This window comes from Anabrus simplex, chromosome 5 (assembly GCF_040414725.1).
Source record: "Anabrus simplex isolate iqAnaSimp1 chromosome 5, ASM4041472v1, whole genome shotgun sequence".
In the NCBI taxonomy this organism is placed as follows: domain Eukaryota; kingdom Metazoa; phylum Arthropoda; class Insecta; order Orthoptera; family Tettigoniidae; genus Anabrus; species Anabrus simplex.
The window spans coordinates 319,856,495-319,928,583 of NC_090269.1; positions in this window are offsets into that span (position 1 = coordinate 319,856,495).

The window sequence follows — 72,089 nt, forward strand, 5'->3', positions numbered from 1 at the left end:
AAAAATACGTGTTTCCTTATTTTCAAAGAAGACTCTAAATACCAATTTTTACATTTGCAAACTTTTAAAGTTTTGAGATATAGATACACTCATTTTAAAACTTCAGCCCCTTTTTCACCCCCTTAGCAACGGAATATCCAAATATCCTCTCTTAGCGAGCACCTACATCTTAATATGAATGTATCCCCAAAATTTCATTTCATTATGTCCAGTAGTTTTGGCTCGGCGATGATGAATCAGTCAGTCAGTCAGTCAGGACAAGCTATTTTATATATATAGATTTGAAACTAATGAAAAACTTCAAAGCCAGGATATCATACTTGTAGGCGATTTCAACCTTCCATTAATAGTTGGTTCAGATTATGATATGTTAAATGGTGGAATCGCATACAAGTCCCTAGCTAATTTTATGTCTCTGTATCAATTGAAATCTCTCAATAATGTTTGGAATGTTAATGATAGAACTCTTGATCTCGTTTTGACTAATGTAAGTGGTGTTACTGTGAGTAGAGAGCAATATCCGTTAGTCCCAGAAGATCAACACCACCCTGCACTAACAATTCTTCTAGAACCAAGAGGTGAACGTGATCGAATATAGCAAACTCGTACTATAGCGTATGATTTTCAGAAAGCAAATTTTCTTGGTATATATAACATGTTTCGAGAAACGGACTGGTCTGAGTTGGAAAAAATTGAAGATGTAGATGAAGCAGTAGAACATTTTTACGTGAAAGTAAATTCTGTATTTGAAGAAACGGTCCCCAAAAGAGCATTTTTTTGGAGAACTAAATACCCGGTTTGGTTTACTTCGGAAATAATCCATAATATTAAGTTGAAAGAATTGCATAGAAGACGACAAAAATTTTTTGATCATAGTAAATATATATATAAACAACTCAGGAAACATGTTAAAACCTTAATCAACAAAGCGTACAATCGTTATATATCTGAAATACAAAACAATATCACGAAAGATACTAAATCATTCTGGAATTTTATTAAAAATAAGCGAACTCAAAAAGATCCACCCTTACAGAGTATGAAACTTAATAATATAACGTTAGATAATAGTCAATGTATTTCCAATGGTTTTGCAACGTTCTTTAAATCTGTTTACTCTTCTTCTCCACCTTCTTACGCTATTCATGATACACCGCGATTACTGGTAAACGATTCCCTAGGAGTAGAATTTATAACCACAAGTGAATATAAAGCAGCTATTATGAAATTAAAGTCCAAAAAATCATGTGGCCCTGATGGGATACCTCCCTACATCCTAAAAGCATGTTCTGAAGTGTTACTCATTCCTCTTCTGAGACTGTATAATTTGATACTTAAGAAGCAGACATTTCCCAAACCCTGGAAAATATCGAGAGTTTGTCCAATCTTTAAATCTGGGGACAATTAGATGATGGAGAATTATCGACCAGTCTGTATTTTATGCGCTCCGTGCAAAATCCTAGAACAAATTTTATATTGTCGTATTTTCGCTCATGTAAAAAGGGCTATATGTGAATATCAGCATGGCTTTATGCCTGGTAGATCAACAATAAGCAATCTTGTTAATTTTGCGCAGTATTCTTTTAATGTTCTACATAGGCAGGGAAATGTTGATGTAATTTACTTGGATTTTTCGAAAGCCTTTGACAAAATTAATCACGATATTTTATTGAAAAAGCTCTCTGAATTTGGAATGACTTCGCCAATGCTGTCACTGATTTCATCCTACCTTAGAGACAGGCAACAGTATGTACCATATCGCAATTGTAAATCAGACATTTTTTCTGTCTATTCTGGGGTTCCACAGGGTTCAAACCTGGGTCCGTTGCTGTTTAACGTTTATGTCAACGATCTCCCATCTAAGGTTAAGTTTTCAAACTGCCTTTTATATGCGGATGATGTAAAACTTTACAAAGAAATAAAATGTGATGGAGACATCGACAAACTACAAAGCGATTTAAATCAATTATACGAATGGAGTATAGAAAATAATTTATATTTCAATATAAAGAAATGTTGCTTCATGAAAATTACACACGGAAAATTCCCTAAAGAACACGTGTAGTCTATCAACAACGAATTACTGACGCAGGTTAATTCAATTAATGATCTAGGAGTACGCATCACAAACACTTTGTCGTTTAACCCACACATTTATGACACAATTAATGATGCCTACAAAAAAACTGGGCTTCTTAATCCGACACACCAGAGACCTGAATAATATCCAAGCCCTCACACTTTTGTTCAACACACTTGTGAGGTCCAAACTTGAGTACGCGTCGATAATTTGGTCTCCTATTTATAAATCTTATCAAAACCATGTGGAGAAAGTTCAAAAACGTTTCTTACGTTATCTTTACTTTTAAAAATATAACACGTTTGTTCCAAGCGGCATAATTCACTATAACGATCTCTTGAAAGAATTTAACTTCACTTCATTATTAAACAGACGTATAATAAATGATCAAAAATACCTCCATAGAGTTATCAATAATGTGGTAGATAACAGTTATTTTCTACAACAATTCTCGTTCAATACCCGGAAAGGGAGTTTAAGACACAGACATCTCTTGTTTCTTCCGATTTCTAAAACAGTATTTTATAGAAGCTCACCACTGTTCAGAATGTGCACTACTTATAACGTCACAGTCCATAAATTTCCTGATATTGATCTAGACTTTGCTGTTAGATACAATTATTATGTAAAATTATTGAAGAAGGCACACAGTTAAAGTAATGGTCGCACTATGCTGGGCACTTTGAGTTCAGTTCACTATTTCTGAAGGTTTACCCTATAGGTGTATATATGTCCTATACTATATTTATACTTATTTCTTGGTTATTTTGTGTTTCATTTTAGTATTTTATTTTATTTAAATTTATATGATTTAAAGATAGATAAAGAAAATGTAGGGAAACTGAAACCTTTTTATATGTCAGTTGCTTTAACGGGTGTCAGTCTAAGATTGGAGTTATTTCTTTTGTAGATACTAATTCCTAATTTATTTTAAATTTCTGTATTTCTACTTTTTAATTCATTTTTAGATATTAAGTATTTTAGGTCATAAGTCCACTTCGAACCTGAAAGAGTCTACTCTTTTATTAATTTTTAGATATTGAGTATATTCAAACTTGAAAAATTATTAATGTGCTGTAAATTCCGTTTGCTACTCTACTTGTTAATAATGTTGTATATTTTTTATTTTTAGATATTAAGTTCTTTCTAACATTTGTTATTTTTAATAATTAATGCATAGTGACTAAGCCACCTGTAATTGGAGAAACATCTCTGTTGGTGGTATGAAATAAAAAATTAAAAAGAAAAATCTCACTACCTTTCGTCGACGTCCATAGTGTAATGGTTAGCGCTATTACCTGCCATAACACGGGTCCTGGGTTGCATTCCCGGTACTACCAGATATGTAAACTTGACAGGAGGGCTGCTGATGTGTGGTTAAAAAGTAAATGCAGCTCACCTGAATTGGGTGTGTGCTTTGCCGTCTACACTTTCCAGTACAAATGGTAATCAGCAAATATGCGTCAAAGATAAAGGTTCAAAAATGTCGGCACCGGTCCAGGTCAAGTGGCTGCGAAGATGCTTGGAGAGCTGACAGAAGTCTCGCGGAAAACAGACTATAATACTGTATTTAGAGCCTGAGAGCATGTCACTCTTTTCTCGATAATTGTGGGCCACATAGGGCACTGCTCCAAGGCATTCTTTAAACATGTTATATATTTCTGACATTGAAATCATTTAAGTCAAGTAGCAATGCTGTTAGCATTAAAATAAGCTACTAGGCGATTAAGAAATCATACAACAACTTCAAAGTGATATGTTTCTTCAAATTTAGTGTATTTATGTTTCTGTTATAAGATTGTTGAAAGATAATGTGGATGTGTTACTCCGATCTTGTGTTGTTTATTCACATGGCATACTTGCTTGTCCTCGACGGTCCGTAAATTAGACAGCATATGCATATATATACTCAGTAAAATGAACGTTAATCTGGTTGCTGGCTACATGCTATGTAGCCTACTACGTGTACAAATGTTTATTTTTAAATGTTGTCAGCACATATAGGAATAAATTATTCAGTCACGCTGCTGTCTCCCAGTAGCAAAGTAGGGGAAAATGATTTATTGTGTGCTGCAAAGTATTCTAAACATATTCTCGAAATGGGATTCATGTTGTCTTAAGAGACAAATATCATTGGCATCCGGGAGGTAGTGAGTTCGAACCCCACTGTTGGCAGTCCTGGTTTTCTGTGGTTTCCCATTTTCACACCAGGAAAATACTGGGGGCTGTACCTTAACAAAGGCCACGGCCGCTCCTTTCCCACTCCTAGCCCTTTCCCACCCCATCGCCGTCATAAGATGTGTGTCAATGCGACGTAAAGCAAATAATCTCTCTTCTCTTAGACATCACACACACAAAACGGAGTTCGTTTCTTGATACGGGGTCGGGGATGAGATGAGTTCATACGGCAAGTTTTACGTGTTGATGGCCTTTCTGATGTAAATAAAAAATAATGAAATGAATGATGATTGAAACTGATTAAGGAGGAGGGAGGAATAGGCTGTGGCCTATTGAATAGTTAGTGTCCCTGCATTTGCCTCGAATGGAAAATGGGAAACCACAGAAAACAATTTTCAGAACAGCCGACGGTGGGACTCGAACCCACGCGTCTCCCGAATGCAGAACTTGACTCCATAGCTGTAGCGAGTTAACACGTAATGCGAATAATAGAATGATATTTAGAAAATCATCGGCGTGTTTTTGAGATGGTAAGAAGGAACTCCTTACAGAACTGAAAAACACTGTTGGTTGAATTGCCACTGATATTAATGAACGATCGGTGCTCTCATCCTATAATTATTGATGTCTGGAAATGTAGAGGAATTGTAATGTACGTACACATAGTGAAGCTGAAATGTTATTTGACGCGTAATTTATAGTGTGAGAGAGAAATTCCTCACATTTATTTAATTGTACTGTGGATATGTACCGCAAACCTATCAGGTTCCTGCAAGGTGAAATACCAAAGAAAGAAAATAACTAACGAACAAAAATAAAACAGTGTCCGCTTCTGTGGTGTAGTGGTTAGTGCGATAATTGCCATCACTGGAGGTCCGGCTCTGCCACGAAATTTGAAAAGTGGTACGAGGGCTGTTTGTCAACTGAGTAGAGGGAGGTTCAATTCCCTCCTCAGCTATCCTCGAAATGTTTTTCCGTGTATTCCCACTTCTCCTCCAGGCAAATAGTACCTGACTTAAGACCACGGCCGCTTCCTTTCCTCTTCCTTGTCCAGCCCTTCCACTCTTCTCATCCCCGCAGAAGGACTCTGTTCAGCATAGCAGGTGAGGCCGCCTGGGTGAGGTACTGGTCCTCCTTCAAAGTTTTATTCCCTCGAGCCAAAGTCTCACGCTCTAGGACACTACACTTGAGGCGATAGAGGTGAGATCCCTCGCTGAGTCCGAGGCGAAAATCAACCCTGGAGGATAAACAGATTAAGATAGAAAGAACGAAAGAAAGGAAGGAAACAGACCATAGAATGTATAAAAGATTCGTTTCTGCTTCACCTGTTGCCAACAGTCTTGCCGAAATCTCCCATTCTTTATTTTTCAATCTTATTAATATATCTTCTTCTTTGTCCCTTTTTCTCTTCACATAGTTAAAAGTGTCTTTCATCCTCCTCATGCAACATAAATTAACATATTTCTCGCTCCAATCTCCTCTCCTCAATTACATACAGTACACATCATGCCATTTCTTGATTAGTTTCTCTTTGCATTGCAACACCGAAGTCCAGAATATAATATTAAGGTGACACGCCAGATGAACGAAATTTGTGTCAAGAGTTCGGGCACAGCACAAGTTGGTTGTACAACCGCGATCACAAGAATTCCGGGTGGAAAAGGGAACAGGTAACGTTTGGGGAAGATTTTGGCCAACCCTGAGGATGAAGGAGAAGTAACCAAGGCAACGTCACATGTGTTCGTCTCCCAGGAGGTGTGGCTTGCGACGTTACGCACTCAGAGGTCACTCCCAACTCCATTCTTTCGGAAACTGATTAAGATGTTTCTTTGGTTAAACAATCTGGCTATAGCAGCTTTTCCTAATCAAGGAAAACTATTAATTAACTGTAATTTAATTGCGATGATGTGTGCACGATGTAATCCCACCCAATATATGGCATTTCATTGTTTTATCAGCGCTGACAATAACTTCATATAACGGTTTTCCAAACACCCTGCGTCTCTGAAAATAATCATGATTATTTACTGCCAGGTTATTTTTACTTTGGTTTTTCTAGGATAAAAATTATTATTATTATTATTATTATTATTATTATTATTATTATTATTATTATTATTATTATTATTATTATTATTATTATCGAGCCGTCGTGGCTCAAAAGGCAGCGCGCCGGCCTCTCACTGCTGGATACTGTGGTTCATATCCAAGTCACTCCATGTGAGATTTGTGCTGGACAAAGCGGAGGAGGGACAGGTTTTTCTCCGGGTAGTCCGGTCATTCCTGTCATCCCTCATTCCAGCAACACTCTCCACTATAATTTCATTTCATCTGTCAGTTACTAGTCATTGCTCCAGAGGAGTGTGACAGGCATCGGCAGACGGCACAATTCATATTCTCGCCGCAAGTTGAGGGCTTCATTCATCCCATCCCTGACCCGGTCATTGACTGGAAAACAGGTTATAGGTTTTCATTTCTCATATTATTATTATTATTATTATTATTATTATTATTATTATTATTATTGGTAGTAGTAGTAGTTGTTGTTGTTGTTGTTGTTGTTGTTAACAGGGCCTATATTGATGAAAATAAGGGTCAATCTTTCTTACAGTGGTTGAGCGCGATGCCATTTGATAATGAAATCATTAGTCGAAACCGCTAAAATTTCAGCCAGACTTCGCACACAATAATTGCAAAGAAACTGGAGAATTTGACCCTCAGTGAGTTGACATACACATTACGTCTGTTTCCTTGAAGGGGCCGTGTGGTTCCTCCCTTCATTTCTCTTTCCCTTCATTGTCGAGCGAGTGAGACGTGTGGGCAGGCGGGAAAAGCAAGTAGCTTCCCCTCCGCGTGTGTTTCGTTCATGCTAGATATCCTCGTACTTCCCTTTCTCCACCTCCCCTCATTCTTCAGATGTGTTAACGCGTCTAATGGATGTGATCAATGAGAGAGTGTGTAAGCAGGTACTGGGTGGTTCTGAGTGCTGTACTGATTTCTTGCCTGAAATGAATATTTCTGGCCACGAGATACTAATTATTTCGAGTGTATAATGAGTGCTTGGTTCATGATAGAAAAGTAAAGGGAAGGAATGTAAAAGAAATTTGTAGGATGCGGTTTGGCATTCTAGAATATCGAGTACACCTTTTCAAATCTTAAGTGTATCACAGAATAATAACGGATATTCTTTTGTATTCAGAACTAGCACTGAGATTTTCCTGTGGTTTGGAAGAGGCTATTCAATTGTCAGTTCGAAGATTGTTTGACAGTAATATCCTTTTCTTGCTCTTGTTTCTATTCTCCTTTTTCTTGATATGAGCCTGTTCCTATATTTTTTCTGATCTGTTTCCTGTATTGTAGTCTTAAACCGAGCCAGTTGGCCGTGCGGTTAGTGTCGCCCAGCTTTGAGCTTGCGTGTGGTAGATAGTGCGCTCGAACCCCACTGTTGGCGGCCCTGAAGATGGTTTTCCGTGGTTTTCCTTTCCTATGTGATAGTCGCCATAAAACCTATGTGTCGGTGCGTCGTAAAGACAATTGTAAATAAAATAATAATGTAGTCTTCCGTCCTATGCCATTTAATGCATTGCGTTATTTATAAAACTATTGTGTCAGTAGAGATGCCCAATTAATTTCTCTCTTTTTCCTTATTGTTGGTAGTGGATACATTTCTTTTAACCCATTCTTCAAAATGTCTTAAGGGCTGCCTTGTCGAGGTGGTAAAGGTGTGCTTGGATTACCCGGGAGGACGTGAGTTCGAATCCCAGTTGGGAAGTTGAAAAATTTGAGAAATGAGATTTCCACTTCATAACCCTGAGGTTCACTCAGCCTACACCGAAAATAAGTACAATTCCTGGGACCAAAGATGCCTGGGTACAGAGCTAACCTCCATCCCACTAAGCACCCAAGTTACGGATAGTGGAAGCCTTTATCTTCCACTCCTCCAAGAGCCTTCGTGCCTGTATGGAGATGACTTTGCTTTTTTCTTAATATTTCTTAATTTGTCAGCCTTGCTGTCTATGAGATCTTTTCTGTCCTACTGTATCACCACATCTCAAATGCCTCCAGATATCTCCTATCACATGCACGTTTTCTAACTAAACATGGCCACAGCCCGTTTAATTAATTTATACTTGTGTCTGTATTTAGACTCCGTGACTTAGGCAGCATATTTTCTTGTAAAAGTCCAACCTCTTTAAAATAATTTAAGAAAGTACTAGATAAACAGTTGGTAGTGAACCTGTCACTTGGGTGACAGCCCTCAGTACAAATCACTGGGTTGTGGTCTGATTTGCTCTTGCAATTCTATTCCCTTTTATTGGCTAAACTATTCCCATCTTAAGTGATCTTGCTTTCAAAGTAGCTAAACGTATTTTCCTGTTTCAGTCCTACATCGTTACTTCTAATATCAACTGCACTATGTTGGCGAATGCGTACCATAATTGTGGTCTACTTTGTATTAACTTATATGGTGAACTTTTCTCTCAAGATTCTGTTCATTAGTGCTAGTTACTCCTCATTCCCATCAATGATAGCTGTGTCATCAGCAAAGTTCAACATTTTGACTTTCTCGCCATTGATCTTTATCTCTTCCATATTCTCTTTCCTCGATGACTTTCTCGGGTATACAGGTTCAACAACAAATGCCGCTTTGATTTTTATACAGTCTATCTAAAGTCTATACCAGCACTAGGCATAATCTTCATTAGCATAGCCTAGTTCACAACCAAAATTGTTTCTAAATACGCACATGCAACAAACAGTGGTTTCATTATGTCCTCCATTTTGTCTATAATCCTTCATATCGTTAAGCTGGCTTCCTTCGTAGCCCTGTTATTTCTAAATCCAGACTGATCTTCAGCTAAATTTGGTTCAATATTTATTACCTATTCGGTTGTGCTCTCTTCTTGTCAATAGTTTTGACATTCAAAACAGGTGGCGATTTTCTTCACATTTTATTTAATGTTTTACTAATGTTATTTTCTTCACGTTTATTGTTTGCCTCCTTGACTGCATGGTCAGCATACTGGCCCCGTCTTCAATTCGCATTCGATTTATTTATTTATTTCATTTATTTATTTATTTATTTATTTATTTCTTCTTCTTCTTGCGTTCCGGCCTTCTAAAGACCACGTTACAATTTCAATTGTTCCTCCTTAGTTGTTCTTTTCTTTTCTTCCAGTATTCTTTCATTGTTTCACTGTGTTTCTTTTTCCTGTCTTCAGTCCACTTTGTGCCTGTTTTCCTTTCTTTCCTCCCTTAGAATCCTTCCATTTGTAAGACTTTCTTCCTAAAAATATTTCTTTCCAATAATTCTTCTTCTCGTATGTTGTTCCTTTCTTGAATCCAGGTGGTAGTTGATTTATTTTCCCAAAGGTACTTGAAGATTCGTTTAGTTAGACTATTGTCATCCATTCTGTAAATGTGTCCAAGAAATGGCAATCTCCTTTTTCTTATATTTTCTGATATGTTTTCTACGTTCTGGTAAATTTCATTGTTACTTCTTAATTTCCAAAACTCTGCAATTCTTAGAGGACCTAATATTTTCCTTATAATTCTTCTTTCTAATATTTCTAATTTATCAAGCTTGTAGTTCAGTGCTAGACATTCGCTGGCATAAAGGCATTCTGGTTTCATTTATTTATTTATTTATTTATTTATTTATTTATTTATTTATTTATTTATTTATTTATTTATTTATTTCCTCTAAATACAATACACACCATCACACAGGAACATGCAATAGTGAATCTTTGCCTCCACATAGGGCTGCCGTCAAGAAGAGTAAACGGCCGTGAAATTAGTCCAAATGAACATGAAGCACGGACCCCGATAAATTGGGGGGAAAGGCATTACGGAGAAGAAGATTCATTTTATTGTTTTTTATGTCTGGAAACCTTTGGGTCCCATTTTAGAAAATATAGCTATGTAAGCTTTTCAGGTATACAGGATGTAAAAAACTCACTGTTCACGATGATACGAGAATTGCACGATAGCCGAGTGGTATTTGTCACTGGTCTCTCACCAAGGTGACCGCGGTTCGAATGCCGGAGAATGCATGTGAGATTTTTGAAATGTGAAGTCGTGCGCTGTGGTACAGATTCTCCATTAAACTGGGGATTCTGTTGCTATGATTACGGTATAAACACTCACATGAAATTTCAAACGTAGCTTGCATGCTTGAGAATCAGGTTCCCTTAAATTGACTGCAACACTGTTGAGTATTTGTAGCCGACACATGGCTGAAAGGCAGTGAACATGTCACCTCGTCTGCTGGTCTGTTGCTGAACACATGAAACTAATGGATAGCAATGCCAATCTTTTCACCTTACCCTTGCCATTGGCAGCTATTACGTTGGACAAAACTGTACGGTCTTGAAGTTTGCCAAGATCAACACTCACTACTTGAGATCAGCACGCTCGCTATGTGTTTAACAAAGTGCTCACCCATGTCACTTGCCAGGTGCGCAACCAACAATTTACCAACACCATAATTTGCACAGCTGCGTCTTTGTAACAATTAGCTGCTGCATTGATGATTTCGGTTTTGTAATTACCTGCCTCGAACAACAATTGTCGGTCCTTGCAATGCTATAGTTGATATGTTTTATGACATCGAAGACCATCACATTTTTATTTTCTCCCAACTCTGTGATGATTCGAAGCCCTAGACCAGGTATGGCAAACCTTTACTGACCAGAGTGAAAATTAAGGTCTTGTTTATTACTTTTTACGGTCTTGTAGCTGCCTCTGTGGATCCGTAGTAGAGTGTCGGCCTCCGGATCCCAAGATAGAGGGTTCAAACCCGGCAGAGGTAGTCGGATTTTTGAAGGGCGGAAAAAAGTCCACTCGACACTCCATGTCGTACGATGTCGGCATGTAAAAGATCTCTGGTGATACATTTGGTATTTACCCGACAAAATTAAATCTCAGCCGTAGACGCCCAAGAGAGATCCGGTTTACTCTGTCTGCCATCTAGTTGGCCTAGAGTGAAACGGAACGTCGAAATTGACGAGCAGACAGCCAGATGGCGTCAAATCGAAATGTCTGCATACGGTAGCTGAGGCCATACGATTATTATTATTATTATTATTACTGTCTAGTGTTCCATCGGTTATTTTTTAAACACATGAAACCCCTCATTTGACTTCATTTAGGTATTAGATTGCATTACATTTAAATGTATTCGATTGAAAATTTCATGATTTTATTTTGCAAACATGACTGAAAATTACATTTTTTAAACCGGTAAATTTTAAAATAAGGTATATTTTTGCTTTAACCTAATACAATTTGTAAAAATGTCCATAGAATTAATTTAGTCCGCCTCTGTGGTGTAGTGGTTAGTGTGATTAGCTGCCACCCCTGGAGGCCCGGGTTCAATTCCCAGCTCTGCCACAAAAATTTGAAAAGTGCTACGAGGGCTGGAACGAGGTCCCCTCAGCCTTGGGAGGTCAACTGAGTAGAGGGGGGTTCGATTCCCATCTCAGTCATCATAGAAGTGGTTTTCCGTGGTTTCCCATTTCTCCTCCTGGCAAATGCCGGGATGGTACCTAACTTAAGGCCACGGCCACATCCTTCCCTCTTCCTTGTCTATCCCTTCCAATCTTCCCATCCCCCCAGAACAAGGCCCCTGTTCAGCACAGCTCGTGAGGTCGCCTGAGCGAGGTACTGGTCATCCTCCCCAGTTCCATCCCCCTACCCAATGTCTCACGCTCCAGGACATTGCCCTTGAGGCGGAAGAAGTGGGATCCCTCGCTAAGTCCAAGGGAAAAACCAACCCTGGAGGGATAGCAGATTAAGAAAGAAAGAAAGAAAGAAAGAAAGAAAGAAAGAAAGAAAGAAAGAAAGAAAGAATTTAGACATACTACTTTATTGAAGGGTAATATTATGATGTGTTGATAGATTTTCGGCCTACATTAAAGCATGAAAATAGTCAGTATGTTGTCTGACGTGCCACGGAAGTCGTGTTCGCGTGTCACTTGGGTGGTACGCGTGTCATAGGTTCGCCGTCCTTGTTATAGGTCATGTACTAATATCCCAGTTCAGTCAGCCGTCGTTTAAGACCCGTACCATTTGAATGCTAAATACTGTAAGTCGTTATCAAGGTAATATATTAACATCACGCCAAAAATTCCCTTTAGACCAAGAGGATTGAAGTTAAGATCATACAAGGCGGATCCAAAGGGAAAACACATTGTTAAAGAGAGACGACATGAGGAAGGAAACATTTAAATTTATCCGTAATCACTTCAAGGGAGAACTACAGAAGAGGCAGTAAAATTGGGCTGAATAGCTTCTTTCCAGCCAAGTGACTCGCTACAAGAAGCTGGAAGAAGCCGAAGTACTGCTGACTAGGAAGATGTCTGACTGCACATGCGTGCTCAGCCCTTTCCACCTTCTCTATCGTGCCGCATGCCTCAGTGCTCTCAAGGCTCAGGTGTCCTTGAAGTATTGGCGAGCGCTTTGGCCAATCAGAATGCTACATTTTTCTTTAAAAATTTAAAAATATATGCCAGTTTTTTTATACTTTGAAAGACAGTTTGCAAATTTATAGACCAAGAGCTTCCGTCAGGATGCTTTACGATTTCAACCGGTTCAGCGGTTCTCTCAAAATCGCTGCATCAAAAATCTGCATAGTGTTTTAAATATATATACAGCCTTATAAAATAATTCTACCAGTAGTTTGCGTCTAGAAAATGAGGACGGACAAAATTTGAAGGTCTTCATCTAATTTCCTACTTTCTGTAATTATTTCAGAAATCGGAAGATCTTTCGAAATTTGGGAGGATGTGACAACACTGGTATGCAGGCTTCTGCTCGTCTTCGCACTGAACGTCGAAGATGAACGAAACTGCCTGGTGTCTTGCGTACTGTCTGACACGCTACCACACTGTGTGCATCGTCATCATCATCATCACCTCATCATCGACAGCAATCGAATATACGAGGGCTGTAAATAAAGAAGTGGCAACGTAGTCCAGACACTCGCAGGAGATCGGGCATGCGCAAATAGGATAGGTCAGGTAGTGCTGTGTGTAGTGTACATTTGAGGGCCATCCAGTTAGAAGTGTCGTTGCTGTGTGGTGTTGAAGTGAAGAATGTCGATATCTTCGCTCTAAATCACATTTTCAAAAGGTGATCAGCATTCGTGGATTAAAATCGAGGTTTCCCGTGGCATCAGAATGTTATCAAGCATTACATGAAGCCTGTGGAGAGAATGCATTACCCTATAGGACGGTTGCACGGTGGACCAAGGCGTCGTGCGAGTCGGAATGAGGCTGCGGATTTGCACCGTACAGATCCGATTTACATCGTGAGAGGTCTCGTTTCCGTAGTCCATCGATGGACTATCCGGGAATTATACGTAGAGGTTGGTCTCAGTCATCATTCGGTGTGGCATATACTGATAAAATGCCTTAACATGGGGAAAATTGCGTCCATTGGGTTCTACATCAACTCACCGACCTACAGAAATGCACTGGCGGGCATTCACCTGCATAGATATCGCAACGAAGGAGACGCATTTCTGCAGCGTATTGTCGCATTGGTGGGCCGAGGTCTTGCAACACCCTCCGTACTCACCAGACATGAGACCTGTTTCCCAAGTTGAAGGAAACCCCCTCCGCGGCCGCAGACTTCCTGACGTGGCGTCTGTACTCCCTGCACTAGGGCGCTCCGTCGCTGTCATCGACGGTTTCCCGACATTTGGTAAAAGGTAGTAGACTTTGCGAGTGACTGCAATGAAGGAATGTCATGCAATTGTACTTGTGTTCTACCAATATTTGCCCCTACTTCATTTAAAGACCTCGTATGACTTATTTTACGTGCCCCCCAGTGATGAGAACAGTGTGTTTGTCAGAAGAGCGTGGTGGACAAGCAAAGGTCGGATAACTCTGCAATTATGCTTTGTCCGGATCATATTGTCATATCCTTTTCTTCTTTTCTATGTATGATGAATCCATTTCTGATGTTTTGCAGTTACTCGGGTAGAGCCCATTAAGAGCCTTGGCATTCCTAGACGACTGTTGACCAATCGGATGGACTGCAGATATTAGCATGTCACATAGTCGTCGTGCCGATATCCTAGGTTTACAAAATTTTTCTTGTCAAAATAAGGAATAATTTGATGCGAGATAATGTCTAATAAAATATCCACACTCTGTTTCCAGTCATTCGACCGGGTCGGGAATGGAATGAAAGTAGCTCCATCTAGCGGCGAGGAGAGGAATCGCGCCGGTTGCCGAAGACTGTCGTACTCCTCTGGGCCATTTATTAGTGATTGGCAGATGAAATTATATTGGAAAGTTTTGCTGGAATGAAAGATGACAGGGAAAACCGGAGTACCCGAAGAAAAACCTGTCGTATCTCCGCTTCGACCAGCACAAATCTCACATGGAGTGACCGGAATTTCAACCACGGAACCTAGCGATGAGAGGCCAGCGCGCTGCCGCCTGAGCCACGGAGGCTCCTACATAATGGCTGATATATACGAGGTTTGTCCAGAAAATACGTATAAAAGTTGAATAATAACTTTATTTGACAATTATTCAGGTATTACAATATGGTCTCCTTCAAAGTACTCTCCCTGAGACAAGATGCACTTCTGCCAACGCCGTTTTCACTGTTGATAACATTGTTGAAAGTCTTCAGTTGTGATGCTGTTCAGTTGCCGTGTCGTTTCTCCCTTTATGGCTTCCACATCACCCAAGTGCCGCCCCCGAAGCACCATTTTGCATTTCGGGAAAAGGAAGAAGTCACAAGGGGCTAAATCGGGTGAATAAGGCGGGTGGTCTGTCACAGTGATTGAGCTTCGGGCCAAAAACTCACGCACAACGAGCAACGTGTGAGCGGGCGCATTGTCGTGATGAAGGATTGTCTCCGTAAACTTGTTGCAAACACTCAAAAATCTCACGGCCATTCTTACCTAGTTTGGCAAGAAACTTGATGTTGATGCGCTGTTCCTCAATCAGAGAGAGCTCCATACCGACGGCAGGTGAAAACGGGTAACTTTCAACAAGCAGCCGCACACTGCTACTGACACGCAGAGCTCTCCGACTCGAACTGAGCGTTGAGAAGATTGGCGACAACAGCAGTGCCACCTGGCGGCGCCTCCACGATACGTGATACGTCACCCCGACGGATTTATACGTATTTTCCGGACAAACCTCGTAAATAAAGTTTTAGGGGATCCGCTGTCTATAATTACGTTTGTTTTGCCAGTTTCTCAGATATTTATCCGTTTTAGGTCATCTCACGACCTTATAAGTGGTGTGTGATTTTCGGCCTGTTTGTCCGTCTGTTCCACCATCGCGGAGAGACGGCTGGATAAATCTCGGCCAAATTTCGTATTTAGAGTATACTCATCCAGGAGCAGCTTTAGATATGAATATGATTTTTAAATCTCTTCAAAGAGGGGATTTATAGGAAAACCAGAACAGATTTGTGGAATTTTCTCTGATACTATTCATTTTCTGTAAAATCCGTAGACTATATGTGAAAAATCCCTTCATTTTAAACAAGTTTTGTTCTGTACATAATTTCGCTTACTCTTCAAACGATGGAGAAAATTACTATTTTCTGCGAGTTTCGTTCTCTGCGTTGGATGACGGACATCTCGCAGACCGAAAACGAACATACTGGTTACCATGACAACGTCTCTGACTGCTTGCCAGCAGGGAAGTACTGTAATGCCATTTTTGTCGTCATTCCTGTAAACTCGTGAATGTTCCTTGCGAAGAAGTAGAGAGAGACGTCAAGCTGTCATTCTGAGAGATATTTGTGGAGTACCGTTGGAGATCATTTATTAGTCATTGCCCCAGAGGAGTGCGACAGGCTTCGGCAGCCGGCACAATTCCTATCCTCACCGATAGATTAGGGCTTCATTCGCTCCATTCGTGACCCGGCCGAATGACTGAAAACAGGCTGTGGATTTTCATTTTAATCAGATGCTAGTCTGGTGTCATTTCCTGAAATACGTGAGATGCGACCTCACGGATTATATTAAAACGGGAGTTGGGTTATGGCTTAGAAATTCAAGAGAATATAGTTTCGTATAATACGGGAGAGCTGGAAACCCTACGGTATCCTTAGTCATACTGCGTCGTTCATGACCGAATTCGCTGCCTCTAATATTTTGGTAGCTCCTCCGTTGTTCTTACGAGACTGAGAGAACCCCGTTTAATTTCACAGTCTTATTAATCTCTACATGGGCCTTGGGAGTCTGGTATGGTCAAGATCGTACAGTGCTGTTGCATGTTTGCCAGTAGGCCCAATTAGGTACCCACAGCGAAAATAGTGGTTCCTTACCTTGCCCAAGGCTTGACTTTCCAGAATATTGCCTTGTAACATGAACTGCCGGCTTATTAGGACTTGACGAGCCTATGAGTCACAGATCACCTTCTCAGAAATGTGGCTTCCCGCTCGGAGCACGGAATGTGGTTACTAATCTCGAACACGGCGATGAGAGTATAGGTATATAATAAACTAGTATTAACTTGTGTGGCCACATATAGTAGGATCAAGAGTAAGGCATGGCTGTCCAGGAAAAACCGTCCGTCGGTAAATATAAGATAAACAAACGCGAAATGTAATATTTGACTTATAAAATTACACTGTAGTGGTACGTATTAAGTAGATAGCTCGGCTTCCATTTCTCTGGCCTTTACCTTCTATCTTATGTATGATATTATCCCACTGTTAGTTACTGAAGGTTCTTATGAAGTATAAACAAGTAAGTATGTATAGGATTGTTATAATTTAGACCTATGGGATCGTGGGAATAGGTTTCCCTGTTCGCGCCGTTGGTTTGTATTCGGAAGGTAGTGTGTCCGAGCCCCACCATTGGCAGGTCTGAAGATGGATTTCCGTGGTTTTTCACTCTAACACCGGGAATATTCTGGGGCTGTAACTTAATGGTCACCAACCCTCTATCTGAGTCCGTGTGGCGCTGAAATGGTAGTAAAACATAATGTACAGTACCACTGCTAGTAATGTAGAAGCTGAGCCAGTTGGCTGCATGGTACAAGCTGTGTAGCTATGAGCTTGTATTTAGGGTATGTTGGGTTCGAACTCCACCATTGGCAGTTCTGAAAATTGTTTCCCGTGATTTCCTATTTTCACACCTGGAAAATGCTTGGGCTGTACTTTCAATCAATCAATCAATCAATCAATCAATCAATCAATCAATCAATCAATCAATCAATCAATCAATCAATCAATCATTAAATCAGCCAATCAATCAAACAATCATTACAGATCTGCATTTAGGACAGTTACCCAGGTGGCAGATTCCCTATCTGTTGTTTCCCTAGACTTTTCTTAAATGATTTCAAAGAAATGGGAAATTTATTGAACATCTCCCATGGTAAGTTATTCCAATCCCTAACTCCCCTTCTTATAAACGAATATTTGCCCCAATTTGTCCTCTTGAATTCCAGCTTTATCTTCATATTGTGATTTTTCCTACTTTTAAAGACACCACTCGAACTTATTCGTATACTGATATCATTTCACGCCATCTCTGCACTGACAGCTCGGAACATACCACTTTGTCGTGCAGCTAGTCTCCTTTCTCCCAAGTCTTCCCAGCCCAAACTTAGCAACATTTTTATAACGCTACTCTTTTGTTGGAAATCATCCAGAACAAATCGAGCTGCTTTTCTTTGGATTTTTTCCAGTTCTTGAATCAAGTAATCCTGGTGAGGGTCCCATGGACTAGAACCATACTCTAGTTGGGGTCTTACCAGAGACTTGTATGTCCTCTCCTTTACATCCCTACTACAACCCCTAAATACCCAAGGCCACAGCCACTTTCTTCCTAGTCCTAACCTTCCCCTGACCCAACCCCACTGCCTGCAGCCCTGAAAATGGTTTTCCGCAGTTTCCCATTTTCACACCAGGCAAATGCTGGGGCTGTACCTTAATTAAGACCACGGCCGCTTCCTTCCCACTTCTAGACCTTTCCTGTCTCATCGTCGCCATAAAACCTATCTGTGTCGGTGCGACGTAAAACAGCTTGTCGAAAAAGTCCTATCCCATCGCCAGTAAAAAAGTGTCTGAGGTAGTGAGACTTTAAATTGCTACCAAAAGAAAACAGAATTCTTGTAATAGAAGTTTGATTACGAATGCCATTGAATACTACCTTCTCACGTTTAGCGTAGCCAGGATTGGCCGATGGGTGGGGAGGGGGTTATAGTTACATTTTGACAGAACATAATGAAGGTGCTTGGGCACGTGTGGTGTGCGCATGCATGACTTGTCAATATAAAGACACTGATACAAGTGAATTATGTTGATATTCAGAATGCAGTGAATGAAAATCCACAGCCTGTTTCCAGTCATTCGACAGGGTCGGGAATGGAATGAATGAAGCCCTCATCTAGCGCCGACGATAGGAATTGTGCCGGCTGCCGAAGTCTGTCGCACTCCTCTGGAGCAATGATTAATGACTGCCAGATGAAATGAAATGATACTGGAGAGTGTTTCTGGAATGAATTATGACAGGGAAAACCGCAGTACTTGGAGAAACACCTGCCCCGGCCCCGCTTTGTCCAGCACAACCGGGATTTGATCGCAGTACAGGAAGAGATTTTACATTAAAATACAGGACAAGAGCAACAGAAGAGAACAGTTTTACAGCGAATGGTATGTTCAGTTTACAATCTAAAATCTTTTTCAGTCTTCTTAGATTCAACAAATCTGTGTATTTTACAAGTATGTCGCTTTGAATGATGCCAGTTTCTGTTTATTTGAGTTTTTTAAATTCTATGGGAGGGGGCATATAACACCCAGTAACCCCCCCCCCCCACGCGAAGCCCATATGTGGGGTCGACGAAGCATCAGGCTCAATCAAGGACTTCCTCAGGGTTTAAGACTGGATATTCTTCTGATTCTTGTGAAAATTGGGAGATGGTATTAAGAATTAGAATGGTGCAAGACTATAACATTAAAATGCAATCTATCAATGCTGGGAGCGAACCTACGATATTATTCGATAAAAAGGATAGATTTTACGTGAAACAGCTATATCTCCATTTAGAGGTACTTTTAGCAACCGTTATAAAGCCGCAAAGTATCATCCTTTCTTGCTCCGAATCTACCTGCTTTGCTAGACTTAACGACTGATAGGCCAACTATGGTCTATTAATGTGTGTTCGAATAAGGCAGATAAATGAAATACAAAACAACTGTTTATTGATAACCATGCATTGCGTTAGAACCGAATCAGTTGAAATATTGATATAGAATAGTCTAAGAAGATACGTCTGTTAAATTACGTAATAGTAAAGTATAGGCACTCTTATACTCCCTGTTCTAATACGAACACTGATATATAGCTTACGAACATTGTATCACCTCAATCACTGTCATCACTCACTCTTCTCTACATAAGATCCATATAAGAAAATATTCCGTGTTTAAACATCGTATTCGAACGTAGGAATTTCTATTGTCAATACTAAATCTTCTGAGTAACTGGTTCTTTCCATTCTAGGAGATGGAGATATTGGGTTCGGAAAGAACAATGCTACTGTTCATAATATATTTGTTAAGATATTCTTCTGAGAATAGGTTTGATCTTGATATATTTTGCTGAATTTTGAATACGCCATTGTGGTGTTTGACCATGAATATAATATCTAAGTTTCTCTGAACCACTTCACGAAAGTGAAAACTCTTTGTGTAAATACAATAACTTGATGTTGACATAATGCACTCTCTCTCCCTCTCTCTCCCCACCGCCCTCTCTCTCTCTCTCTCTCTCTCTCTCTCTCTCTCTCTCTGAGAACTGGTTTTCACGAATCGTGAACGAAGAGGAGTTCGTGTAATGGATTTGTCACTTTGTCCTATTGACAATGGCCGTCATCTAATGAATGAGGGGTGATAAAGGGAGGGCACAGTTCAACGGACGCCCTCCTAGTATGCAACCTGCATTACACAAGAGAGGAGATTGAGCAGTATTTTTTTTTATATAGGGTGGGGATAACAAGTATTGCTAATAACTTATGCGTACATATAAATTTCTCTCACATTTTCAGAATTTTACTGTGGTGTAAGGCGTTCGGGAAGAGAGTGAAATGTTCCATCCATAGAGTAATTCAAGATCAATGGGAATAGGTGTAAGCGTGAGTCAACATTTGCCCAACTAAATGACGAAATACACTCTGTCATGCATACGATGTAGAAATGAGGACTGGTTCTGTCAGCTGAATCCATTTTAAGCTTCCGATATTATTCCGAAAGTTCCATATTTAGGTCTCGTATAGTAATGAATAACCTACAAATACTACTACTTGAAGGTAGTAATCTTCTTCTTTTTACCCCTTTTCCCACACCTGTGGGGTCGCGGGTACGAGCTGCGACGTACATGTGGATTTGGCTCTGGTTTTACGACCGGATGCCCTTCCTGACGCCAACCCTATATGGAAGGATATAATCAATATTGCGTGTTTCTGTGATGGTTGGTAGTATGATGTGTTGTATGAATATGAAGAGGAGAGTGTTGGGACAAACACAAACACCCAGTCCCCGAGCCAGAAGAATTAATCAGACGCTATTAAAATCCCCGACCCGGCCGGAAATCCAACCCGGGACCCTCTGAAACGAAGGGCAGTACGCTGACCCTTTCAGCCAACGAGTCGGACCATTACTTGAAAATAGTAATACATTTTGTAAAACCAATATGAATTTGAAAAGTTACAGGCGTGAAAAATAGTTCTCTATTTGGTTTCAAGATCATGGTTTCTTGCTTGAAAGAATTTTGTCACTTGTGTACTTCAGGGGCACACGAATAATAATGAAGGTACAGACCATAATTTCATCGCCAGGCTGAGTGGCTCAGACGGCAGAACGTTGTCTTTCTGGTGTTTCTTGTGGTTCTTCTTCCTAGCCTTTTCACCAACTTATTCGGTTCCGCACTTATAGACAATGTGTGACAGTTTTACGATGGATGTCTCCTTCCAGACGCTACTCTTACGTGGAGGGATGTTTACACTGTTGCGTATTTCTGTAGTGGTTGGTAGTGTGGTGTATTGTAATTGAAGAGATGTAGCCTCTATTAAGACAAACACAAGCACTCAGTCACCGAGCATAGGAATTAATCATACGTAGTTAAAATTTCAGTCGGCCTGGCAAACTGATGCGTAATAGCAAGGGTTGGCTTGTCGAGAAAAACAACGGGGAAACCACCTCACTCAGCATTTCCCTTGTACGCCTTTTCAGTAATACAAAGACCAGCTATGGGATCTGATGGCGGAGCTGTTGAGGATACAAACAGCCTTCGGGTTCATTACCTTTATATTATTATTATTATTATTATTATTATTATTATTATTATTATTATTATTATTATTATTTTATCAACATATGAATTATTCTGACAATATGAACAAAATTCAGTTTTATACTATACACACTACTTTGCAGCATAGTAACCACGAGAATTCAAACTCCTGTCAAACTTCAAATTATCATTTACGGGACTATTTTTTTTTTGCTAGTTGCTTTACGTCGCACCGACACAGATAGGTCTTATGGCGACGATGGGATAGGAAAGGCCTAGGAGTTGGAAGGAAGCGGCCGTGGCCTTAATTAAGGTACAGCCCCAGCATTTGCCTGGTGTGAAAATGGGAAACCACGGAAAACCATCTTCAGGGCTGCCGACAGTGGGGCTCGAACCCACGATACGGGACTATTGCTGTCAAGGGTGGTGAAATACAAGTAAACTCCTATTCCCATACCCAGGTAGTGGAGCTCTTTTCAGGCACACCCCCAATGGAGATGAGTTGCATGTTCCATTTCAACCACATACCAGCCCTCCTGCCAGTTTAATTTTTTTTTTTTTTTTTTTTTTTTTTTGCTACTTGCTTTACGTCGCACCGACACAGATAGGTCTTACGGCGACGATGGGACAGGAGAGGGCTAGGAATGGGAAGGAAGCGGCCGTGGCCTTAATTAAGGTACAGCCCCAGCATTTGCCTGGTGTGAAAATGGGAAACCACGGAAAACCATTTTCAGGGCTGCCGACAGTGGGGTTCGAACCTACTATCTCCCGAATACTGGACACTGGCCGCACTTAAGCGACTGCAGCTATCGAGCTCGGTTTTTAAATTTCTGGCAGTTCCGGGAATCGAACCCGGGCCCCCGAGGACGACAGCTAATAACACTAACCGTTACGCTACGGAGACGGACTTTGCAACTTTTTGTATAAATATAAATAATATATAATAAAATGTCATGAATAAAAATATATAAATTAATAAACTCAAACACTTATTAAAATAAATTATTAAACATAATTCATCGAAATGTCCGTAGTATGGGCGCCAGAGTTCACCAGAATGGATCCCTCGAATTTAGATAGAGCATGATAATTCTTTATCTCCCTGGGCGTGTACATAAAAGCTGCGTACTGGTACATCTGCTACAGACCTAACCTAACCTTCTGAAAACGACTCCACTGATTCTAAAACATCTAACTATATTCTCAATAAAATCCGTGCATGAGCACCTCATCAACACACAAAATTATACATATAATACACACATAAAATATTGCTGGAAGACTCCATATTTACAACAACAACAACAATGAAAACAGTGGGCAAACGAAAGCGAGAACTAAGCCACAATTTGCGGTTAGTTCGTTGAACAATGTACATATATGTATATAAGAACCCTTCACCGTCTCAGTACCAACACGACTTGCCGATTGTCATAATTGGCAATTACAATATCACACAGATACTGTACCTCAGAATAGTGTGTTCACTGACTTTAACACTTGTTGTAAAGATATATACATTTGAGCAACACACGCTTGTCGATCCTGAACATAAATTATGGAAAGTCTGAGATATAGCACCTCCCAGCTTTCAGTAACATGTAATACCAGGCCATCACAAAGTGTTACCGTACTCAATGCGTAAGCACAGACAACGTTCCACGAACGTTTGAAGTCCATCCTCATGCAGAATATCTAGTCATGAACAGCTATTAACTTGTCATGAATGTTACTCTGATTCAATCCTTCTGTTGCAACTATCTTATAGCTGTCGCATCTTCACTTGGAATACAGTTCAATCACCCTGGCCAAGTTGTATGTTTGCAAAACTTAGGCTGGTTGAAGTGAAATAACTACAACTACGTGCAAATGCAACTACTCCTACCGGATAATCGATAACCGCCCATGAGACCGAGGTTACGTACTACACAATCATTTAAAACCTGTACCTCACGCAGTGCCATCTTCAGAAAACACGGAGAGATCTGGACTGATTCGTGTAGAACCACTGCAGTTGTTAAAAGTGTGGGCCGTATGCTGGTGTCGGCCGTTGCATATTTCAAGTGACTTGTCGCATTATTTCTCCCGTGATATTCTTGATTACAGCCGAAATGTTGTCCTTCAGGTTTTGTTTGTATACACCCTGTCCTTCATCGAATCCTACACAAAGAAATCCATCCTGCTGAAGTTGGAGGATCTTGGAGGCCACAATCCTTTAGAGATGACGAGCTGGACTATCTACACACTACAAACCACTCAACTCCACAAGGCTTACTGAGTAATGTGTAAACATTTTGTAGTTTATGTGCGTTGCCTGCGAAAAAACTTGCAAGTTCATTGAACCGGTTCTGTACGATTCATCCTGTGTGTTTGTACTGTAAGTAACGTGTTCATCGCACAAGTACTTCAGCTAGGAGATAAATATTGAATGTTGGAAGAGTAGCTCAAGGTACTTTGACCTTTCCATCCAACTCTATTTTCTATACTGGTTTAATAGTCGACCTTTTCATTCATTAATTAATTAAATTAATAAACTGTTCAAATACAGTACCGTACATGTTAATTTTTTGTGTATTTTAGTAGTGGCGTATTCTTTATAAAGCAACATATAACAAGTATGAACAACAAGATTTTTTAGAGTTTAAGGATGATCCGTGAGTCATATATGCTCTATTTGAGCAAAATAACAAAATATATGTTACAAATTGTCACTGTGATATTTTTATAGATGTATTAAAATTCATTATCAATTAGAGATGCCAATCTTATGGATATTACAGAATTGATGATGTAGATACACTCGAAGTTTTCTACCCTAACATTGTAACTATGTCTTGCATTCATTATCACTATTATAGGAAATTACAATGTTTGTCTCAGAATGTGTTACAATATGTAGTTGTGACAGTGGAGCAGGTAGGTAATGCAGTCTTCAGACGTCCTTAGAAAGTTCATGATAAACCTAGAAATAGCAATTATGTTTTAGCAAACTGCACGAAAATGTATCTTACGGTTAAAATGGTACCGGAAATATAATATATATTATATTTTAATAACCGTTTAAGACCGTCTCTTGAAGTGGTTAATGTGCATGCATTACATCAGCTGCTTGTTTCTTCATAATATGGTGCAGTATGTATGCAGCATAGATTAAAACGTACCTTGTGTGAATTTCACGACCAAATGCATCTTCCACATGTGCTACAAGATGCTTATAGATTATCTTTGAGACTGGTTGACCATAGGTCGGTTGCACAGACATAAACTAATGTGATGAACGGGAAGAGGCCATACTATTTTACATCAAGCTATAAGACTTCGAAAAATAATTTCCGAAAACACAGTAGGCTTATATATACAGAACACAAAAGATTTGTTTCTTTCGTATATATTGTAGTAATTTTATCTTTCTAAACCTGCGAAAGAATCTGAAAATTTTGAAAATCATAGTACAATGTTCGTAATGATGGTTAATAAGAGTATATGGCCTCCGGAGAGGCCTGGTGCAGGTCTTCTCCTAGTAGACGGCCGATAGGCGACCTGCATGTCTGTGAAGTTGGGGCCCTAACTAAGAAGATATCTTATGTTGAAGACATCATAAACGCCCAGCTCTCAAGCCAGGCGAACTAAACAATTAAACTTAAAATCCCCGACCCGGCCAGGAATCCAACCCGGGCCCTCTTGGTCCAAAGTCCAGCATGCTAACCATTGAGCCATGGAGCTGAGTGTAAATATGGTTGTGGCGAGGAATAACATTTTGAGAAATACATCCATAATATTGAAGACGATGTTAAAACTCCATACAATCTGTAAAATATAAACATGATTTATGACCTACCCAAAATGTCGTTTTGTTTTGATGGGTCTTTTCTTTGAAATCTTGTTAGGTCGGTTCGTGGCCTTCGTTCTTAGGTTATTAAACATCGATCTATCAATTGGCTCTTTTTAGGCCTTCGAAATAAAATAATGCACATCTTCGTCATTTCCTTTTAAGAGAGTAGTCGAACGCTAGAAGACCTTGTCTCTTTCACCTCCGAGGCACATTGTTTCTCCTCCTTGTCGAAAATATGTCTTGTTCTTCGAATGATGCTATGTAGCTCAGACAGTGTTGAAGGCGACGTGAGACAGGGGGCAGTAGAAACTCCACCTGCGGTACACAGTTCACAGCAAGCATTTTGTCAAGACATGACGTCACTCACTACCTAAAGTCAACAAGTTTTGTGACAAGGAAGAGACACAGCGTTAACGTGCTTCAAGATGGAGTTACGAGGTAACAAAGAAACATCATGACGAGTTACTTCTTCTACGTCATGCCTGGCCAGTGTGTCGAAATATTCAAATCCCCGAAAATCGAACGATTTATATTCCTTATTTACTCTCTCTCTCTCTCTCTCTCACACACACACACACACACACAAACCTTACATTCTTACTACGCTTTGTAAGAGTCAAATAGTGATGCTTGTATTTAGTGACATTATAAAGTTAAAACCAAAGTCATCTCCGTATAGGCCATAAAGGCCCTTGGAAGGGTGGAAAGTAAAGACTTCCACTATCCACTTAGTGATATAAGAAATTAGATTTTCCCAAACAGGGTATGATGATTTCCATGATGAGTTAGTGCATGATTACGTTTTCCTTGTGATAAAAGGCAAATCTTGTTGCCTAATTTGTAATATCGCATTGGGAATATCCTCCTACTCGCACCCAAAAGGGGAGGGGGGATTTAGTATAGCACTTCAACATTTCCACAGCAAATACCATTTGGGCGTTTCGTTCAACAGCAAGGTTAGAAAGCACAAGTTGAAAATTAATATGACGATCTCCATAGATACTGTATCTCTTGAAATGAGATAATCACTCTTCCTTGTGATCTGTTCTTAAAGGTCAAATCATTTGATGAAGAATTTTGAAACACATTTTCCGAGAGAAGTATAACAATATTAGGAAATGCAGTGAAATATTGCGTTCTTGCTTTGGATCAAAATATGTACGTAAATCTTAATTTTCATATTAGAAACTAACGAAGAAAAACATTACTCCAGTTTACGGATCCTCATTTGGAGAATTATATGAGACTGGACATGTCTCTAAATCGCCTGTCGATAGGATCGGTATTAACGGAGACATTAAAGATTGTTTATCTTTCCCTAAACTACTCTTTCATTGCAAATCATAGCAAAGTCATGTCCGTACAGGCCATGAAGGTCCTTGGAGTGGTGGAAGGTAAAGGCTTCCACTATTCGTAACCTGGTTAGTTCTACACCCGGCCGCCTTTTCCCCCAGGAATTAACCTGGTACTCATTTTTGTATAGGCTGAGTGAACCTCAGGGCCATGTGCACCTCCGGAAGTGGAAATCTGGTTTCTTAAATTTTAGGACTTTTTGACGGGGACTCAGACCCACGTCCTTCCGGGCGAACCGAGCACGCCTTTACCGCCTCGGCCAGGCAGCCCCAGAGAAATGAATGAATTACGATTTGGATGACGATTCTATGAAATATTTTACTTTCGGTGCTACAATAGCACTTTGTGTCTCAGAAAGCAATGGCTACCTAGTCATTCGTCGTTTTCCTTAGTGTGCCTCATTGTGGTGACTGAGGGAGTTGACTGCGCAGTATGAATCGTGAAGTTGTAACCTCTCATTTAGGAGATAGTGGGTCCTAATTTCATTATCCCATTCTCACACAGGCAAATACTGGGATATTCCTTAAATAACGCTGTAATATTATCGTTTTAATTTTGGAACTATAATTGTTTTGGGTTCGGACGAATATTATAGGCTCCAGTTTTTTCAATTAAGGTCTTGTTTATTAATTTTTATTGTCTGCTCTGCCATCGGATATTTTCCTTTAAAATCATCATTAACCTCATCACATGACTTCATATAGGTATTAGTTCGCATCACACACAAATCCATTCCAATGAAGGTTTCATGTTTTTATTTTGCAAACATTACTGAAAATTACCTATTAAAGCAGGTAAATTTTAAGAATAATATATATTTTTCCTTTAATCTAATAAAATTTGTAAAAAAATATATGGCCATAGAATTAATTGAGACATACTTCTTTATTAAATCGTAACAATAATATATCCTATGTTGCTATATTTCCGACCTATTTATTACATCTTGAAAATACTCAAGTATGTTAGTATGGTACCTGACGTCGTGTCACCTGATTTGATTCCAGATTTTTGAGAAAATGGGCAGTGATAATAAGATTCATCCACCCCACAAGTTACGATTAGTTGAATTTGTTCAATGGGCACAGTTGTTCAGTGTATTTTATTACATAGTAATTTTGTAGCGCTGATTGCATGCTTCAGTTAATTTATCTAACATACCTACATATCAGCAAGTGTAATTATTAGGTATGTTTTGATCTAGGAAGCCAAGCGAATCCAAATTTTAGCAAGGGTACCGTGAACCAAAACATTTGGGAATCACTGGTTTAGAAGAAACGTGGCCGTGACTTGTATTCGCTTGGAGTTGAAGTGGAAAACCACGGGAAAACACCACTACACTGGTTAGTAATGAGATTTTAAACTTCTTCTCTTCCTTGTTAGTCTACGTCTACTTAATCTGAGTATACAAAGTTCAGAGTCCATTAAATCGATTTTAAATTATTTGAACAGCCGAGAATCGAATCCAGGCTAAACGGAGGCGAACGTTCAAGAGCATGAAAGTGGACGTGGGCTTCTCGTTCCTACGATTGCGAGCATTACGGTATGTATGCTACTCTTGATCTCAAGAAGTGAAGACTTAGGGATCTGCCGAGGCAGCTGGCGATAGATGAATGTGCATCTTGGGCAGGTTTGGAGGGTTGAGAGCCGAGCAGGCAAGGACAGACACGCGCCGTGCTCTGCCCTTCTTCGAGTGGGAGAATGTCTGGCAGCATACCAATTAAAATAAGAATTATTTCCTCTCCGTAAGCTGGTTGATTCTCTATAATATGGTTGTTTATTTATATCAGAACTCCCAAGTGACACAGATTATTTATCTGCGCCTATTTGTCTTCCCTTTCAAATCACAGATACTACAGAATAATCTATTCTTCAGCTTCCCTTCAGAAATGAATTCTTTCTGTTATTTACGTACGCTTTATATTGTATCTCGTCCATTTCTTATACAGCTTCATCAACGCTTTTCACTGATGATAATTAGATATTCATGAAGTTGTTTCGTGCTTCTGACTAGACAACGTCGACTGTAAATGTCTGGCTCTATTATTTATTTATTTATTTATTTATTTATTTATTTATTTATTTATTTATTTTATGTCTTTGTATGTGGCTAACTGCCCTATCTTATACTTAACCACAACATACAATGCGTAGACACACAATTTGGATAAATATCACTGTTAACCGTCTCTAGAAACTACCTAAATTAATGGAGTATAATTGTTATTTTTTAATGATTTAATATTATCTATCTACAATACGTAACAATAGCTCTAATACTTGCTTTCATACACACTCACATTCATAACAGTTGATCAGGTATTTAAAAGGAAATCTCGACAAAACCGTTTAAATGAGACTATTGAAGTGCTATTATGTATACGTATACTGACAGGGATAGTGTTCCATAGACTTACCCCAGACACTCGGAATGAGTGGCTGTATACAGATGAGTGATTAAGCGATATCTTAAGGGTGGAAGTCGATCAGGTATTATGTCCAAGGAGAGATGAGAGGAAGTTAAAATGTGAGGATAGGTATTCAGGTGTAGTTTTCTTATCTGATCGATTTTCAACCAGAATAACTTATGATAATAAGGGGGAATTGTGTATCCTAAAATTCAAGGAAAATATAAATCGTATTCAAGAAGTTTCATTGGAAAAATGAGGGTTTGAATAACTTTTATTTTCATGCTATGTGGAAATTAAAATTAAAATTAAAATGTTACTTTATTTGAAGATTCATTTCATTTCATGTCCGACCCCATAGAGAAACGGGATAATGGTGGGGCATACAGGGTTATAGTGGTTCCGCCTGTTGCTTCAATTAATCAGTTTTTCAAAGTTTTCACCACCAATCGCGTCCCATTGCATAACGTTGGCGGGTGTAGATTACGTAACACTATAATAGTCACTACCCACTTTCAAAATCATCTTGTGTGGTGGCAAGTTGGAAGGATGCAAAGTATTTAGAAATTCTGACCCAGTGAGGAAAGCAACGGAAAACTACCTCATTTGTCGTCATTGCTTGTACGTCTCATTATGAAACTTCCGTAGTTTCCCCATTTTCAAACCAAGCAAATGCTGGGGTTGTATCTTAATTAAGGCCACAGCCGCTTCCTTCCCACTCCTAAGCTTTTCCTCTCCCATCGTCGCCATAAGACCTATCTGCGTCGGTGAGACGTAAGGCAAATTGAATTCTTTTTATGAAACTGGCATCGAATTTTGTGGGTTCTTAACAGCATAACCTTTTGTAGTTCTATTTGAGGATCCAGCCAGCCTCCGAGCTGAAGACATAGCAGATAGACAGGTTTTGTGGTTGCCAGCCCCGTGGCTAATGGGTAGCGAGCAATCCTCTAACCAGGAGGTCCCGAGTTCGATTCCCAGCCAGATCAGGGAGTTTTATCTGTATCTTAAGGCTATCTGAGGGCTATCTGGCAGTGAAATAGCGGTCTCGATATAGAAAGCCAAGAATAACGGCCCAGGGCATTTGTCACGCTGACTACGTGTCATCTCGTAATCTGTAGGCTTCAAGCTGAGCAGCGATCTGTTGATAGGTCAAGGATCATGTGGGCTGTAGCACTATGGGGAGGGATGTCAACTGACACAAGGCTGTCAGATTTGAGCACCTTCAAGTACCACCGGATTAATCCGGGATATAATTCAACAACTAGGGGTCAGAAGCCAGCGTTCTCCCATCAGAGTTATTTAGCCAGGGTACGAGGCAGACTTCACACGAATTACGTACACGGGACTGTTGTCGAACGAAACATTTAATTGGTTACTCACTAAAGCGAGCTGTTGCACAATCTCGTAGTTAAGTAACAGTGGATACAATAATATTGAGGTCTCGCCGTAAACTTTCAGTTTTTACGGTCCAACAGACCGTAGCCTGTGGTTGTTTCTTGACTTTAATTGATCTCTGTGTAAACACTGTTCTGTTTTATAATACAGTAAATCAATCTGTGCTCAAGAAGTGTTCTTATTAGGATTGGCATGTATTTACTTTGAGGCTACCCTCGTCGTGGTAGTCTCTGTGCTAGTGTAATTAATAATTTGAATTCATACTTATGAGAATATACTGGGATTTAATGTTAAAGAACATCTGGTTCCAACAAGTATGCATAAAAGCCAAGTGAAAGAAGTACTTAAGGCAGGCGATGGACGTCGACATAGGACTTAACTCGAACCATTTACATTTGTCATCTGATCCACATTGTAAATGCATCTGTACATCTAAAGAGGCGAGTTTCTGCAGATTTATAAATCACTAGTTTAGTTTGCTTTTTCTATTGTCGTAATTCTTGAAATTCTTACTTGTTGGGAGTTCCAAGTGTCCTTTGTACTGTAATGTCATAATTTTAGAGCTCATTCTAAATAATAAAATAACATAATCAGATTAAAAAGGCGCCCGAAATGTATGAAAGGCATTAGGTAGTAGTTTGCTTAAAGTTACTCAACTATAACACTATGCAATGCTTTAGTGAGTAAAGTACATTAAGTAAATGCCTAGGTCGTGTTGCATTTCGTTTTAATCCCACCGATGCAATCCCTGAAGATGGTTTCCCGTGATTTCCCACTTTCATACCAGGACTGCACAAACGATTAACAGGGTGTAACGATAAGGTACGGCCAAACTTTCAGTACACATTACTCACACGAAGAAGAAGCAAATATATTGTATTAGCTACTCATCCCGGCTTCGCACGGGAGCAGTTATGAATTTAAGGTGATATGCTACTTGTCACCGAGGTCTTATAAGATTTCCTTGTACACGACATTAGTTGTTTCTCCTCCAGTAGTGGACAGGAAAAGATTTCGTTCTGATGTAACACGCGAAAGGGCCTCCCTCGTATAGCCGTCCACGAGAAAAAAATTCTCCACTCGGATCAACTCCAGCCACACTAAGTATCTGACCCTTCGCTTTGTCTGTTGTCGTGCCAAAGCAGACTCTTATCGGGAGTTGGACTCGCTTGAAATCAAAAGGCAAATGATAGGGATTCGCAGTATTAAGATCTTTTCTCCTGTGGTACAGCAAGTTAAAACAGTAGCTTCAATTAAACAGTTTTTCATGTTTTCACCACCAATCGCGTCTCATTGCATAACGTTGGCGGGTGCAGATTACGTAACACTATAATAGTCACTCCCCACTTTCAAAATCAGCTTGTGCGGTGGCAAGTTGGAAGGATGCAAAGAACTTAGAAATTCTGTGGGGAAATGAAAAACTGTTTCACTATCGAATACTGTGTCTACTCAGTAATACTGTATACTTGAGCCTGGCCAGTGAATTTAGAAAACACAAGTCACTTTCCCAACTAGTATCTTTGTCGGCGATAATATTACTCTTCCTTTAAAACGGAAAGCGACTCTGTTAGCTGGGTCGTGTTGAATTCGGGAGATAGTGAGTTCAAATCGCACCATTAGCCGCCGTTTCCCATTTTCACACCATGCAAATGTTGGGGTTGTTTCTTAAGGCCACGGCCTCTCCCTTCCCATTCCATCGTCGCCATAAGACCTATCTGTGTCGGTGCCACGTGAAGCAAAATAAAAAACTTTATAGTGTTTAAATATTTTTCTTTTTCTAATTTTTTCTTTTGGAAATAACTGTATGACTATTTTTGTCTTTATGACATCTTCACAAACATTTTACATAAATATTTAGAGATACGACATACTTGGTAAACGGGATATTCCTTAATAAAATGTTTATTTATTATCATGCTCTTTCATGGCACGAGTCTTCCATGTGCGTTCTTGATTTATAACCGGTTCTTATACTGACATAGATAATTATTTGTTGAAACTTCACTTACTGTTAAATTCTGCTTATTCTCATTATTAAATATAGGTTTTCAGTACAGAGAACCTTATACGAATTGAATAATGTTCATGACAGTCTCTATTTAATCGTTTGCTTAGAATGGAATTATTATTATTATTATTATTATTATTATTATTATTATTATTATTATTATTATTATTATTATTATTATTTAAATCAGTCGATTTCACACTTTTCTGCGTAGTATTTTGGAGAGTAAATTATTTCATTATGTACTATTTTGCCTGTGTCTCTGTAGGCCTATGCTAAAAGCCAGTGAAGTAGTCCTGTTGGAATAATGGATCCCACGAGATCTCCGAAGTTAAGCAATATTAGGCGAAGTAACAGTGTGGATGATGTACGTAGGGATGTAGAAGAATCTACACGACGAAACGAAGTACTTGGTGATTGTTCCCATTGTACTAATTAAGGGAACAAAATCCTCAAGACCGTATGCATTGTGGCGTGTGGCCTCCGGAGAGCCCTAGTGCAGGTCTTTCGAGTGGACGCCCTAATGGCGACCCGCATATCTGAAAGGATTGAGTCCTACCAAAGTTGAAATCTAATGCTGAAGACGTCACAAATACCCAGCCCCGGAGCCATAGAAATTAACTAATGAAAGTTAAAATCTCCGGCCCGACTGGAGATCGAACCCGGGGCCTAATTGACCGAAGGCCAGCACGCTAACCATTTAGCCATGGAGCCGGATATGCATCTTTATAATAAGGTATGGTTCCTCTGGACAGGGGACTTCACACATCATATTACTAACTTCAGAATAACACGCAATAGTAGATGCCTGCTTTCACATAGGGAAGGACATTTGGGCGTACAAGAATAAGAAGAAAAATAAGTTGAAGAGGAAGAGGAAGTTACATGTGCCCACCCACGTTAATAAAGAAGGTGCTCCTGATGAAAAATTGCAGGCAAACTACGGTGCTGTAGAAAACATATTAACACAAAATCCATCGAAGGAACTTGTTGTCGTTATTGACAACTTTAACACAACAATAGGCAAATGTGCAGAAGACTATCTGAAAGACACTGTCGTAGCGTTCGGTTTAGGACTATTAAATGAAATATGAGAATACCTCATCTAATTTACAATTGAAAGCGATCTTGCCACATTGAATACCATATTCCAACACCATCCTCTAAGACTGCCCGCCTGGATCAGCCCCAGTAAGAAATATCAAAAACAGACTGACTATATGCTGATCAGGAAAAATGGAGGACTTCCATGAAGAATGTTAAGGCTACGCCTGGTGCACACTGCGACTCTGCTATTAGGAACACTAACTGCTCTTGGAAACATTATCTAAAGCTACGGTTCTTGAAAAAGAGGAAAATGCAGGAATACCTAATTCCGGAATATAGAAGCTTTTCGACAAAACCTCGAGGATAAGGCTAACTTGGGAAGGAGTGATCATGGTGTCAGCGTCTATTGGAAAATATCAAGGACTGGATTGCAGAAGCGGTTAGGGTGATTGAAACAATTCAAGTTAATGAAAAGAAACACTGATTGGCAGATGGCACTCTACAACTAGTAGAAGAAAGGCGTCGCATTTAAACCAAACTGACTAATTTGGACTGTAAGGATCGACTGCATCAGGTCATCCAGAACATCAAACTAGCTTGCTATCAGAATAAAAACTCCTTCCTGAGAAATATTTGCTCCTAGTTTTAGCGCCATGCCATTCCGAAAGAAACCCATACCTCTTCAGAGCTGTCAAGTGCTTGACCAGAGAATTCAAACTCAAGTAACTGCGGACAAGTGTGGTGTGAAGATTATAGACCTAGTGGAAATCTCAGAAGTATGGCTAGAGTACTGGATGAATTTGTTCAAGAATAACCAAGGTCATGCCGACACCCTGAATGGATGTTACGAACGGAACCAGCTATCTTGCAGTCCGATATTGAAAAGTCCATCAGTCAGCCAAGAACCAGGAAGTCACCCGGGATGGATGGCATCACTGCGAAGGTACTGAAAGCCATGGGTCAAGTTGGATGAAACAAAGTCCTAGAGCCGTTCACTACTGTCTGGAGGACTAGGGGATGGCCGAATGAATGATGTCACTGAATCTTCATTCCCATTTACAAGGTTTATAGGCTGAATGTTCCAACTACAGAACAGTATTTCTCATCCCTCATGCGAACAATATTCTTGTCCGTGTCCTTCACTACAGGTTGGAAAAGCTTTTTACTTACTGAAATAGCTGAAGAGCAATGTGGCTTCATCAAGAGAAAAGGAACCCGGGAGTAAATTGTGAATGCTCGGCAGATTGTGGAAATGGCCATTGACTTCAATGTTGCAACCTTTCTGTGCTTCTTTGATTACACCAAGACACTTGATTCGGTGAAATGGACACCTCTCTGCACCATTCCTCTAGAATGGGGGTCCCACTGCATCTGTTGGTACCTTTATCAGAGTAACACGGCGACTGTTCGGCAAGCAGTGCCCGGAAACTTCAAAGCAGAAGGTGGTACATGACAGGGCTGCGTTCTCTCACCCATTCGTTTCAATGTGTGCAGTGAACACATAATAGGAAAAGTGCTCGAGGACTGAGAAGGAGGTACTGTTATCGGGGATACCGGGCGAGTTGGCCGTGCGGGCGCGCGGCTGTGAGCTTGCATCCGGGAGATAGTGGGTTCGAACCCCACTGTCTGCAGCCCTGAAGATGGTTTCGCGTGGTTTCCCATTTCCATACCAGGTAAATTCTGGGGCTGTACCTTAACGAAGGCCACGCCGCTTCCTTCCCACTCCTAGGCTTTTCTTATCCCATCGTTGCCATAAGACTTGTCTGTGTCGGTGCAACGTAAAGCAAATGGCAAAAATATCGGGGGTAGGAAGATCAACAACCTTGGGTATGCTGATGATACGCTGATTCTGGCAGCAAGTGCACAGGAACTATATGAAGACGTTGATGTTCATCAGTAGGGAATATGGCCTGGAAATTAATAGAAAAAGGACAAAGATGATGGTTGTCGACAGACGGAAAGTCAACCAAGTGTGAGGGAGGTAGCTGGTTTCGAGCTCGTTAAGAAAGTTGTGTACCTGATCTCCATGATTGTGAGTAGGGCTGGAAGGACAGTACAGTTGCAAAGAACACAAAACTGAAACTAGCTCACTCCCTCATACCATTGCCACCTAAGCAGATGAGAGCTGGACAATAAGCAGGCACATCAGAGAGTTTCAATATGTGGGTTTACCGACGCACTTTCTGAATTTCTTGGACTGAACGACGAACGAATGCATCCGTGCTGGAAGAACTAGGCATCCAGACTAGGCTTCTCGAGCGGAGCCCGACTCGGCTGAATGGTCAGCGTACTGGCCTTCGGTTCAGAGGATTCCGGGTTCGATTCCTGGCCGGTTCGGGGATTTTAACCTTCTAGAGGCTCGGGGGCTGGGTGTTTGTGCTGTCCCCAACATCCCTGCAACTCACACACCACACATAACACTATCCTCCACCACAATAACACGCAGTTACCTACACATGGCAGATGCCTCCCACCCTCATTAGAGGGTCTGCCTTACAAGGGCTGCACACGAAATTAATTCTCGAGCGGATCAGGCAGGATAACCTCCGGTACTTCGGACACATCGGTGGAAGGACAGGCACCCTGGAGAAGCTTGTGGTGGATGGAAGGATTAATGGCAAGAGTCCGCGAGGAAGACATCTAATCAGGTGTTGGGCCAGGTGCAGCCTCTGGTGAAGAAATATTTCCACAAAACTACGGTTAAAGCGGCAGGCCACCAGACTTGGAGAAAGAAAATTAGGACAGCAAAAGTATGAACGTCGCCATGTCCTCTCAAGGGCAGAAGATTGAGGAGGAGGAAGTCATGTTCATAAGGAATAAATTACACTGCTCTCATAAACTGAACCTACCTTGAATAATGTCTTTAGAATTTGAATCATCGAGCGTATATGGTAGTAACTTTCATTGTGTCCTCGTTTCCAAATCGGAGGGTGAAACTCATGTGATGATGTGATGGTGATGGTTGTTGCTTTAAGGTGGAAAATGGTTACATTTATCGTTTTCGTTTTATTTTGTTTGCTGATTATTGATCTCTGGAATGTCCTCTTTAATCTGGTGTACAATAACCTAGAAATGCTTTAAATATACGATTTAAGAGAAGGCAGTGTGGACGTGGCAGTCTTCGCAGCTTTGCTTCTATTGATTCTCATGCTGTAATGACTTTTAAAAATGGCAACTTGTCAAGATGTGACGTATTGAAGAAAGTATTAGCGTTGTGTATCACAGCATACAAGCTGAGTACGGTACAAGCTTGACAAAGGAGTTAGGGCGTCAGGGAAAGCATTGAGGAAAGTGGAAAATAGGACACGAGAGAAGAGAAGAAAATTAAAGAGAAGGCTGGAAGAAACATATCAGGACGATCCATATGACCCTTGGTTATGGAAGCATTCAATCTTTGACAGCGGTTTTCTGAAAGTTTAATTTTTGAAAGATTTAGTGCACCTTCTCTCGGAAACTACACGCATGAACATCCTGGAACGTTTACAGCCTTGAAGGGATGTTTTTGTGAGTATTTTAACAAAGGGACAGTGTATTATACTTCGTATTGTGTGAATTTTTGACTATACAGAAACTCCAAAAGTGCAAAAAAGTTGGATTATTAAAGAAAATTCAGCCAAACTAAACAGCAATTTTAGAAATCCCTGTGTTAAAGTATTAGAAAACCTTATTTATTGTGAAATGTGTCTTAATTGGTTGTTGAAAAAAGGTGCAAGGAATTTTTTTAAAAAATCCATGGGAAACATGCACCCTACCGGAGCCCCTTAAGAGAAGAACGATAAGATTATCAACCCCTATTAATATAAAACGAAGGAGAAAGGAATAAGGTAAGGATCACGGTAGACGAGAGAAAAACAGATTCCCCCCATCGTAAATGCAATTCCATCGGGAGCAGGAAAGAATAAGGGTTGGCTAACGTCGGAATGTGACCTATATTGGAAGAAATACCCACTCAGATAGAAGTCCATAGTCACCAAACCATCATCGGTAAGATGAGAGATAATCATTTAACCCTTCTAAACACTGTTGTTATCAACATTGCAACTTTCCCATGAATTGCTTGCAGCAGCAACAGACTGGCTGTTGGTCAATATTAAAACTGCTCTTTTTCACCCTACGTTATTCTTAATAATCTCCTATCAGGTATCTCTTATCTCATTTCGTATTCATTCACTTAATTGCCATTCGAGTGAAAATTGAACACGTTTTAGTGAAGTAATATTCAGATTGTAATAACATCACCTTATACTGTTCGTGCTGTTACATACGTAATTATTACCTTGTGGGTAAAACCAGCCAACAACTTTAATTTCACTAAAGTGGATCTTAAATTTTATTGAAAGTCAGAGCTGAATTTGGAGCGTATGATGTTACTTGCCATAATGTTTATGCGTCATAGATTGGTTTTTCTCTCTTTCGCTTCAACAATCTTTCTTGACAACGCATTTTCATAGTTAAGTACATTAACTCGCATTGCAATATAAGACGGGGAAAATTACCAAATAGAAGATCCGGTTTTAATAAACTCGATGTCCTGCTATTTGGCCGAATGGTCAACATAGTGGCCCGTGTTGAATCTCCGGATGAGTCGGGGATTTTAACTCTGATTATTTGATCTAGATCGCGGACAGGGGTTGTGTTCGTCTTAATGCCGGTACATACAAAATAAGGTAACGAGAGCTCACAGGAGAAAACCAATCAATCAATCAATCAATCAATCAATCAATCAATCAATCAATCAATCAATCAATCAATCAATCAATCAATCAATCAATCAATCAATCAATCAATCAATCAATCAATCAATCAATCCAAGTCAAATCAAATCCAATCAATCACCTCTGATCAGTATTTAGGGCTGTCGCTCAGGTAGCAGATTCCCCATATCTTCAATGATTTCAAAGAAGTTTGAAATTTATTGAACATCTTCCTTGTTAAATAATTCCAACCCCGATATCCTGCTCCATTAACGTGTATTTGCCCCAATTTGCAGATATAAGGATACACAGTTGCCATTCAGCATAGGCACCATTTTTGTCCAATCACTTGTTCCAACGGTATACCAAAATATCGATGCAGGCATAGAATAAATCTGCGTCCATCCCTGAAGCCATTTTATGACTGCTTGCTGAACACCTGTATCGTCATTGAATCGCTTACCACTCACGGGCTTCTTCAACAGTCGGAAGAAATGAAAATCACTGGCTTCCAAGTGTACGCTGTAGGAACATGGTCCATTGTCTTCCATCGGAAGCACCGTAACAGTTCACGCCTGCTGTTAACTGCGTGTGATCTGGCGTTGTCGTGTAGCAACACGAGATTTGTTGAGAGAAGTGCAGGTCATCCTCTATAGTTTGCTACCCACTAGTGTGTCACAGTAACTGGCATCATTCGCTGGCGCTCCCCTGATGAGGAACTCAATCATCTGGCCCATCATCAGTGCAAAAAAAGGAAGTTATCTTTAACTGAACTCAGCACAGAATAAAATAATGTATAAACATTGTACAAACTTCCCTCCCATTTAAATATGTCAATGAGGAATCATTAAGCTTTATACCTGTGGTCATTAGCTGCAATAAATATTATTGAATATGGACCATTCTCCGTACAACCCCAACCTCGCACCTAGCCATTATCAGGGGAATGGGCCGCCTTACTTAATAAGTATTCTATGGGATTTTTCAAAATTCGCAGAAGCCAAAATGAAATCGGTGAAGATGCATATTACTTTTACCCTATGCTTTTATTTACATATTGTAGGTTTCTTCAATAGATTGCTCTGTGTCCATACATGTGTTTCGTCCCGAAGCTCATAATTTTTCAGTGTACATGTGCAAGCAGAAACTGTGGCTCATATAGCAACAGTAATTAAGGTTGGTAATGAATAGAGCGAGGATTATGATGCAATTTCATCTCTTTTTGGTAACACAGAAACATGACTGACTTAGTATTTACATGTCCTAGAAAGATGGGAAGTTCTTCGCATTTTTGTCCCTTGAGAGCATTTAAGTTAATTTTTCATTTAGTTAAATTTTGTTCATAAATTCCTATGAATGATAAGATTTTACTCTTCTTCATTGATATCTCGTATTTTCACTGCAAATTTCTGCCATTAGTACCCACGTTTTGAACATAGTTTTTTCGTTTTTTCTACATATTCAATATTCCTTTCTGATATCCATCCCTATGTGATGGATCAGTTCAATCACTTCTTAACGGAGATTCGCAATGATGTGCTATATATCGAAGGTTCTGTACGGACAACAGTTCTCAATCGAGCAAGGAGACGACAGCGATATTGTGTATTGTATGTCCCTGTTGTTTCAGTTGAGGTAGAAAGAATATGTTTTATGTATAAGGCGCTATTAACTTATAATCGTCTGAGTTCCAGTTTTGAAAAATTTCATAACGTGATTATTATATACTGAAACTCGGTAAGGGAAAATGAAAAGTAACAACTAACTGAGAATTGCAGGAAACAATATCAGTTAAAATAATTTATTCAGAAACATTGATATAAAATTAAATAAATGATGTAGTATACAGACTTCTACGATGGTACCGCAAGTCATATATAGCAGATATTAATTACTAGACTGAAATGAAAAGTTCAAAACTTCTTTTATCTATTAATTACAAATGCATTTACAATATTATTATTATTTTTTTACCTTTTTGTAATTTCAGTGCATTTTTGAGGGTTGTTTTGGCCATAAATACCTTATTTATATGGCATATGTTTTCGTGTATGAGAAAACAAAATCCTAGCTCTAGCAACGAAATGAAGGGCTCAGTGGAATAAGGTCCCATCCCAATCGACTTTCAAATTTCAGCTCTGCAAAAAAAAAAAAAAGGCCACGTTGGAGCCATCTACTGTCAGATAAAAAGCTAATTTTATGAAGAATATGTGTGTCATACGTAATTTACATGTGCCCTTCAGTACGGTGTTTCTCAAGTTTTGGTTGGGATGGACCCTTTATTCCACTGAGCCTCTCAAATGTTTAACAGCCTCGCCTTCTTCAGTAACAATCTAATTCCCCCTCTTGCATGCTTCTAGCAACATGATTGGCAACTTACTTACCTCCCGCTGAAGGATGAGGGAAGGGCAATACTCTTTTTCCTCTATACTACGTCGAGTCTTCTTCATCTTTTTCTTCCACTTGGCATATATCCCGCGATGGAGCAGGGTCCGCTTCACTGTTCTTCATCATATTACATTGGGCTAGCCCACTTCTCCTCATTTACTCAAGGGTATTTGCGACCTAGACTTCATTTTACACCAAGTATTTGTTCCTCTGATTTTACCCCAGGACAGTGATAGAAAGAAGCAGTTACGGCTGGATGGAGTCAGGTGCCAGTCAGAAAATGCTAAAAGTTACGGGAGAAAGATCACGAGTTTGGATAAGATTTTCTGTACGCAAGTCTACGTTCTACCATGTACCTAGGTTATTTTAATTAATGCTGGCATTTATTGATCCGGACAGCAAAGACTTTCAGTTAATCCAGATTAATGATTGTTTCGCTGTATAATCTTGTAGCAGACCCCGTCGTAAAGTGTGGACCACATCCTATATGGGTGTGAATTATTAAAACACGAAAGGATAAAACTAAAGACAAATGTAATCAACTCAGGAGGCCACCGGCTTACACACAAGAATGAACTTATAGGTAAATACTTAAAGTTCTTTAAATTGTTCGTGAAGTGTATCAATTTTGATGACCTGACGTAGGGCATAGTTATGTCAAGAAAGAACATTTTCTTTAAAAAGGAAACCTGTAACATGATGTTTCTAGGCTAGACACATTAAAATCAAACATGTAGGTATAGGTAACATAATTAATAGAAAATTAATCACGATTAAAAAAGAATACTAATGCATGTAGTATTACTTAAATTGTAATGGAGCATGCAGTTAATGAATATGTTAATAAATAAATAAAAGACCCCTTCGCCTTACTGCTAAAAGGATCACTGCAACGGAGATTCCTGTATTGGTCAATTATATATAACTTTATCATATTAATATCTCGGAACTTTCCCTCAACACTTTATCGGAGTTTGATGGAGAAAATAACTTTGAACTTTCAGAATTCTTATAGTCCACGAGAACTATAGGTCAGCGTTTAGGGAAATAAGTGAATTAAATGGGTGCTTTAATGAAATGGACCGTATTACTTATTAAATGGGTGTAAAATTGTTCACGGTTGTGTACTTACAATTTTTTGCTTCTGAATTCGAAAATCGTCCGCCCCCTCCCAAGTCTAACACATCGGAGGGTTTTGAGACACCTGATTCGTCTAGGGATCGTGGGGTAATCAGGTTCGCTGGTAGCCTACTGGTCAGGCTGAGTGACTTAGATGGTAGAACGCAAACTTTCTGGCCCCAAGTGGGAAGGTTCGATCCCACTTCATTCCAGTGGTATTTCGATGTGCTCAAATACCTCGTATCGGTAGATTTAGCGGCACGTAAAACTTTTCCAGTGGGACAAAATTCGTGCACATCGACGTCTGCGAAAGCTGTAAAATTATTTAGTGGGACGAAAAAAAGGTAAACACTTATTCATTCTCAGGTACGAAGTCTTAAGTTCATTGTGGACCTGGCAGTGCCTTTTTAATTCATTTTGTACCTATCTTTATAGACAGGTATGAATTCAAGTGAAAATGAAATGGCGTATGGCTTTTAGTGCCGGGAGTGTCCGAGGACAGGTTCGGCTCGACAGGTGCAGGTCTTTTGATTTGACTCCGGTAGGCAATCTGCGTGACGTGATGAGGATGAAATGATGATGAAGACGACGCATACACCCAGCCCCCGTCCCAGCGAAATTAACCAATGATGGTTAAAATTCCGAGCCTGTCGGAAATTGAACTCAGGACCCCTCTGGCCAAAGGCCAGCACGCTAACCATTTAGCCATGGAGCCGAACATGAATTCAAGTACCAACGTAGAACACATTAACTATTTAATTTATATCATTTTTTCTGCATAAATTATTTTAACTGATCTTGTTTCCAGCTATTCTCAGTTAGTTGTTACTTTTGATTTTCTATTACCGAGTTGCAGTGTACAATACTCGTAGGATAGATAGATAGGTAGGTAAGAATTGTTTCTTCTGTTTTATCTTAGTGTTGATTGATTAAACATGTTCCATTTCCTACAATATATCGCCTAAAACTACTGCTGCTGTCACCTAATAAAAAGTAGCCTTACATCCACTTCATAATCTTGGTCGTAACAGAGTTACTTTCACTAGAATGTGCTATATGTCTGCCTGCTCGTGTGATTTATACGAGTAGCTACCATGAGCATACCTATTATTTTCTCCACGTTTACTCTGAGAAACAAATGACGCTATACAAAGAACACACTTGACATTTATTATTTATGTGATGTGAAGATACTTTTGCAGACATCTGAGTGGGTAAATGTGGCTTAAAAATAATTGTTTATTTACTGATGGTTAACATAACCTCATTCTCTCTGGAATCCAAATAATCTATGGCTACTACATCAAAAACAAAGACAAAGACACCTCCGTACAGGCCATGGAGGCCCTTCGAGGAGTGGAAGGTAAAGGCTTCCATCATTGTTACTACATCAAAAGGTGTTTGTAAATACGTGTTTATTTAATAGTATGTGCGATAATTTTACTTGACGAGAGGCATACGTCACTTAAACGGCTACATCCAGGTGATTAAGAGATCACTTATTGTTGTAAGACCTTCTGCATGCAATATTCTTAGCAATGCGAAACTTTGTGGCAATGTTAGTTCTTCGGAAGTTTCCACCGCCATACGTTACAATGTAGGACACAACTAACAGTGACAGAGATTGTACTAATACTGGTTTGCCTCAACTCGTTATGTTAATATAATGGTTGGCAACCTGCTGTTCGAGAACCATCGGAAATTAAAAGTTAAGATTTGAATGATATGCTGGGATTGGACCTCACCAAATGGGCAGAGATAATTAAGACATGGCCTCGGCGTTCATTTCATGTACCAGCGAGAACTGCGACAGAGATATAAAATACGTGTTACTTAATGACTTTGTCACACTGATCAATGATTACCAACTAATTAATCGCACAGACGCCAGGTGCAGTATCGTCAATATGACACCCTGGTACTCAGTAAATGAACATTATCTATTAATGTATAATTTTGAGGATTCTATTATACGGTTAATACGATGGGCTTTTCAGTTCAGCAACAACGATATTGTCAAATGAATCTGCGCAAGTATAATTTGAAAAATTAACCCTCTTCAGTTTATCGCATTTATTTCTGGGACGGCTTGCTCTGTGGGTGGGGTGGTAGAATACGCCCATGATACACCCGGGCTGCCTCCACAGGCGACTAAAAGGAGCCCCAGGATTTCTTTAACCTGGGAGCGAAGTTTGTCGACCATGGGGCCCTTAGGTGAGTCCTGGAATTGCTTTCACTTACTTTGTGCCAGTCTCCTCGCTTTCATCTATCCTTGGTGAACTCTTATTCTTTTCCGACCCATAGAGTATTACGTTTCCGGGGCCTAGAGAGAATTTCGTTTTCACGCCCTTTGTGACCCTTGTCTTTCTTTGGCTGGTACCTTCATATCGAAGTGTCCGACACCTTCCAGTTTTTTTTTCTCTGATAAGTGTTAATAGAGAATGGTTGCCTAGTTGTACTTTTCAAAACAAAAATCTCCACCACTACCAATTTTGAGATCCCTGGTGCAGCATTGGAGGTGTATAATCAGCAAGCACGTATCACGGAAATGATGTCATGCAATCGCGGACACATGATCGCAAAACAGCCGTTCATTGGTTGTAATAGGCTGAGCGGGAAATGGATTGGTGCTTAAAACAATTCATAATCCTACCAATATGAGTCAGTTTTCTACCTTTTCTCGTAGAGTGCAGGCGTAAGAAGTGGCTCCACGAAAACAGCATGATCATCACTCATGTCTGGCTGTCAGATTTACATTTATTCAATTTTCTGATCATAAGCCTACGGTGCTAAGTACAGTACAACAGGTGTTACGTACAACAGATTTCCCGGACGTCGTTTTCTCTATTTCCAAATTACGAATGCATTAAATGACTGGGAATGAGAACAGATTGTCCTTACTGGAGAGTTTGCTGCACGATGTGTGCTGTCACGTTTTGAAATTAATGAAAAAATAAACATACATACTGTACGTGCGTTCTTCATTATGAAGTGTCTCTGAAAAAGAAACCCCACTATAATCCTCTACCTGCATAGAAACGTCTTTTACTTCTAAACCTTTTAAATAATTAAAAGAATATCTTAATCCTCATCTTCTAGGTCTTTCTCCGCCTGTCTTATCCTCCATAGCCGAGTATGTTAGCCTTCAAAGAAGAGCAGTCTATTTCGTGGGAACTTGAGTACATGGCCAATCCACACATCCACGTAAAAGTGCATAAATACGTCATGCAAAGATACATTCCTATAGTACGGTACAGTAGGATTCATTTTCCTTTACACACTGGCATAGGAAGATGAGCACAAAACAGATTGTTCTGATGGTCTGCATATCCATACGTGTCTGGGGGTGGGGGCGTGACCAGTCTTAAGGAGAATAATGGACAGGAAGAGCGTTGTGGAACCCGAGGTACATTTTGCTCGCGCAGCGACGATATGTAGTCGAAGATCCAAGTTTGACTTCATCTTCCTTAGTCCCATCATTAAACCAAAAAAGTAAACTAATCAAATTCATCTGCGTACAGGCCACGAAGGCCCTTGGAATGGTGGAAGGTAAAGGCTTCCACTAGCCGTAACCTCGGCACTTGATGGGGTAGAGTAGTTAGCTCTACGCCCGGCCGCCTTTGCCCCCAGGAATTAACCTGGTACTCATTTTTGGTGTAGACTGAGTGAACCTCAGGGTCATGTGCACCTCCAGAAGTGGAGATCACGTTTCTTAAATTTTACGACTTCCTGACGGGGAATCGGACCCACGTCCTTCCGGGCGAGCCGAACACGCCTTTACCGCCTCTGCCAAGCAGCTCTTTGAAAAGTTGTATACTCACATGAAAATATATATTCATGGATTTTTTTCGTTTACTGACAGTTGCTGACCTCGGTACTAAAGCAACACGCTACCACTCGATCAACGACGCCGGCGACTGAGATTACTTCTAATATTATTGCAGTCAATGGAATACAATATTTTAGATTTGTTTACAACCGTTTAAATTATTACTGTGTTCAACTAAAGCCTTTTGCTAATCATGAATCCCGTCTGTAATTTACTCACAAAATCTCCTCTCCACGGTTATAAGGCAGAAACCTGAAGACTGTATGGTTGTTGCCCAAATAGAAAGGGTAATACGTGCTTCTTGAACTTGGAGACAGCGTTTGTGAAGGGTGAGTGAGACTCATTCTCTCCGAAACGCGGTGAGGAGTGTTCGTCGAGTAGACTTAGAGGTTCATTCAAGACCTGGGGAACAATTGCAGCTAAATGCCATCTACTTCACAAGGATCACAGAGCTTAGATTTAGAGGATTATTTCAATGATTTTGAGACTTGGAACTTGGGAGACCTGAAAATGGCCAACTGCAAACGCTAACTTTCAACTGTGGTATACCTCATCATGTATCTACAGGATATCCTGTAAAAAGAAAACGATATTTCCTCGGTACAGGCCTTGAAGTCTCTGGACGAGTGGAGGGCAAAGGCTTAAACTATTCGTAAAATCAGCTTCTACGCGAATTGGTCGCTTAGGACTACACGGAATCAATATTTGTCGAGCTTTCCTCTTTGCCCAATACTTCTTCATTTTCATATATTGTGTTAATTTCTGTTCCTCTGACCAAATATGTCGTGTTGGATTCTTCTCGTCTTCCTCAAATCCACTAGCGTGAACTATTTTCTTACGTAAGTTTCTATCCTGAAGATTTGGTAATACTAATTCAGCGAGGTCTTTCCATTTTAATGTCAAAAGTTTCATTTGCAAAGATTTGTGTGTTTTATAAGCAATTCTGTTGTTATTCGTTCTGTCCAAATGGTTTATAAATTGAATTCGTCGCAGTCTCATGATATCAGTAGCCTAAGTCTAGATAATTTTTATTATATTTCCAAATTGGGCTTAGGGTATTCCATTTTTAATTCTTGACCTAAGAATTTTCTCGTGATTTTCCTTTCTTTAATCTGTATGTATGTTCAGTCTTCAGCCCTAAGGCTGGTTGGATCCTCAACAGCTCTGCCATCAGCTGTCATAGATGGCCTAGGCATCACTGAGGAGGCGTACTAGAGAAATGAGGAGTGACGTAGTTTCCCGTTGCTTTCCTCACCGAGCCAGAAGTTGCTATTGCATATCAGTCTGCCAAGCCCACTGAAATGCATGTACCAACAGACCCTATGAGCAACGTTTTCACACCATTCATAGCAGGGACTGGCTGCACAAGGAATGGCATTACTAGCATCGCTCATACCTCAGTCACTTTCATATTATCAAAGCCAAGGATAAGACAGAGACAGATCAATGAAAGTGACAAAATTGCTCTAGCCCATACCAGAAGACATAGTGCACTGTAAACACTAGGTCCTGCCAGCAAAGGCATTTCTTTAATCTAATAATAATAATAATAATAATAATAATAATAATAATAATAATAATAATAATAATAATAATAATAATGGCTTTACGTCCCACTAACTACTTTTAGGGTTTTCCGAGACGCCGAGGTGCCAGAATGTAGTCCCGCAGGAGTTCCTTTAAGTGCCAGTAAATCTACCGATACGAGGCCGACGTATTTGAGCACCTTCAAACACCACCGGACTGAGCCAGGATCGAACCTGCCAAGTTCAGGAAGAAGGCCAGTGCCTCAACCATCTGAGCCACTCAGTCAGGCAACATCAGTTTGAAGTAGGATATAGTAGTAAACTCACTGCCCGCCTTTACCTCAAGACATTAACCTGGTACTTACTGGACAACAGCGAGCCTGCCACTTACATGGACGCCCCGGGTTTGATTCTCGGCAAGGTCAAGGATTTTTACCTGGATGCGAGGGCTTGTCCGAGGTCCACACAACCTACATGATTACAATCGAGGAGCTTTATGACGGTGAGCTAACGGACCCGGCCTAGAAAGCCAAGAATAATTGCCGAGAGAATTTGTTGACCCGACCATGGGACGCGACACCTCGTAATCTACGAGCTTTCGGGCTGAGCAGCGGTCGTTTGATAGGCCAAGACCCATCAGGACTGTTGTGTCGTGGGGTTTTGGGTTCACTGGCCAACAATTCGGAATCGGCGTAAAATTGGAAGTGCCGTAGGTATGATCAGATGAACACGTAAAACTATCATATACCGGGCGAGGTGGCCGTGTGGTTAGGGACGCGCAGCTGTGAGCTTGCATCCGGGAGATGGTGGGTTTGAATCCCACTACCGGCAACCCAGAAGATGGTTTTCCGTGGTTTCCCATTTTCACACCAAGCAAATGCTGAGGCCGTACCTTGATTAAGGCTACGGCCGATTCCTTCTCACTCCTAGGCTTTTCCTATCCCGTCGTCGCCATAAGACCTACCTGTGTCGGTGCGCGTAAAGCAAATTGTTAAAAACATTATCATAATCATAAATCCATTCATCTGGGCAGCAGTCGTCTTGGCAGTCCAAGGGATTTAATGACATTTATCTGGCACTTTACGATTATTATTATTATTATTATTATTATTATTATTATTATTATTATTATTATTATTATTATTATTATTATTATTGCTCGATTCCTTACCTGAATTGTCAGCTTTGAGGCTTTTGGTTCAAAGGGTCGCGGGTTCGATTCCTTGTCGGTTCGGGGATTTTAATTGCTTCTGATTAATTCTTCTGGCTTGAGGACTGGGTGTTTGTGTTTGTCCCAAAATTCTCCTCTTCATATTCAGACAACTCACCTCACTACCAACCATCACAAAAACAAGCAATAGTGATTACATCTCTCCGTATAGGATTGGCATCAGGAAGGGCATCCGGCATCCGCGATCCCACAGGTGTGGGAAAAACGGAAGAATAAGAATGATGATTTATGATCAAATTTATTTATAGTACCGTAATAGTGTAGGTTTCCTTCCTTCCTTCCTTCCTTCCTTCCTTCCTTCCTTCCTTCCTTCCTTCCTTCCTTCTTTCACGAACTTGTGAACTCTGAGCGAGTTCGCTGCACATTACGGCCCCGTACGTGTAAGCTTACATTCTGGGGATGGTTTTCCGTAGATTCTCATTTTCGGCCAGGCAAGCAAATGCTGTGGCCACGACCACTTCCTCCTTCCCAGTCTAAATTATTTCCTATCTATCGTCACCGAAACCCTGTGTGTATTTGTGGGACGTTCATTCGCTAACAAAGTAGCAAAGAGAAAACCTTGAACCACATTGATGCTCCACACCACTAGGAACTGTCCTTTCGACATGAATTACCGATCGTAAAGTAATCAGTTTACTACCATGTGTGAAACTCTTAAGTGTAGTCTGAAACATTTGGAATAACTTTGTTTCATTCTTATATTTGAAGAGTACATTAATTTAATCATTATGAACACGGCAAATTGTAGAATCTCTAACTCTTGATATTCCCTACAAAGCGAGCCTGTAAACTTTAACAGCTTGTGAAGTAAAATAAACGTTGCTGAAGGGTTATTTGGTCAGTTATGTAGATTATTTATATATGCTAACGGCTGGAAGACTCTTGGCATGTTGCCGCTTACCCGAGTTAGCGCATGTTGACAAATAATGTTCTCAGACTTGTCATGTTCAGTGGTGAGGAATGTGGGCGCAGAAAGGTAAATCTTACTACGGACCGTATTTTATTCATGGGCCAGCTATTTCCACTTCAGTGGAATTTGTTAGATCAGGTAGGCGAGGGAGAAAATCAAGTCAGCCCAGTTAGGCCAGTTAACTGATATTAGCCTCGAAACCCTTTCTCTCATATCCGAATAAGCTGAGATACGAATTCTATATGACCTAGAGAGTCAAAGAATGGCTATTCTGTTCTCTATCTTGATGATCTACAACTATTTGGATATTTCTCAGAATGCCTATGTATCACTCAGAATGCCTATGTAGACTTACCATGTTTGAAAATGAAACAGCTGCGGGGGGGGGGCGGGGGTTAGTATCCTTTAAAGTTTATAAACTGGGGGTATTCATATCCAGTACTGTAATACACAAAGCGAACAGAATTTGTAGCCTATAAGCCAACCTCGTGGCACTACAGCCCTGAAGGGCCTTGGCCTACCAAACTACTGCTGCTCAGGCCGAAGGCTTGCAGATTACGAGGGTCGTGTGGTCAGCACGACGAATCCCCGACCGAGAACATTATCTCACCGTCAGATAGCTCCTCAATTCTAATCACGTAGGCTGAGCCCTCAGATCCAGGTAAAACTCCCTGACCTGTCCGGGAATGGAACCCATGGCCTCCGGGTAAGAGGCAGACACGCTATCCCTACACAACGGGGCTGAATAATGTGTGGCCTATGCCTACTTAAAATAATTCACTAGTCACTACCGATAACAAAAAAAAAAAGCTTCAAATTCGACAAACAAGAAATGAAGGGCGCCTTCAGTGCTGTCATCTTTAAACTGAGTTCAGGTCTGAGTTACGTCCAAGTTTCTGATCAACACGGAGTGTTCTTTTTACACACACAGTACTATTTTTGCATTGATTCATTATTATTCCTTATTATTAGTTTGTCAACAGCGAAACCATGTATTAAGTCTACACAAGAACTTATTATCGGACGGCAGAGGAGATGTTTTCCCGTTAAATTATGAATCTGAAGATATGAGGGCGACTGATTCACCCAATGTATATCACTGTATGTCACTGTACAGTTTGAGTTCATCGCATAGAGGTAGGGTTACCATGTTACCTGTTTTTACCGGGTACGACCGTTTTTGAGACCCTTCCCCCAGCCCTCATTCAGTTTTGCTAGGCCGCTGGTTTTTTTCGTCTGCCATCAAATTATTTAATATTTTAATCATTTTAAATTATTTTCATCCCTAGCATGCCTTTGCTGGCGAGATGTAGTGTTTATAGTGGACTATGTCTTCTGGTATGGGCTATATCAAATTTGTTACTTTCATTGACCTGTCTCAGTCTTATCCTTGGCTTTGACAATGCGAAAGTGACTTAGGTAGAGTGAGGCTAGTAATACCATTTCTTATGCAGCCAGTCCCTGTTATGAATGGTGTGAAAATATCGCTCATAGGGTTGGTTGGTGTATGCATTTCAGTGGGCTTGGCAGACTGACATGTAATAGCAACGGCTGGCTCAGTGAGGAAAGCAACGGGGAAACTACCTCACTCCTCATTTCCCTAGTACGTCTCTTCAGTGACGCCTAGGCTATTTATGACAGCTGTTGGCGGAGCTGCAGAGGATCAAACCAGCCTTCGGGCTGAATATCCAACATCCATCATCCCTAGCAGTCAATATATGGGAATACAACCACCTACGGCCCTCTAGCCTTCTAGTTAATTCTTCACACATTGTATTTTAATCAAATTTAATTTTATATATTTAAGATTATTTACAAGCCTCCGTGGCTCAGGCGGCAGCACACCGGCCTCTCACCGCTGGGTTCCGTGTTCAAATCCTGGTCACTCCATGTGGGATGTGTGCTGGACAAAGTGGGGGTGGGACATGTTTTTCTGCGGGTACTCCAGTTTTCCCTGTCCAGAAACACTCTCCAATACCATTTCATTTCATCTGTCGGCCATTAATCATTACCCCAATTCCTATCCTCGCCGCTAGATGGGGCTTCATTCATTCTATTCCTGACGCGGTTGAATGACTGCAAAGAGTATGTGGATTTTCGTTATCATTTATGCGATTTATATTTTTTTAAATAACTACTTAAATGGAATGGGTGTGTTTATAATACGAATTTGAAGCAGATGGTAGTAATTTCCTTAAGTTTAAAAGAAGCTGATATAATGCACACTTGGATTTAATTATTATTATTACAAGCAATAAAGATGTTCAATAAAAATAACTGATATTGTATTTTACACCAATTTAATTGTTTCATAATTCTATCGGTGTAAGCAACAATATTATGAGATGATCAGCACAAGACAAAATTTACATTTTGTAAATTGAATTGTTTCACGATGGTAAGAATGAATTGTAAATAGGACTTCAGTTCATTACTGTTACAAAAAGGAGAAAATTACGTAAATAATAATAATGAACAATGCCATATTATTTTGTGATTGAAATCAAACGCAGAGGTTTTCAAAGTTCTCCATTTTGTTCTCAATTGTTAAAAGTTTGCCGGGTAGGACGGAGGATCCTTGGACCCCCTCCTACTATTATATACCCCCTGTGTACACCTTTCCCCCCACAGCTAAATATACTATTACACCACTTGACCGTCACTGAAATGTTACGGTATAGGGACAACTGTGTTGTTTATTCACACGTTCAAACATCAGGTGCTGGTAGAATATTATTATACATTTATTTCAGTCCCATGTGAGCAGAATTAATTACCACTTTTGTTTGTTTCAAAGAAGGGACCTATAACTTTAAGAGTGAAAGTACACAGTGGCTGCAGTCATTTGCCGCGTCGGGTCGTTAGCGCTAAATGACACTTCACTAATCCTTTCTCTGACACATTTGTCACGTCCTGGCAAAACAGAGCCTTCAGATATCTGGGCTTCGTTCACAGATCTTATACCAACCCCGCGCTGGATGGACACTAGCAATAACAAAAGACAAGCCTCTGCATTCCCTCCAATTACTGGAAAGGTCTACAGCTGACTAGGTTATTAAAAAGAGGGCAATATAAATCGATCGATCCTTCATTATACATCGAAGTCCCTACTTTTACCTACTACTTCTGAAGGACTTACCAATATCACGACAGGAGCTATTAACATTTTCTGTTCTCTAGATCTAGGAATATTTTACAACCTAGTGTTATAGAACGACCAGTCCCGTGACGTGCCTGTCGTTTATCTGGAGGAGCTGTGCTGGATTCCTGGCTCATCCAGGGATTTTAATCCTGGACCGAGGACTGGAACAGAGTCAGTCTGGTGTAATCAAGTAGAGAGCTGTCTGGCATGAGAGGCAGCGGATAGGTCATAAAAGCCGAGCAAAAACTGAGGATATCCCCATGCTGTCCACGTGACACACTATCCAGTTGGACAGTAGACGTCTTGACACTTGGGCCGTGCGTCTCACAGGCTATGTTGTTTGTCTCAGAATATTTTGATTTAGGGAAAGACGATACATTTGCTAAAAGGGTAAATAGGGAAAACGTTACGAAGAAAAGAAATTATTGAATTACCTAACAAAAAGTACCGAAATGGTGCAGGTATTTTATTCACAGGTATCAATCGCTTCCAATTCTTCCAATTATCAAGTGTATCAAGTGTATCAAGGTACTGAACGAATCGAAAATTCAATACTTAAACAGAACTTCAATTGGCTCAAGGACTACTTTTTTTTCTCAGGAAGGAAGGATTAAAGTTTCTAGCATATATTTTTATTATTTCGATCAGTGTATTTTAATATTCTCTTATTAAATTTGGTTCAAACCTACGTAGATCTTCTAGAATGAGCTAGAACGGATTAGTTCCTTTCATGCCGGGCTGAGTGGCTCAGACGGTTAAGGCGCTGACCTTCTGGCCCCAACTTGGCTGGTTCGATCCTGGCTCAGTCCGGTGGTATTTGAAGGTGCTCAAATACGTCAGCCTCGTGTCGGTAGATTTACTGGCACGTAAAAGAACTACTGCGGGACTAAATTCCGGCACCTCGGCGTCTCCGAAAACCGTAAAAGAGGAGTTAGTGGGACGTAAAACAAATAACATTATTTATTAGTTCCTTTCATCGCTCTCTTTGTCTCGTCCTCTTCTTCGGCGACATGGTAGTTGGCGATGTATAACCTGTAGAACTTGGTTAATTCGAACTTGAAGTGTCCAGAAAGACAGTCGAATTAACTACGAATTCGAATTAATGGCATACAACGAACTCAGCAAAATCTCGAATTCAAAACGACCCCACCTTTTTCATTCGTTCTTTGAGTTTAAATGACAGTACCGAAAGTGTAACAAACCATGAAAAATAAACATGGAGTTTTATCGTTAAAACACTTAAAAAATTAAACCAAAGCAGTGTACTGTCAACCACGCAAAATTTGGCCGACAAACAAATATTTTATTTTATCCCGTCATGAAGGTGGCCCAGAAAAAAATGCACCACAATTTTTTCTCAACCCCCCAATCCCCCCAACAATAGTACGTATGCGAAACTTTAGATAGGAATTCTTCAAAGTTTTCGAAGTGCGCGCGCAAAGTTTCCGTTTCTTCCGACAGATAGCGTACTTACAGCAATGCTTCAACATGGCGTCTGTAAGTGATGTTACGTTACAAGCAGCATGTTGTCATTAAATATCTCATTGTCGAGCAAGAAACGGTTGGAAACATTCACAAACGTTTATGTGCAGTTTATGGACCATCTGCAGTCTACACAAGTAAGCTTAGTCGCTGGGCTCAGAGTGTGAGGACATCTGAAAGCGGTCGGGGAGGCCACGCACGGCTGTCACACACCCTGACAAGTTGCAGCGTACCGATGTGCTCATTCTCGAAAGGCGAGGATATTCGTAAAATGTGGATATCCGGTGGCCGAGGAATTTGGAATCCTACCACCTGCACATTACATTCAACCTGTTTCAAACAAGAGGATTTTGAAAGAGTTATCTTTGGGGATGGCCAATTTTTCTGCCTCTGTGTGCACATTCCCTTTTTACTGTTTAGTAGCAAAGCGTAGCCGTTGTTATTATTTAATCCTTCCACAATTGACGGACGGAGTTTGCTTGAAAGTATGAGGAACTGCTGTTAAGTTAGTCGTAGGTACAAATTGTGAACTTATCTTTCAATACATACGAGCAGAGCCTCCGTGGTTCATGCGGCAGCGCGCCGGCCTCTCATTGGTGGGTTCCGTGGTTCAAATCCCAGTCACTCCATGTGAGATTTGCGCTAGAGAAAGTGGAGGATTGGTCAGGCTTTTCTCCGGGTACTCCGGTTTTCCCTGTCATCTTTCATTCCATCAACATTCTCCAATATCATTTCATTTTATCGTCAGTCATTAATCATTGCCGCAGAGGAGTGCGACAGGCTTCGGCAGTCGGCATAGTTCCTCTCCTCACCATTAGATGGCGGATTCATTCATTCTGTGACTGAAAACAGGCTGTGGATTACATACTTTACATGCTACGTACGACCTGAGGGTTCATCACAACTAGACAGTCACATATGAATATTCATTTCTTCTTCAACGAGGTTGGCATCAGGAAGGGCATCCGGCCGTGAAACGAGCCGTAAGAATGTATCTCACCTCAACCCGACCCCATGCTACGAAACTGGACGAAGGGGTAGACAAAGAACAACATATTTTAACAAATGTCTCATACTCCACCAGTGAAATGTCTCATTTCGTCGGCTGAGAGCTGTCAAATTACTCCACGTGAATTTTTGGGTTTAGGCGTAATGAGCGGATTTTTCCCGTTACCAAAACTCAAATTTGCTTCCTAGAAAACTACTCATGGAACATACCATTAGGTGGCCAAGAGCTTGAACCTTTCCTTTGATTTGCGGCAACTGTAGTTTCGCTTCCAGTTCTACAACCAGGCAGCGTTTCACCATCCTTATATATAATTCTATGAAAATATTGTAAGCATTGTAGGTTATGCCTCAACGAGATTGAAATATTTACACACGTCCATGGTTCCTGCCAGCACGGCAGAACTCTGTGCATCGCTAGGAATCGTCAAATAAGAACCACCATCTCCGAGGTCCTCAGAAGAGCCGGATTCACCGTCCATGAAGAGATCATGGTTTGGCAGAGAAGAATCGATATAATTGCCTACAAAGGCAACAATGTAAGATATATAATCGATCCAGCTGTCCACTTCCAATATGTGTGAGTCAACCTGACGATGTTAATCGTTAGAAAAAGGGAATTTATGAGCCCCCAGTTCCGTTCTACAAGGAAGCATACAACATAAAAAGGATTGAAGTCATAGGCTTGATAATCGGAAGTAGGGGCACGATTCCTCGAAAATTCTTTGATTATTGACTTTGTGCTTTCTGCCTTGAAATCGTCAGTAAGTATTTTAAGAAACCACTTTCGGTGATTTTGTTTAACATTCAGTAGACTTTTATTTATTTTTCCATTACACTACATTATTTGGCATTAAGTATACTTTGTCTTTTAGGCAACCACTAAATAGAGGAAGTGTGGCTGTGTAATATATATAATTAAACACTTTTTTCTGGTGGCTTAACGTCGCACTAAAACACCGAAGGCTTTCAACGACTCAAAGATGGGAAAGGGCCAGGATTGGAAAGGTGGCGGCCGTGGCCTTAATTAAAGTATAGCCCCAGCATGTGTCTGATGTTGTTGTTGTTGTTGTTGTTGTTGTTTGAGTCATCAGTCCATAGACTGGTTTGATGCAGCTCTCCATGCCACCCTATCCTGTGCTAACCTTTTCATTTCTACGTAACTACTGCATCCTACATCTGCTCTAATCTGATTGTCATATTCATACCTTGGTCTACCCCTACCGTTCTTACCACCTACACTTCCTTCAAAAACCAACTGAACAAGTCCTGGGTGTCTCAAGATATGTCTTATCATTCTATCTCTTCTTCTCGTCAAATTTAGCCAAATCGATATCTTCTCACCAATTCCATTCAGTATCTCTTCATTCATGATTCGATCTATCCATCTCACCTTCAGCATTCTTCTGTAACACCACATTTCAAAAGCTTCGATTCTCTTTCTTTCTGAGCTAGTTATCGTCCATGTTTCACTTCCATACAATGCCACGCTCCACACGAAAGTCTTCAAAAACATCGTTCTAATTCCGATATCAATGTTTGAAGTGAGCAAATTTCTTTTCTTAAGAAAGCTCTTCCTTGCTTGTGCTAGTCTGCATTTTATGTCCTCCTTACTTCTGCCATCGTTAGTTATTTTACTACCCAAGTAACAATATTAATCTACTTCCTTTAAGACTTCGTTTCCTAATCTAATATTTCCTACATCACCTGCCTTCGTTCGACTATGAACTTTTAATTTTATGTTGTATAGGAATGTCAAGGGACCGCGAGAAGTTCGAATTATTCACGAATTAGAATTGAAAACATTCAAATTGACCAAGGTTTACAGTACTACCATTCCTTACGAACCGAATCCCAATCTCACTATGACAGATGATGGTGCAAATGTTGTTGAGAATGTGGCCAGCCTTCGACTAAAGACGCAACAAACAAACAAACAAACAAACAAACAAACAAACAAACAAACAAACAAACAAACAAACAAACGTACATACATACATACATACATAGGGCCTACATACTGTACATACATGCATAAATACATAAGTCTTGCTCGCCCTAATTTAATCTATTCCGTTTGAAAGTAACTTGGTTTTTGTCATGATAAAACATGCGTTAGCACGGAACGGTATGTTGGCGCGTGTGTTTGTGTCGGTAAGTCCAGGAGTCCTTGGTAGCACGTGTTCCCTGCTCCACCAGAGCCATGCCCATACAAGATAAAATGTTGCATTCTGTAGCACTACAAATAGCCGAGACGTGCTGACGCAGATTACTCGAGTACAAACAATCGCGCCTTAGGCTACTACAAGCTGCATGTGCCAAAGATCCGTCCGTCCGTCCTGTATAACAGCAGCCAGTAGCTGAGGAGTTCAATGTCAGGTGCGAATACGTGAAATAATGTTTTTTAAGCAAGGAATTTCTGGTATTACTTGTGGTTGGAAAGATCTATTTTAGAAGTCTGAATATACCGAAGGCATCCCTAAATACATGTGTGACTTGAGCTATAACAGAAACGATAAAAACCCAAAATTCAACGTGTAAACACGAAGATGAATTGAACTTATATCTGAATACAAGAGTGGCCGCTTAACTAAGGTGCATTGCATAATTTTATCCACAAATATATATGCATTTAACAAAATCTGAAAGGTAAAATGCAACTGTGCTTGGACTAATTTTTGGTGGTCTACAGGGTGTCTACAAATTCGCTTTATGGAGCTGAAAAATTATTTATTAATGCCTGCATATTTTGGTTGTGCAGGGTGCTATCAGTCTTCATAAACAATAATTAATCAGAGGATGTAATAGCTACTTGTTCAATTGTAGATCTTTATGATTAGCAAGCATAACTCGGAAACTGGCAACGGGGCAGAGAATTTTCGCCTTTCAGTGGTGGTGGAAAACAATCAAGAACAGTAAAGTGTTATAGTTATTTCAAGAAAAATTCTACACATCCAGTACCAACGAGATTAACTATCTATAACTTAAACTAAAGATTGACGATAGTAATTTAAGTATTTTTTCATAGACTAATTTTAAAATCCTCAGCCCGTATAGTCATTAAAGGAAAATAAGGAACTCCTCTGTGGCGAACAAGAAAGTGTACTGGCCACTCACTGCTCTCCCGTATCACAGCCGGCTTGGATATGAAAGCCCAGTGAGTATCACTACTGGATTTCTGATAGAGTCGGCAAAGTTATTGTTTTATGCAGAATGTTCAGTACTGGCTAGAGCTGATCGTTACGTTACTTATTCTACAGTGCAAGTCATCGAAAATCATCAATATCCACTAACTCATTGGTTAGTCATTGTCCTTCTTCTCGAGATAGCGGGTTCACCACCACCTGAGCTCGCTAGTACTTTAGGGTCTTTAAATGCGACAACTCCATATCGTTAGTTCCAGCACGTTAAGGAACCCTTGTGAGACGAAATTTCGACAAACTGGCTTCTCTTAAAATCATTTACAATTTAATGTGAATTAAATTTACTGCGGGAAGCATATGCTGTTAGAACACAGGTCTAATTGCATTTTGTGCCTGTATCAGTTTGCACATATCTGCTGTAATTATATTTTAGCGTGCTGTGGGAAAGGATCTAAACATACTGAATATCTGCTGGTCTGCAGATCACGTTACTGGGATCTAGTAGCAGTCCTAGATTGTTTTCCGGCTCAATGGCCAAATTATTAGCATGCTGGCTTTGTTTCAAGGTGTCCTGGGTTCGATTCGAGGTCGGGTCGGGGATTTTAACATTCATAGGTTAATTCCGATTATTCGGGGGCTGAGAGTTTGTGTGCCATCGTCAGCATTAGAAGTCATTACAGGTAAAGCCTCATTCTTACAGGGCGCCTATCAGGTGTCAACTCCACAACTCCAAAGACCTGCACCAGACTTCTCGGGAAGCCACGAGCCATTATTATTATTATTATTATTATTATTATTATTATTATTATTATTATTATTATTATTATTATTATTATTATTATTATTATACTCAATACTTGTGATGACACCCCTCCCCCGAAGACCGAAATGCCAAGAGGAACATTTGTCAGTGCACGGTGATCCTTCCTCGTTTAAAAATAAACAAGTGGGATTCCTCGGAGAACACCAACTCATTACGACACTGATACTGTTCTAAACACCTTTGAAAAAATTACTGTTTTTATTACTATTATTATTATTATTATTAATATTATTATTATTATTATCCCTCAGGACATCGCTTGTAGTTCGTGCGGGTGAGGTTTCTTTGATAACTTTTGTAGCTATGGTATTTTAGTATTTAGGGCTAGGTCTGAGTAGGAAGGAGAATTAGTGGCTTATATGTTAAATAGTAGGCCTATATAGGCATTCATTGGCATAGGAAATAGGACATCACGTGGAAAATAACTGCTAGGACAGCCGAGAATCATATCTCAACCCACCTTTCATCTGAGCAACGGCCTAAACCTTTAATCCAGTCAAAAGACACTAATTAAACCAGGGATAGGAAGGCGGGATGCTAGACCAATCTCTTAATCACTAATTTATCTATGCTGACTTCAGGATCATTCAAAGAATCTAGACGAAATCGTAATACTACACTGTTAAAGCTAATTTTTGGTGATGTATTGTCAGTTCATCAGTGCTTTGATAAGGACAACGATTAACGATTGTTCACCAATACTAGCCGACTCCTAGGAAACTCTCCTGTTAAGGAAGTCCATATCTCTAAGGCTTTCTTCATCTTGCATGCCTTTCTTCCATACTATTCTCTGCACATTATTCACTTTATAAAAACGGAGCTGACAAGAATTTGAGGCCATTATTTTTCCCGTGCAGCGCTTTATTTCTGGATTTGTCTTAACATGCTTGCTTTAGGTTAAAGTAACAGGTGGCTTGGAATTATTTCACATCTTACGAGTATGGCTAATAATCGGTGGGTATAAGGCGAAGTGAAGTGAAAGTTTACATTCGTACATGGTAACTGGACCAAGGATATTGATATAGGCTCTGTTCTCTATAAGGTTTTTATCAAACCTACTTTTTATTAAGAAAGGAGCGATGAGGTTCAGTAACTCTGGACTCTCACCGTCTTGTTTAAATTCTTGATGCCAGCTCTGGAGTTGCTACAATAAATCTCTTTGTGGATCGAATTGCTTACAGTTGGAACTTATTTTTTTTTTCTTACGGAGAGGTGGTGAATGCCTTTCTCACATATGTTTAAATTGACAAACATATGTCCCAGAATTTCTGAAATCTCTTCAGGTATAATTTTGGCATATCTATGTATCGTGGGTTCACAAGCAAAACACGTTAAATTAAAAAAACTTTTGAGAAGAATAGATTTGAAAGTTCTCGGTATTTCGTTGCCAGGTTTTGCTCTCAAAATAAGAATAATGCTGGGATGAGTATCTGGGGTGGTAGAGGGTTGGTCTTCTGCGCTAAAGTTGGCGGTTTCTGTCCTGGCTCAGTCCAGTGGTATTTGAAGGTGCTCAAATGCGTCAGCCTCGTGTCGATAGATGTACGCCTGGACGACCAAATTCCGGCACCTTGGCATCTCCGAAAACCGTAAAAGTAGTTAATGGGACGTAAAATATGTAACATTATAAAATTATAAATGCCTACTGGTCTGCATATCACGTTACTGGGATCTAGTAGCAGTCCTCGATTTAAAATTATGCTGTGAATTTGTTACAGTATGTAGAACAGGTGCCTCTGTTGGCGAGACCTAGTGTTTATAATTTACAAGCAAAACCCGACAGACGTTGTCCTGCCTGTGTACATTTATTTACCTCAGCATATACGACACTAATATCGGTCGTTTTGGATTACTTTTACATTTCATCCTCTCCCCTTGGGCTGGGAGGGGTGTCCTGCCCCCACACTATTTGATAAAAGCAGGGCAGGCAACCCGCTGATCGGACTTGTCTTGCGGTTTGCTATCTTCCCTTATTTTATTTTTCACTCCTTAGTGCCGAACTACCAATCAGATTTCATTCAAATCACTTCATAATCCCTCTCAGATGTAATAAGAACAAACTGTGAAAATTTCAGCGAAATAGGTTCAGTAGTTTTTGAGTCTATTATCTTCAAACATACCAACATCCAATGCTTTGTGTATATATAGATAATGTATGTCTCCTGGTATGGACTAGAGCAGTTTTGTTACTTTCATTGATCTGATTCACTCTTATCCTTGCCTTTGACAATATGAAAGTAACTGAGGTATGAGTGGTGCTAGTAATGCCATTCCTTATGGAGTTAGTCCCTACCATGAATGGTGTGAAAATGTTGCTCATAGGGTCGGCTGGTGCATGCATTTCAGTGGACTTGACAGACTAATCTCTAATAGCAACTTCTGGCTCCGTGAGGAAAGCAATGGGAATTTACCTCGCACCTCATTTCCCTAGTACGCCTCTTTAGTGATGCCTAGGCCATCTATGACAGCCAATGATGGAGCTGTTGAGGATCCAACCAGTCTTCGGGCTAAGAACTGAACGTACATACATACATACATGTAATCATGTAGAATAGTTATAAGCAGCTGAAATTGACCGGGCGAGTTGGCTGTGCGGTTAGGGTCACACACCTGTGAGGTTACTTCCGGGAGACAGTGAGTTCGAACCCCACTGCCTGCCGCCCTGAAGTGGTTTTCCGTGGTTTTCCATTTTCATACCAGGCAAATGTTGGGGCTGTATCTTAATTAAGGCCACGGTCGCTTCTTTCCCACTCCTAACCCTTTCCTATCCCATCGTCGCCATAAGACCTATCTGTGTCGGTGCGACGTAAAGCAAATTGTCAAGATTTACGGGCACGTAAATAAACTCATGTGAGACCAAATTCCAGCACCCCTGTGTTTACGAATATCGTATGAAAGTAGACACTGGGGCGTAACAATATTATTATTGAATTAGAATACTACTACCACCACTGCTGCTGCTGCTACACCCGTTGTCTTACGCTGAAGCCATAAAGACGAGCAGGATGCAGGCCGCATGGTTTTTTTTTGGTAAATCAGCAGTCATTTTACACTTTCACAGCAGTTAAGTGGAAAGGTTTGTTTTCTAGCAAAAACCGGCGAGACCAATCGACCTTTTGCGGTGCTTATTGAGTATAAAGTGTGTGATATAAATCTTGAATACAGTAATTACTGGTTACGCTTTCAGCATTTCGTAATTCTTCGTGATCGATCGCATGCATTTTTTGCAATGTACTAGTCATTATAAAGAAGAAATAATAAATGTGAGGGTAATTATGTATGATAGATCCCAGAGGTGTAATGCTTATTGGATGTTCTAAACGATTGTACGTAAGCAAAATTGTTTTGCGAATGTTCTTTCTTTAACGACTGATATAACTGCTGTCTTTGTGAATGCCAGGCTGTCGAAATTTAGGAGCGGAAAAGCTTTCTTAATGGGAATGAAAACTAGGGTATCTTTTATTAATTTAGAATATTTCACCTCATAAAGTTAGCCTATTTAAGATCTGTGAAGAAATTGGCTTTCACACGTATCTTATTATGTTTATCAAATTATACCGGGCCGAGCTCGATAGCTGCAGTCGCTTAAGTGCGGCCAGTATCCAGTATTCGGGAGACAGTAGGTTCGAACCCCACTGTCGACAGCCCTGAAGATGGTTTTCCGTGGTTTCCCATTTTCACACCAGGCAAATGCTGGGGCTGTACCTTAATTAAGGCCACGGCCGCTTCCTTCCCACTCCTAGCCCTTTCCTGCCCCATCGTCGCTATAAAACCTATCTGTGTCGGTGCGACGTAAAGCAAATAGCAAATAAAAAAAATTAAAAAAATATACCGGCAGATTAGCCTATCTGGTGCACATGATTGTTAAGGTGTCAAATCTAACACCATGGTTAGCCTGTTCGAGTCCCGTTGGTCGACAAGAGTTTCACCATCAGAATGTATGCGGGGTAGGAGATGTGGTGGTATACAGTTTCTAATCACGGCAGCCTGGATTCAGTTTTAAACCTCACCACAGTGCTCATACGGAGTGAGAGCATATACAGCTGTTGATGGTGATTCGTCCGTCGGATGGAGACGTAAAGCTTTGAGCAGACTCCTTGGTGTTATTCGACAGGATTAGGCTACTGTGCCGACACCGCGTTTCACCCTCGCCTACCTCATTACCATTTCGCATCCAGTCGCTCAGGTTACTCATAGGTGTCAAATAGAAAAACCTGCACCAGGCGAGCCGAACATGTTGTCGGACACTCCCGGCACTAAAAGTTCGCTAAATAAATAAAATAAACCGGCAGAGTTAAAATTACGATATACCGGGTGAGTTGGCCGTGCGGTTAGGGTCGCGCAGCTGTGAGGTTGCATCCGGGAGATAGTGGGCTCGAACCCCGCTGTCGGCAGCCCTGAAGATGGTTTTTCGTGGTTTCCCATTTATACACCAGGCAAATTCTGGGGCTGTACCTTAATTAAGGCCACGGCTGCTTCCTTCCCACTCCTAGGCCTTTCCTGTCCCATCGTTGCCATAATACCCATCTGTGTCGGTGCAACGTAAAGCAAATAGCAAAAAAAAAAAAAAAAAAAAGATGTTTTTAGCATGCATGTATTAAAATGAACTGTTATAGAGGTCTGTGTCTTCGACTGGTTTGTGGAGGTAGAGGCTTCAATTGTCAATCCGGGCATAAGAATATCAGAACTTCAATCAATCCCCACAAACGAATAGTTTTATTTGCCCAGTTTAATTTTCATCGCACCTGCGCCCACCTGATTTATGTAAATTAATCAAAATAGCGCACTGAAATATCTTTGGTAATACACTTGACCACAGACCAATAATCAACAGGATGCAACCGTGTAATTCGTATGAAGCCGACCTCCGACATATTGGGAGACTGGTGCAAAAACAGATTAAATGCAAAAATTAAACAGTATAATTCCGTGCAGGAAGTTTTGTTTCCTTTTTGTCTGATTTGTTTTATATTCATGCCGTTTTATTATTATTATTATTATTATTATTATTATTATTATTATTATTATTATTATTATTATTATTATTAAATTTTCTACTTATTCATTAAATAGTCAATATAAATACAGTTTGGGCTTCAAATTCTCTCTAGATAAATTCTAGAGCTGCCGTTATATCACTACGGAAAACTTTATTCCGTTCCTTTGTAGCACTGTTAAAATTATAATTGAGGGTGTCAGGAGTGCTATATTCAGTATGTAATTTGGTATATGGTTGTGTGAGTGTTCATACTGAATGATTTACATCATGACTTCTGGCATTTCACATTTTCAGCGTAATTATGTATCAATATCTCGCAAACTACTGAATCGATATGTTCAGGTTCTAAGAGATGCCAGAAAAATTAAGCCACTGAACTAAATTCATAGCGAAAACTGACTTGTTGTTTTGATTAGACACAGCTATATAATAGTTCACCTAGAAATAGGTAGATGTACTGTATTATAAACGTCGCCGGCCCCGCGGTGTACGGGTAGTGTGCCTGCCTCTTACCAGGAGGCCTTGCGTTCGATTCCCGGCCAGGTCAGGGAGTTTCACCTGTATCTGAGGGCTGGTTTGAGCTCCACTCCACCTAAGTGATTACAATTGAGGAGCTGTATGATGCTGAGATTGCGACCTCGTCTACGAAGCCAAGAATAAAGGCCGAGAAGACTCACCGTGCTGACCACATGACACCTCATAAACTGCAGGCCTTCGGGCTGAGCAGCTCGCTTGGTAGGCCAAGGCTCTTGGGGGGCTATTACGACGTGGGGTTTGGTTTTTGTTTCTTAATATAAACGACTCTTATTTCTAGTTCTGTCAACTTAAAACCTCTCAAATTTCTAGTCAGAGGTATCAGGAACATTGGTACATAAATGATATGGGTTGGTCGAACTTAAACGCTAACAAATTCAGAATAGAAGGACTGAATGATTGGCTGCACGGTTTGGGTCACTTAGCTATCAGCATGAATTCGGGAGATGGTGGGTTCGTACCACAATGTCGACAGCTCTGGGGATGGTTTTCTATGGTTTCCCATTTTCACACCAGAAAAGTGCTGGTGCTGTACCTTAATTAAGGCTATGGCCATTTCCTTTCCATTCCTAGCCCTTTCCTATCCCGTCGTCGCCATAAGACCTAACTATGTCTCTGCGACGTTAAGCAAATTTTAAAAATAATAGAAGATCAACAAGTAACGAACTGCTCCACTAAGGTCAGTTCTCAATAAAAGGAGAGGCTGTAACTGCGTTTTCAAATGACAACTAAGTATTCGGGTTCAACTTACAGCTCATTCGTGAATTTCCACACCCATGGAACTCTGATCTTGTGCGCGTGGAGAGGCGACCACGTCTCTTAAGCTGAGTTTGACGTTGCTTTTACTCACTTGCGCCAGTCTGCGGAATTTTTGTCTTTCATATCCCACATTCCCTTGTAAACTCTAGTTCTCTCCACTGACTACATTTACGGTTTTCGGAGACGCTGGGCGCCGCAATTTTGTCTCGGAGGAGTTGTTTTACGCGCCATTAAATCTACCTAACCAGGCGAGCTGGCCGTGCGGTTAGGGGCACGCAGCCGTGAGCTTGCATCCAAGAGATAGTGGGTTCGAACCCCACTGACGGCAACCCTGAACGTGGTTGTTTTTCACACCAGGCAAAAGCTGAGGCTGTACCTTAATTAAGGCCATGGTCGCTTCCTTCCCAATCCTAGCCCTTTCCTATCTCATCGTCGCCATAAGATGAATCTGTGTCGGAGCGACGTAAAGCAAATTCTAAAAAAAAAATAAAAAAAAAACTATTTGTGAAATCTTCCGACACGAGGCTGACGTATTTGAGCACCGTCAAATACCACCAGACAGAGCCGGGATCGAACGTGCCAAATTGGGCTCAGAAAGCCAAGGCCTGGGAGCCTTCATGTTGATAACTTTAGGGAACATCCCCTTTCTTTTGTCGACGCCTTCTCTCTCTTTTTTTTTTTTTTGCTATGGGCTTTACGTCGCACCGACACAGATAGGTCTTATGGCGACGATGGGATAGGAAAGGCCTAGGAGTTGGAAGGAAGCGGCCGTGGCCTTAAGGTATGTATTCACGTTTCGGACCAAAATCTGTACTATTTTATCAATGTTTTTGAAATTTTTACAATGAAATACTTGCATTTACGGAAGATATTTACACTATAAAAATTTCACACTTAAGGTACCGTTTCCTAAATAATTGACAAAAACCCCAAAATTTTGCATTAATTTCCAAAAATCATAGCTTCCTGGAAAATAGTTCAATTCCAATTATTTTTGCGCATAATTCATCCTAATAATGCATATAATGTGATGAACTAAACAGAATTTAAGAATTTATTGATATCATATTTTTTATAATATATTTTTCATGGCGGTCAAAATTTTAGAATATTTAGATTTGTTTTTTCATTTGGTACCTTCTTATTATAGTCTTATTTATTATTATGTTTAGTTCAAAACATTCTACTTTTAATAAGCTTCAATTTGACATATCAATGTCTTCTATAACTTAAAATTTGATGACGTTATGATTTTTTGAAATATGAAAACTCTGGAGAAATTCACTGTGTGGAAAATTGAACTTGAACTTGGAAGTTTATTTCGGGATTGAAGTTACTTACTTTGGCTAATTAAAACCCTCCTGACGCATAAGGGCCGGTCCAGTCGTGTGGGAGTAGTGTGCCTACCTCTTAGCCGGAGGCCTCGGGTTCGATTCCCGGCCAGATCAGGGAATTTTACCTGGACCTGAGGGCTGGTTAGAGATCCACTCAGCCTACGTGATTAGAATTGAGGAGCTACCTGACGGTGAGATAGCGGCCCTGGTCTAGAAAGCGAAGAATAACAACAGAGAGGATGCTTCATGCTAACCACACGACACCTCGAAATCCGCAGGCCTTCGGGCTGAGCAGCGGTCGCTTGGTAGGCCAACGCCCTTCAAGGGCTGTAGTGCCAGTGGGTTTGGTTTGGTTTGATGCATAAGTAGGTCCCTCTTATTGTAGTATTTTGTCCTCTTTGAATCGTTTTCTTCCTCAGATACTTTCAGTGGTAACTTCAGCCAGAATCTTGACATGTTCAGTATATACTGCAGGTGCGGGCGGTGAAGGTAAATTCAAAATATACGAAAATTTTCTTGCTTCACTTCACCCACAACCATTTAAGCGCATCCCATACACAATTCTATTAGTTTCAGGAATGTGACCAATTCTCCATGATGTACACTAAGGTTCAGATTGAAAATCACTACTACTACACACCAAACTAACAAGAAAAGCCCAATTTGTTTACAGAAGTTTTACAGCGATATTGATCCACATTTCATACAGACAGGACATACCAGCAAATATAACATTTTTTCTACAAATTCCACACTAAATATAATGTTAAAACTACCTTGAGAATCACCACAATTACTGTCATAATGCGAAGTAGAAAGTTTTAGACTCAGAAGCACTACTGACATTGAGAAGTTTATTTTTATTGTTCTCATTTTGGACTACTGTCTCAGTAATATTTCGTTTATTCATTGTATACTTATTTCCATAGCAACGGCGCTTTCTTTTATAGCCACTATGTCTATTACTACCCATTATTCACTTAGCAGAAGTTAGTTACTCAATATAAACACAAATAACACAGCACATGGCATTCATAGTTGGATTGCACAGCATTTATGCAAGATTCAACATTCCTTCACCAGAGATATATCATATGACAACCAATGCTATCTTTTGGTTCACAAAGGTACTACGTGGGGAAACACCAGTGCAATGTATTGAAATGTAATTATGTAGAAAAATCTCCTAGAGTATGGAAAGCTAGTGAATGTTAGCACCTGACCACGCCCCCGGAGCAGAGAAATCATGAACGCAGTGGTCCATTTAAATACAATTTACGGCCTTTCTGTATGTCTCAGGTCAATGATACTTACATATTTGGAAACTAGAAATTCCAGGCTTTCATTTGACACCAAAAGCCAAATATTGATTATTTTGACCTAAATCGCAGTTTCAAACGTGAATACATACCTTAATTAACTTACAGCCCCAGCATTCGCCTGGTGTGAAAATGGGAAACCACGGAAAACCATTTTCAGGGCTGCCGACAGTGGGACTCGAACCTACTATCTCCCGGATGCAAGCTCACAGCTGCGCGCCTCTACGCGCACGGCCAACTCGCCCGGTACCTTCTCTCTTAGAAGAGCCACTGTTGTTAAATTATATTAAATGACATTAGATTATATTTAACGTAAGTTAGACAGTATTATGTATGAATGTACGTATGTTGTGTATTCAGCCCAAAGGCTGGTGTCACTGAAGAGGCGTACTAGGGAAATGAGGAGTGAGGTAGTTTCCCGTTGCTTTCCTCACTGAGCCAGAAATTGCTATTGCATACCAGTCTGCCAAGCCCACTGAAATGCGTGCACCAACCGACCCTATGAGCGACACTTTCACACCATTCATAGCAGGGTCTGGCTGCATAAGGAATGGTATTACTAGAATCACTCATACCTTAGCCACTTTCATATTGTCAAAGCCAAGGATAAGACTGAGACAGGTCAATGAAATTAACAAATTTATTCTAGCCCATACCAGAAGACATAGTGCACTGTAAACACTACATCTTACCAGCAAAGGGCCATTTTTTTCCGGGTATTCCGGTGTCATGTTTAATTCCAGCAACAATCCCCAATATCATTCCATTTAATCTGTCAGTCATTAATCACGGCCCCAGATGAGTGCGACAGACCTCGGCAGCTGGCACAGTTCCTATCCTCGCCGCTAGTTGGGAGCTTCATTCATTATATTCCTGGCCCGGTCGAATGAGTGGAAACAGGCTGTGGAGTATGTTATAAATGAGCTCAACCCGAAGGTCTGCAGATTACGAGGTGTCGTGTGGTTAGCACGACGAATCCTCTCGGCCGTTATTCTTGGCTTTCTAAACCGGTACCGCTATCTCACCGTCAGATAGCTCCTCAACTGTAATCACGTAGGCTGAGTGGACCTCGAACCAGCCCTCAGGTACAGGTAAACATCCCTGACCTAGCCAGGAATCGTACCCGGAGCCTCCGAGTTAGAGGCAGGCACACTACCCCTACACCGTGGGGCTGGCTTTTCTTGCATAGAATGCTACGGTGAAAATGAAAGTATAAATATTTTCATTTTCAACTCTACTCTCTTTCTCTCTCTCTCTCTCTCTCTCTAACGACTCATGGTGGTATAGACGCGAGTGAGAGCCTCTCCAGTATTTATCATTGCGAAGGTGTCATAAGACGGTGTTAAGTGTATTTCAAGTGTGCATTCAGTGGTGTTTTAACTTGTGCATGTGCAGTGGTACTTTAATTGGAAGAAGGTATCGTAATTCATAAGTAATTTGCAAAAGTTTATCGAATTACAATGGGTAACTCACGGAAACAAGTGAAGGCTAAAGCCCGCATCGCTCAGCCCGCGAGCAGGAGTGCCACCCCACTCTCTAACGGCAAGGAAATAAACAGTGACAGCCCACGCTCTCATGAGGCAACTGCTGAAACTACGCGGGAACAAGTGAAGAACACCAACCGTTCTGTAAATTCACAGAACAGCGCTGCCAACATCTTGGCCTGTGATGATCAGTGCACTCCATCGGACACTTTGCGAACCAGTGTAAGCAAGGAGGTTATAGATACTACGGTGTCGCTAACGTTGGATAACCTCATTAAGAACAGTTCACTCCTCGACGAACTTGTAGACCGAGTAGCCGATAAGGTCATACAAAAACTTAAGGAAAGTATTGATTTTAATACTGATGTAATAAGAGAATTAAAATGTGAACTCAGCAGACGAGACGAGGCAATAACTGAACTTCAACGGCAGTTAGACGATAGGACAGATGAGTTGGAAAGTTATCAACGTCGGAACAGTTTACGCATATTTGGAGTACCTGAAATAGCAGGGGAAGACACGGACAAGCGCATTCAGGAGATTGCCACTCGGATCAATGTTCCACTTGATCCAGCGATGATCGACCGTTCACACAGAGTTGGTACCAGAAGTCACAACAAAACCAGGCCCATCATTGTGAAATTTGTTTCATACGCCTACCGAAATGCAGTCTTCAAATCAAAGAGGCTGTTAAAGAACAGCGGTATAACTATACGGGAGGACCTAACTAAGACCCGTACTGATATTCTCAAACGTGCTGTGAGCCATTTCGGACTAAATTCAGTGTGGACTATGGATGGTGTTATAATGGTGCGCGCTGGTGATGTGAAACATCGAGTGAAGACTGAACGTGACCTTGAGGAACTGAAGAAACGCTACCCAGCTCCACTGAAATGATGCGGTGAGATAATTCGTATTCCTGTGTATCACTCTATTACTGGAAATACTTAGGACGAGAAGTAGAGATAATTCTGGCGAGGCTAACAATACAAAAGTCTCTCTTTCGCAACCATTCTATTTGGCGTAGTATATTAGTTATAATTTTTAATACTTAGAAATATCTACTAACGCGATTCATTTTATACCAATTTTCTACTCATTTATTTTTCTCACTTCATCACATAATTTCTAAATCCTTAAGTTATTTTATATTTGTATAGGCTACTAAAATCATCGTACTTCTTTGTACGATTTGCTATTGAACTATTGAACCCTTTGTACCATATTGTACACATGACAAGTAATGAGTGTGTCTTATCTGATGTACTATACGATGTTAGTGTGAGAAACACAAGAAATCTTAAGGTCATTCATATCAATTCTCAGTCTCTTGTCGACTCCTCCCATATATCTGAGTTCCGGCACATTTTTGGCAAGAGTTCGTTTGATATTATCGCAGTCAGTGAAACATTTCTTAAACCTTCAGTACCAGATTCTGCCATCTGTCTCGATGGGTATAATATTTTCCGTAACGACAGATTAAACAGAGCCGCTGGTGGTGTTGCAGTTTATTTGAAGAATAGCATAAAATGTAGTGTACTTAGTAAATCTCCTGGAGAGTACAGTAAGAAACCTGAGTACATAATCCTTGATATAGCCCTTTCAGATACTAAAATTCTTTTCGCTTGTATATATCGTCCACCAAAAGTAGGGTTCATGGATACATTCCTGAATGATATGTATTCTCATGTTATGAATTATAAATATATATTCGTTGTGGGCGATGTTAATGCTCGGTTCGGAACTGGGGCGTTTGAAAGCGAAAAAATACGTGATGTGCTCAACGCTTGTAACCTCGACTGCCTTCCATTCAATCCAACCTTTCATACTGCCACTTCCGATAGCACTCTCGACATAATCTCATCGAACTGCAATGAGTTGGTAGTAGAATACGGACAGGAACCAGCTGCCGGTTTTTCTGGTCATGACTTGCTGTATGCTGTATTCACTTTATCCACGCCAAAACAAATTCCTAAAACTATTCTTGTTCGAGACTTCAGTAAATTTGACGTGAACAATTTTCGTGCTGACGCTGAATTACTACCCTGGTATATGTTTTTTCAGTCTAATGACGTAGATCAAAAAGTATCTCTCTTCAACAGCTTTGTACTCTTACTCTATGACAAGCATGCGCCACAAAAAAGAATTCTCGTAAAACACCGGTCATCACCATGGTTCAATAACCGTATTAAGGAATTGATAAGCAAACGGGACAGAGCTAGGAAGAAATTTATTAAAACTAAACTTCCAGATGATTACGAGCAATTCAGGATCTTACGTAACGAGACAAAACAAGTAATTAGGAACACTAAAGTGAAGTATACGTACAACATCTTCCGTAATTGTAAGAGCACCTCAGCTTCTTGGCGTGCTGCAAAATCTCTTGGTATTGGAGTCAGTCACTCTCTAGATAGCCAGATGCCTGTTACTCCATCTGAATTAAGTAAATATTATATGACATCAGTCTCTAACTCCAACTCTCCGAAAGTATCAGAGACTGCCAAACATTATAGACATCTCACTCCAAGTAACAGAGATAAATTCTATTTCATGTACGTACACCCTTCACAGGTAGAAAAAGCAGTCAGATCAATACGAACTAAAGCTAAAGGTCCAGATAATATTCCAATATCCATGATTTCTACCTGCATGGACATATTTCTTCCTGCCCTTGTGCACTTATTTAACTTCTCTCTACAGAATGGAGTTTATCCCTCAGAGTGGAAGCGTGCCAATGTACGTCCTGTGCCCAAAAAGAAAATACCAACAGTCTGTAGTGATTTTAGGCC